The sequence below is a fragment of the Saccostrea echinata genome, unplaced genomic scaffold (genome assembly GCF_033153115.1).
Source record: "Saccostrea echinata isolate AGI-Se365-2 ecotype Australia unplaced genomic scaffold, CSIRO_AGI_Sech_v1 ptg000054l, whole genome shotgun sequence".
In the NCBI taxonomy this organism is placed as follows: domain Eukaryota; kingdom Metazoa; phylum Mollusca; class Bivalvia; order Ostreida; family Ostreidae; genus Saccostrea; species Saccostrea echinata.
Window position 1 is genome coordinate 49,794,109 of NW_026889803.1, and position 72,089 is coordinate 49,866,197.

General features: G+C 32.9%; 3 protein-coding genes and 1 non-coding gene across 4 annotated transcripts in view; 1 reads left to right on the forward strand and 3 right to left on the reverse strand.

Moving 5' to 3' along the window:
- Positions 1-17,081: 17,081 nt before the first annotated feature.
- LOC133172493 (caspase-6-like) lies at positions 17,082-35,678 on the reverse strand. Its single transcript, XM_061307382.1, has 9 exons — positions 35,513-35,678; positions 34,399-34,545; positions 30,592-30,796; positions 28,802-28,884; positions 28,346-28,552; positions 24,639-24,858; positions 20,177-20,341; positions 19,658-19,767; positions 17,082-18,055 (listed from the first exon to the last, which is right to left on the reverse strand). Exons 2-9 carry the CDS (start codon positions 34,531-34,533, stop codon positions 17,891-17,893), a joined length of 1,290 nt encoding a protein of 429 aa, XP_061163366.1. The 5' UTR covers positions 34,534-34,545; positions 35,513-35,678; the 3' UTR covers positions 17,082-17,890.
- Positions 35,679-43,177: 7,499 nt separating this feature from the next.
- LOC133204982 (guanylate cyclase 32E-like) lies at positions 43,178-57,002 on the reverse strand. The gene is made up of 6 exons (XM_061340722.1): positions 56,040-57,002; positions 47,650-47,781; positions 47,035-47,149; positions 44,377-44,475; positions 43,994-44,085; positions 43,178-43,372 (listed from the first exon to the last, which is right to left on the reverse strand). The coding sequence occupies exons 1-6, from the start codon at positions 57,000-57,002 to the stop codon at positions 43,178-43,180; spliced, it is 1,596 nt and encodes a 531-aa protein (XP_061196706.1).
- A 5,055-nt stretch (positions 57,003-62,057) lies between these two features.
- Trnar-ucg (transfer RNA arginine (anticodon UCG)) lies at positions 62,058-62,130 on the forward strand. Its single transcript has one exon. It is a non-coding gene; the product is annotated as a tRNA-Arg (tRNA).
- A 7,489-nt stretch (positions 62,131-69,619) lies between these two features.
- The window catches only part of LOC133205684 (aromatic-L-amino-acid decarboxylase-like), a 12,466-nt gene continuing 9,996 nt past the window's right edge, over positions 69,620-72,089 (reverse strand). Inside the window, exons 11-14 of the mRNA XM_061341537.1 lie at positions 70,898-70,917; positions 70,628-70,726; positions 70,285-70,386; positions 69,620-70,090 (exon numbers count right to left, since the gene is read on the reverse strand). Of these exons, the coding sequence (XP_061197521.1) occupies positions 69,620-70,090; positions 70,285-70,386; positions 70,628-70,726; positions 70,898-70,917 (692 nt within the window). The remainder of the gene's footprint in view (positions 70,091-70,284; positions 70,387-70,627; positions 70,727-70,897; positions 70,918-72,089) is intronic.

Sequence of the window (72,089 nt, forward strand, 5' to 3'; positions counted from 1 at the left end):
GGTCTTTGGTCCAGGGTTTCTAGTGTTTGACTTGGCTTTATCAATTATTTTTGTAAAAATGCATTAATTCTCTGAAAATAATTTTCTCTGCTCCTGGGTATTATTTAGACAAACTAAGTGCATGTTTTTGATAAGCAAGGATACCTCTTCCAAAATTCTGAAATTTATGGCCCTAGGGTCGGGGGTTCTGGTGAAAGGGTGGAACTCTATTGAAAAGATAGTGAAAATGCATTAATTCTATTAAATAATCCTGTCTTCTCCTTGGTGTTCAGCAGTTCCACAAAGTGCATAGTTATGGTGCACAAGGGTGCTTCTTACAAATTTTTTTTAAAACTTGTGGTCCCAGGATCAGGGCTCTGGTGTTTTCCGGGGTGGGGAGGGAGGGGAGCTCTATTGATTCAAACTGCGCATCTGTTGATGTTGTTTTTATTTGTTAAGAGTTCACACTCAGTAACAACTGTTTTTTTTTTTAAAACAACTAGTGTTGTTTCACAGTATTGTGATCGTTATGAAGATCTTAACAGCATTTAAGAAAAAGACCTTCTAAAACTTCTTCTTTAATAGAACAATTACAATATCTCTATACGATTCACTTGGATTATCTCTTCAAAATAAAATCAACTTTCTGATTGTGTGTTTAATATTCATTTTATACAGATTGTTTTCTGATAGGTACATGTAGCTTGGAGTAGCAGATATGTCTTTCTAAAGCAGAAAATGCAAACAAAAACACAAACAAAATATAGTTTTCGAAAATATAAGCAGAATCTCAGTGTTTACCAAATAACAATTTAAATGAAATGATTGTATTGAGTGAAATTGTTTAATCTAAGTTATCACTTCATCAGCATCGACTTGTTTTTTTAAAAATTTTTTTAATTATTAAATAGCTTTTAATGTTTCTTATACTGATTTGACAAACCTATCCCTGTCCAATTTTGTTATAAACACCAAAATTAAAATCCTAATAAGTCAAACTTTGTTTGTGATGCAATCTTAGATATGATTAATCGTAATTTTATTGAATTTATCTCTAAGGTAAAGTAAACATCTGCTTAAGAGAAAGACACAATTATGGACGTGAAAGACGTGAAAGACAATCATCGCAATCTATTCATGATAAGAAAAGTACTAGAACGTTCAAGAACGCAAGCCCAACACAAGGATACATGAACATAGCGCCCTAACTTTGAATATTTGAAATATTTAGCATGCTGCATAGAGTAAATTTAAGGGGGAAAATAAAGGGAACATACAAAAAATAAATTTATAACAGTTAATTTACTTTTTCGATTTTTCGATAATTTATGTAAACTCATCTGATATTTGCATAATTTATTTGTTGCAATGAAAACACTTTCAAATAGTTATTCAACTTGTATGTAGATTTACGTGGATCTGTGATTATGAATATTGCAAATCATAGGCTATTTAAACCGTCACGTTGAGCGTAAGAAAATACTTAAACAACCCGTTGGTTTCAAAATGAATTAAACTTACCATACATATACTGGATTCCAAAACTCCATAAAAATCCTTACAACAATGATACATGGCGGGTTCCAGTAAATCTTATTCCAAGCCTCTTTCTTAACTCCTACTAAAATATTTACAGCAGTGAAGGAGAAACTTCAGGTGTGCATTTCAAAAGTATACTAGTATTCGAGAAGTGGTGTAAATCAGATTTGCATACTTAAAAACTCCAAGGTACTTTGAGAAAATTTGAAATCACAAAATTTTATTAAAATCAATAACATCAAAACGTACAGCTTTCCAACACTATATACAACCATTTCCCACGATAAATTTTAATCCAGTCTTTTTGACATCTGCTTTTTCAATAAAAATGAAAAAATCGGAAATATGCTTACCTTGTCATTGGTCATTTGCAAAATTATTTTATTAAAAACATTCTGATTGTACATATCAGTACTCTGAAATTGATATTAAAAAGATGCCAGAATTTCTGATTGACAATGTCTATGTTGTTTTTGAAGATTATGTTGGAATTACCATGGTACCAATTGGCCCCCCTTATTAGCAGACCTATTTTTGTATTCATATGAAGCAGAATTTATTAAAAATTTGAACACGAGAAGAAAACACTTGCTGTGACCTCCAACTCTACATTTAGTCATATCGACGACGTATTATCGATTAAGGGGGACCGACCCTTTAATAAGAGAGATAACTTTCCAAGTAAAAAATACTAATATTACTTACAGTTTACTTTATCAGAGTTAAATTATCGAGACTTTTGAGTAGTCAATTCGATCAAACCTAACATATGATGGAAACATTACCTTCTATTTCCTTTGTCTATATTTTTCAAGTTTGATTATATCTGACAAAAACATTTAAATCCAGGTTTAAAATCCTTACAAATTGAATAAGTTCTATCTTTTTAAGGATCATTTAAATAAAAAAGGGTTTAATGTATCAAGTAGCAAGTGTCGAATTTTTCTTAGTATTACATTTTTTCCAGTGAAAAAATATAAGAAATATAACTCTTGCTAACAGATGTATTGTTTTCTTACATCCATAACATTGTGATATTCTGAGTTAGGAAGCAGAGCTTTACTATGTTTTCTAATATGAATTTAGTAGGTATGTCACTAAATATTATTTTCATACTGCATACACTGCATATTTTTAATTTTACGTTGTGATAATAAATTATTACCATATTATTGTTAATGAATTATTACCCTATTCTTGCCCTATTACTGTATGTACCTTCTGTTGTTGCTTGTCCTCCGGGTTTGTCTATCGTAAACTTTTGAAAATCTCACCTCTTTTTTTCAAGCATCGAAAAAAATGTCAATAAAGTTTGATTAATAGTTTCTATATATAAACAGAATACTTTTGGTCACAATCCCCCACGGCAGTTCGATCAACACATTAATTCTAGTACAATCTTCAGTATTAATTTTTTTACGGTTAAAGCCAAAAGATTTCCCAAATTCGATATGTAAAATGACCTTGATTGCAAATACAATCTATCGTTAGGTCGAATGTTGACTGACGTCTTTTATGTAAATTGTTCTAGTTCATTATTTTCACACTGATTTATCTAAAGATTTTTTCGTTGAACCGATCATGACTAAGGGCACATGGCATGTGTTACATGTTGACAGGAGATACTCACTCCTCTAAGGCACTTGATCCTACCTCTCTTTTAGATGTCCGTGTTTGCTATGCTCACAATTGGACTTTTGAGCACAATTACTGCTAGTTATCTTCACATTTCATTTTCCAAAATTAGGTAACTCATTTTTCTTGAAGGGTTTTTAACAAAAAATTAAAAGTTCTTAAAATGAAAGACAATTATATCTTTGAAACACATTATTATCGTTTTATTATCGAATAACCTTGAAAATAGTTTACTTAGGTGTTAAAACGTATATTGTCATCGAAGTAAAAATCTCCACTAATTAGACAGGGGTCAAAGTAGAGTGTTGATTGATTAGTGTTGTGTCTATGTGTATTTTACATTCTTCTACAAAGTCGTGGTGATTCTTACACTTCTTAGATTTACAGACTTTTAAACTTCAGATCTTGGAACAGGAGAAATGAATCTTTTTAAAAGTCTCTTTACAATGGAGTTTGGCGACTTGGTAATATAATGTTTCATTGCTAGAAGGAAATCCTATAGTAAGTGTACTGGTAGACTGCTCTAAAATAAGAAACATAAAATAAGAAAAGTCTCTCAAAGTGCAATCACTGAGACCCGGTATTATGGAAAAGATAGTATGTTAAGCTGTACAGGCCTGATTGCAAAACATTCTCTTCCGTACATCGAAATCATGCAAGAAATATGTTGTTTTTGGACATTCATTTTTGTTAAAAGAATGGAAAATATCCCCTTTTTTAAGATTAAAACTTTAATTATCTAAAATGAATAAATAAATGAATAAATAACTACAGCAAGGAAAATAAACGGAACATCAAGTACTGCTTCTCTGAATTCCTTCAAAATGATCTGAAAATGATGTGAAAATTAAAAATAATCTTAATTGCATTTTCTTGTGAAACTCGTGTTAAATAGAATATACTGAAATGATTTTGTAAAAGTCATACTGATTGTCCAAAGTTTACCTTTAAGGGGCACTGGAGGAGGGGTTGGTCAGACAATGACACAGATGGTGATCACATGAGGGAGTGTGGTTTGAATCGCACGTACATTCCCCCGGATGGTTACACTCGTGACCACCCATCTGATGACAATAGCAAACACCCATGTGGCAATGTGGCATTTTGTTTGTGGCGCATGTGCAGTCAGCAGTTACTGAACATGAGTCTCGAACAGGAAAAACTGAACATACTGGAAATGAAGATATAATCATAGGTACAAAAATATAACTTTCTTTTCATTTGGAGACGACATTGATATTGGCAATTTCTAGAGCTAAAACATACCCATAGTTGATATAAATATCATGCAGATAATCTGTTTCTTCATACTTTTTGGTGAATGATGTGCCCTATAATTTCATCACAGACATGTGTCCGTTGTGTGTCATTTTTAGTCTTTAAATAGTCTGATAAGACAATGAGAAATAACATCAGTGCATTTGCATATTAAGTTAAGCATGTACAGGGAATATGGTTCTTATAATTTTCCTCAAGGACAACTATTCTTATTCAATGGAGATAACGAACAGTATTCAAGCTCTACATTCCATTTAAACAGTACAGATCGGGAGTAGAGCAAACACAGACCTCTAAAAACATTAGAGGTGGATCAGATGCCATGGAGGAGTAAGCATCCCCCACCCACGGTCACATTCGCCGTGTGCTCTTTGTCATGATAAGGAAAAACGGAAAATCTGTAGACAATTCAGTGTGTAAGCAATGTCCTAACAATTAGTATGAAAAACGTCAGTCAGCATTTGACTTAATCATAGTTTGTATTTGCTGACAAGGTCATTGTATCGACCATAAAACTTGCGAAACGATGACTTCAAACGAGACTGTTGATATCCTTATTTCATCAACTTGTTTGTCAATAGATTGTTTCGTTTTAGAAATTGTTTATACATAGAAAATGCTCTTGTGTATCGAATCTACTGAGAGATATATACCCCATATGCAACTGAGAAGGGTATATTGCAACAAACATGAGTAAGAGAAGTTGATGAAAGAAAAGTTGAAGCCATCACGTTTATAATTAAGTTTGGTTTTTTAAAATATACAAATATAAAACAGATGTGTCAGACTCTGTGGTATCTTTTATTTCAAGTTCATTGGGATATATCGAATCGGCATATGAATAGAAGTAACTATTGTTAATTGATAATACTTGTCGTTATATCTAAATGTCGAGTTGGAGGCCACAACAAGTATCTTCTTCTCATGTAGAAGTCTTTAAATAAATTCTGCTTCATATGAATAAAAATAGGTCTGCTAATAACGGGATGCAATGGACACCCATGGTAATTCTGACTAATTGTTGGAACACCTGATCTCCAAAAACTACATAGACATTGTCAATCAGAAACTCAAGCATGTTTTGAATATCTACTTCAGAGTACTTTTGTGCACAATCAGAATAATTTTGCAAGTGACCAATGACAAGATTAGTTAATTTACGATTCCATTAACTGATTAATTTTAAAAAATTAATAATCGAATACTTCTACGTCTTCATTCTCTTGAATTGGTATGCATTTCTATTAATGTGTGTAGAAAAGAATAACAGATCCGTTTAACATGTACAAACAAACATGCTTGAAAAAGTTATGTGTTATAAGAAACCACTGTACACTAAAAGCAATAGTTGTTTTTTTAGGGGGAGGGGGTATTGAGAAAATTATATGGTATAAATGTATGAATATTGAACTTCGATTTTCAATACAAGTTATGGCATTTATCCCTCTGGAAAAAAGGCTCAAAGACAACAGGAGAGAGAGAGAGAGAGAGAGAGAGAGAGAGAGAGAGAGAGAGAGAGAGAGAGAGAGACTCCTTCAAGAATAGAATTTACGAACTTGCACAATTTGGGCAATTTGTTTCAATTTTCAGAATTAAAAAGTTATTATTGCCACATGTTTAACAAACCGAAATCGTCCAAAAGCGTCAACAGCATTGTTACTGTAATTAACATCAGGTTTACAAGGGTTTTTGTTTTGGCAACTTTGTGTCTTGGAACTTAATGCTACACTTAAATTTTTGCTTCCATTTTACCAAAGAGTAAGTATTTTGCGAAACCTCAGTCAACATACGACCCAATGATAGGTTGTATTTGCTAGCATGGTTTTTATAACGACCATAGAGTCGCCCGCGTGGCGCAGTATTGAGAGCGTTCGCTCTAGAGTCGCGGAGTAAGGAGTGTCCTTAAGTCGCGGATTCGAATCCCACTGTGGGACGTGGAGACCGGTCCTTCGGATGAGACCGTATAAACCGAGGTCCTGTGTCGCATTAGGTGCTGGCACGAAAAAGATCCCTCATTGCTCAATGGTCTTAAGTGCCGAGCATTAATCAAAATTTGCAACTCGCCACCCGGAAGTGGTGGCGTCTCCATATGAGTGAAAAATTCTCGAGAGGGACGTTAAACAACAAACAAACAAACAAACAAACAAACGACCATAGAATTTAGGAAATACTTAACTTTAAACGAGGTTATGAAATCAACTTATCAACATCAACTTATCTGCCAGTACCCTGCCTCGGTTTAAAAATTGATCGTACTCAGAGCATGCTCTTGAGTATCGAATAAGTTGAGAGACGTAAATTGTATATAGGTGATAGCGGAATATAACTACATAAATAAGGAAAGTTGACGAAGGACTCAAATATGAAAAAGAAGTGGCAGACTTTGTGGTGCCTTTTATTTTGAGTTCAAGGGAATATATCGAGTCGACAGAGGAATGGAAGTTACTATGGTTTATTGATAAAACATCGTCTATATATCTGAATATTGAGTTGAAGGCCACAGCAAACATTAATTTTTCCTTTTCACAGAGTAGTTTTTGAATAAATTCTGCATCATAGGAATATAAAAACAGGTCAGCTTATAAAGAAGCATAATTAGTGACTATCGGAATTCCAACAGTTTGTTGGAAGACCTGGTCTCCAGAGGTTACATAGATGTTGTCAATGAGGAACTCTAGCATCCTTTTAATGAAATATGGAGATAACGAACAACATTCAAGCTTAAAGTCCATTGAAACAATACAGATTGGGAGCAGAGCAAACCCGGGCCTCTAAAAACATCAGAAGTGGGATCAGGTGCCATGGAGGAGTGAGCATCCCCCACCGACGGTCACATCCGCCGTGTGCTCTTTGTCATGATAAGGAAAAACGGAAAAATCCGTAGACAATTCAGTGTGTAAGCAATGGCCTAAGAATTAGTATGAAAAACGTCAGTCAGCATTTGACTTAATCATAGTTTGTATTTGCTGACAAGGTCATTGTATCGACCATAAAACTTGCGAAACGATGACTTCAAACGAGACTGTTGATATCCTTGTTTCATCAACTTATTTGTCAATAGTTTGCCTCGTTTTAGAAATTGTTCATATGTAGAACATGCTCTTGCGTATAGAATCTACTGGGAGACAAAAACCCCATATGCATGTGATAAGGGTATATTGCTACATAAGTAAGGGAAAGTTGACAATTGAAAAATTGAAGTCATCACGTTTATCTCTCCCCCCCCCCCCCAAAAAAAAAAAAATCAAAATATCAAGAATCTCTCTTACATCAAAAACCCCTAGTTTTTAAGGATACATAACACAAGCATTTGATGCATGGATATATATAAATAAATAAATAAATAAATAAATATATATATATATATATATATATATATATATATATATATATATATATATATATATATATATATATATATATATATATATATATATATATATATATATATATATATATATATATATATATATATTGTATGATTTTGATTAAAAATGACACGAATAATAAATCCATAAAAAATAAAGAAATCCTAAGTTTTCTTTGGTACTTAGATATGCGACTTTCTATGTAGTTCTATACAAAATTTGAAACATTCCCTAACAAAAATTTACTATAGTTAACTATACTTTACTATAGTTAACTATAGTGAAAACTTTGATACTTTGATTTACTATGAAACTTTACTCAGGAACTTTTTTGGAGATTTCAAAGCTTAAAATCTCTAGTATTCGATAACAGTAATGTAAAATTTGGAAATAATGTGTGAATACACAAATAATACTTCAATTTAATATAAAAAATGTCAACGTATGAATTAAAAAGCAAAAAATATAACGATCTGAAATCCATAGTAAAAATACATTGATTTACTATAGTGAAAAAACTTTGATGCTATAGTAAACTATAGTTAACTTTAGTACTTTTTTTATTAGGGTTGTGACAAAGTCTTACAAAATTCTCCATTTTAGCAGGCAAACATTGCTCAGGTTACCTATTTGAACATATATCTATGAGAAATATTGCCGATATGTGAAATAAAGTTTGTGTTATTTATCCTAGTTAATTTACCTTGAGGATTGGTTGTATAAAGTGTAGAAATGGTTATACGTTTTCATGTTACTGACTTTGCTTTTTTTTCCATTTTCTAAACGTTCTTTGGAGTTTTCGAGAATCCACATAAGATTTGAACCACTTTAAAATACTCTGTAGCACAGTATATCTGAAGTTTCTCCTTTTCAGTAGATAATATTTTTGTGAAGAGTAAAGAAAGGGGTTTCGTAGAAGATTTGCTGGACCCGGGAATGTATCTTTGTAAGGATTTTTATTAAGTTTAGGAATCCAGTATAGGTAGGGTAGCTCGAACTCACCTTCGTTGAATGGAAATGCTAAAAAAAAAATTAAAGACTGAATGTGGTTTTGAAGAATTTTATCCTTATAAAATGAAATGAGTTTTATAAACGAAGACGATATTGTTACTAGGCTTGTCTGCTGGAACCATAGAATACTGTTCGTGTAATAATTCTAATTCTTTTATCACCTATGATATGGTAAAAATTCTTTTATCACATCTGATTTTGTAAAAATGAAAAGATAGATTGTTCGCATATCGTCTTTTAATTTTCATAAAAGTTTCTAAAACACTTAATCTATTCTGACAAACTACTAACTAAGGTCTTCTTAATTCTGAAATGTTCAAAGGTTTCAAACCGCAACCTTATCGGAGAACTTCTCTCTGCAGCCTTAAGCTTTGACCAAATATCATTCGTTTTTTGTTTTTTGTTTTTGTCTTTTGTTTGTTTTGTTTTTACAGGAACAGGAATGAGAGAATCGATGTTAGTTCTTCACTATTCTAAATAAAAATAGCGAAAGTAACGAACAGTGATCGATCTCCTAAATACTTTAAACATTACAAATCTCTAAAGACTACATAGATATTGTCAATAAGAAACTCCAGCATCGTCTCGGTTTAAACTTCAGAGTATATGTGTGTATGATCAGAATGTTTTGTTAACAAAGTACTGGTAATTTTATAGGTAACAAATCACAAAAATGAAGGTTTTCGAGTTCCATTTTTGAAGAAGCTGTTGTTTATGATGTTAAAATGCCTGATATTAAGTATATCGTGAGGAATGACTGTATAAAAAGAGTAGCAAAGTGATACGTTTGCAATTGTTAATTTTTTGGAAGAATTTTGCGATTTAAAATTTTCTTAAAATTCTTCCGATTTTTTGAAAATCTTCGTTTAATTAACGCCACTTCTTGAATAAGTTACAGCACAGTACGTCTGAAATTTCTCCTTCAAGTAGTTGATATGTGAATAGTAAGGACTGAGGATTGATAGAACATTTACTGACTCTGCAATGTATCCTTGTTTGTAAGGCTTTTATGAAGTTTTGGAATCCAGTATATGTACGGTAAATTGATTTCATTTTCATAGACTGAAATGGTAAAGGTATTTTTAAAACTCAAAGGTGATTATTTCGGAATTCCATCTCTTTTACAGTTGGATATTTTAATAAATTCATTTTCTACTAAATCGCAGCTATTATGCATGCTTTAAGGAAACAATTTAAGGAAATAAATACGTATTTTAATATGACAACCTGATATTAGTCAGAATGAATATTGCAGTTGACCAATTATCAATTCTGTATTCAATGAACATCCCTAGTATGGACTCGTGCATTAAAAGATCGGAGATATACTTATCAAGAAAAGATACGTTTCCTGGATGAATTGTTATTTTGACTTGATGACATATGTGAATTTATACTTGTCAAACGTTAGTGAAAGGCAGAAAATTGTTATTAAACTCTAGAGAAAACAAGAACTGTCGAATTAGGCTCTTAAAAAGCCTCTCATGTTTACATGGAATTCCTTTGATATTAAGACAATTGTTTTAATTACACAGGATGGCAATGACAGTGATGGTGGTCACAGGTAGGTGATTCGTTGTCAGCACAGGTACAGTCGCTGGCCTGGTGACACTCGTTCACATGGTGACAGTGACATGAACCTCCATGGCAAACTGACGTTTGATCATGATGACAAGTTGCTGTGGAACAATCAGCGTCCGATGTACATGACTGACTGACAACCAGTCCTGGAAAAGAGACTGCACTTAGAAGTTTTGAAAGACTTGAACAATAAAATGTTTTTAAAAATTCTTTCTTGTGTCATATACTTCGGTTGCAACCTTCAGAAGAAACAAGATGTGTTTGTGAAACACTGATGCCCCCGTATGGCAGCTTTTGGCGAAGGTTAAAGTTTCTCAAATGCAAGTCAAAATCCAGGCCAAAAGATAAAAAATGTTAAATTTGAAAGCCCTAGCTAGGATTACATATGTGAAGTATGAAAGCCCTAGCACCAACCATTCAAAAATTATGGCCAAGGTTAAAGTTTTTCAAAAGTAGGTCAAACTCCTATGTCAAGGTCAAAGGTTCAAAGTGGTTGGTATCCAAAGGAAGGTGATGTCACAAGGATTACATATGTGAAGTATGAAAGCCCTAGCATCAACCATTCAAAAGTTATGGCCAAGGTTAAAGTTTTTCAAAAGTAGGTCAAACTCCTAGATCAAGGTCAAAAGGTTAAAATCGTTGGTATCCAAAGAAAGGTCTTGCCACAAGAACTACATATGTGAAGTATGAAAGGCCTAGCTCTAACCATTCAAAAGTTATGGCCAAGGTTAAAGTTTTTCAAAAGTAGGTCAAACTCCTAGGTCAAGGTCAAAGGGTAAAAGAGGTTGATATCCAGAGGAAGGTCTTGTCACAAGGAATACACATGTGAAGTTTGAAACCCCAAGCACCAACTATTCAAAAGTTATGGCCAAGGGTAAAGTTTTTCAAAAGTAGGTCAATCTCCAAGGTCAAGGTCAAAAGGTCAAAGTTACTGGTATCCAAAGGAAGGCCTTGTCACAAAGAATACACATGTGAAGTTTGAAATCCCAAGCACCAACCGTTCAGAAGTTATGGCCAAGGTTAAAGTCTCATAAAATTTTGCAAAAGTGGGTCAAACTCCAAGGTCAAGGTCAAAAGGTCAAATATGATGGTACCCAAAGAAAGGTCTTGTCACAGGAATAGACATGTGAAATATGAAAGTCATAGCTCCAACCAATCAAAAGTTATGGGCAAGGTTAAAGTTGACAACAAACAGATAAACAGACAGACAGGACAAAAACAATATACCCCCGGGATCTTTCGATCCGGGGGCATAAAAAAAATAACCCGCGTAAGCGTGATATGTAATTTTTTCTGCAATCGTTGTACTCCGTATAACACAAAAAAGAAGACGTTTCATTGTGTTTTCATTGAAGAACCATCAACTGTTGAAGGTTGAACATTATCCTGTTCACTCAGATAATTTTTAAAACGCTTATGAATTTCCAAATGAAAATTGAATTATAATTAAAATGCACACAATTTAAAAATAGCAGCATAGCTTGGTGCGAAATTAGACAGAAAAGATCCTTCATCAATTTTATAAAGGAATAATACTTTATATGTATATCCCAGTTAGAGTTATCTCTCTGAGGGTTTTTGAGGGTTCACATACCTTAAAACTCAGAGATCTAACTACAGTAGTATACCGAGTTTAGAAGTCATTTATTGTTAATGCTTTAACAATTACAGTTTTCCTTAAAAATAAAGAAAATATTGAGATTTTTTGGATGTGAAATTTAAAGATAAATCGAATTGTAAATTACTTGGAAATTGTTAAGGTCGTCAGGTTTAATAATGTTATATTGAACTGCTGTGTCAAATATTACATGTATATATTTTCTTTGTAGCTCTACCTACGGTAGCAAATAACTTTTTAACTTACAGATTTAAAGTAACATTGATGATTTTTTTTTTAATTGTAGCAAAGTATAATGCAAAATAGAAAATTATTTTAAAAAAAAGGAGTTAAAATGATTATAATTAAAATTGATTTTTGACTTGAGAAAAACTATTATCAATATATTTATTTTGACATCAAGAAACATAAAATTATTTTAAACATTAACGTTACATGGTTTATGATATATTTTTCTTTTGAAAAACGTTTGGAATGAAAAAAAAAAACAACATCGAGTCTTTTGTTACCTACCGATTACACAGGCAAGGCAAACAAGAAAGATTGCTTTCATGTTCAAGGTAACCCAGCTTCCAAAGAAGTAACGTTTTCCAGCGTTATATATATAATACAATCGCAATCCTCCTGATAACCTTCGGCCTGAACTCTAGAGGAAATACGTTGGCAGTATCTTGACCGAATTTGATCAGAAGATAGCGTACGTAATTTTAAAATCGGTATTAACAAAAATGTAATATGTCTGCACTTACCATCAATTACCTTTACTAGAATTGATAGACGATTTTTGGTGTGGAAAAATTCTGCAATGAATATGTTTAAAAAAAATACATGCCTATAAATTTATTTATTAAATAAAGAACCTTTCTTTTGAATATTTTTCAGCTCAGCTGAGCTATAAGCTCAAGCGAGCTTCTCACTGTTGTCCGACGACTGCCTGACTGTCTATCTGTCCATCCATCCTACACATTTTCGACTTCTCTTGAGCCATTGAATCAATTAAAATCAAAGTTGGCACATCTTTTTTAGGGGAGGGGATTCAAATTGTTCAAACGAACAGTCGTACCCCTTTCCAATCGAGAAAAATGTAAAAAAAAAAATTATATGGTTGGAACATTTAAATATCGACGGATATGGCCTTGAATTTTGTCCACCTTAAGCCTAAAATTGCCACATTTTTTCTTCATGATTGTTTAAATATTTGATTGTACATGCACTGACCGTCACGGTAGCTCATTTGGTATAATGCTCGCTCCACGGTAGGATGGTCGTGGGTTTAAGGACATACGCAACGTACCTTACCTACTGATACTTTTTCGAGATATTCTTAATTTAAGATTATAGTGCTATCAGATGTTCGTAGACAAAAAATCAGCATACATTACCAGGAGTTTTGAATAGATATCAATTGATGAAAATTCTTGTATAATTCAAAGAAAAATATACAAAAATTACTAAACATATATTCTAGATGTTTTGTTTATCCAAACTTGTTTTAAAAGAAGTGTACAATAACATATACAGACATTAAAATTTAGCACACAGTTCCTTTAAGTATTGGAACTCAACTCCAAGGAAAAAGACAATAAAGTTCAAACTATGTTGCGTATGTCCTTAAAATCCCAGGCCGCGGCTGACGTAAGTCGTTAAAAATAGGCAGCAATTGTTCCTTCCACGCGCTTGGCACTTAGAAGCGAAAGTTGTGGGTCTTTCCGATGAGACCTAAAAACCAAGACCCCGTGTCACTGCAGGTATTGGCATGATAAAGGTCCCTCATTGCTCAATAGCCCGAGTGCCGACTGTAAAGGTCCTCGCCGTATAGGGTGACGTCTCTATATGAGTGAAAAATTCTCGAACGTTATTTATTGATTGTGTTTTGTTTTACGTCCCATTCGAGAATTTTTCATTCATATAGAGACGTCACCACATACCGGTGAAGGGCTTCATATGTAGACCTTTACTCGCCACTCGGGGCCATTGAGCAGTGAGAAATCTTTATCGTGCCAACGCCTGGCGTGACACGGGCCCTACATTTTTTTAGATTTTTAAAGATATTAGTTACATAGAGTGCTCCATTGTTTAAAAACAACATGACATAACAAATAGTATGAAACGTGTCAGACAAAACTAGTTTCACAAGTCAGTCCAATTCTAGTTGGAAATATATTTATTTTCAATTTATTACAAAATACAGATTATGTTCTGTAGCAAAATAGGACAGCTGGAAAATTAATAAAATAAATCAGAAAATATGAAAAATGTAGTTTGTACAATGAAGATAAATGTGATGCCATTCAGTAATGGACAATATTACCCATAACATTAAAAGTATATGTGTTTCATATTCAAGCACATAAACAATATATTATTGTAACATGTAAGTATACAGGATTTATAGGGACTTTATTCAAGAGACTTAATTTGTTTAATCAGGGACCTATAAATATATTAGTATCTAGGTCCCTGGTTTAATAAACATAATGTACTAATATTTACACAAATTATTCTTGTATATTGTCCAAATTTTGACAAACACAGTACACAGTCATTGATATATAAAAACAATCATTCTGAGAGTATTGCATTAATTAGCAATACTAGTCTCCTACCGGCAAGTGTAATCTGGTTCCCGTTAAGAAGACAGACAGACGGACGGACAGACTCAGAGGAAACCTATAGTCCCCTCCGGTTTCACCGGTAGGGGACTAATAATGTAATACATGTGATAGCTAAGTTTAAACTGTGAAAAAAGAATCGCCCATTGTTAATGGATGATATGATTTTATCCAACTTGTTGCATGCCTTTTTTTTTTTAAAAGGGCTTTGGGATAGAAAACACACAACTCAGACAAAATAGTATATCCAACCACAAACTATGGGAGATCCTATGTTTCTCTGTATTGATCGGCTGTTGATGTAAGTGTTTATTTCTGTGTATATAATGCTCTGTCATGAGTCAGCATTTATTCTCAGGATTTGAGTACCTCTCATCGACTTCTCCTTTCCTTATGACGTGTAAAGTCTGTTTCTGTAGTGCTTATATAACAAGCATTCTGAGAGCATTGCATTAGCAATACTATAGTCTCCTACCCATAAGTGTAACCTGGTTCCCCCTAAAAATTAAAAATGCCATAATTCCGTCAAAAATCAATGAAGCGGAGTGAAATGCAAACTTGATCTATAGGGTAGACTGGGGTAATTTCGACCACTTTTGCTGATTTGTGGCTTTCAGTCCACAAAACACGACTGTTTTCAAATGTACTAGTTTAAAAAAAAAATTAAAGTAATTGACAATGATTTTTTATTCATATTTTTTTGCTTTAGGACTTAAAAATGCATAAAAAATAATGAATTGGTTTAAAAATAAGTAAGCATGTTGCATGGGTTAATTTCGACCGGCCTCGGGGTAATTTCGACCACAACAAACATCAAAAAGAAAGATAACTCTTGCAATGCATGTTAACTTTACCTGTCGCATTTTATTCAAAATTTATGGTCCGAGAAACTATATTGCCTTATTTAGAAAATACGTGTATCTATCTCTCTCAACAAAAAGATTAAAATGGTTAAGTACTAGTATCCATACATTAAAGAATTGGGTTGGGTTACTTAAGCTTTTCAATGTTGTCTTATAGACATCTTAATTCTTATTCTTTATTCTAAATTCTGCTTTTAATTCGCTAACTCTACATTTTAAAATTGTGTTATAAAGTTATGCAAATAGATGAAATTTTCTCAGATTCTCAGATTCCACAAATAATTTCTTTGTTATGATTTTTAAATTGTTCAACCCAAAAGGGATTTCATTTAATATCGTTTTTTTACAACAGAATCATTCAAATTGTATACATGTATAAGGCTTTAGCATAGCATTCGAATTGCGTACATTTTTCTTCACTAATTTTTACCATATACACAATCATTTGGAATGCGTTGTTTTACGTATTTTACGTGTTTTTTTTTAATTCTTAAAAGAGATAGATCCTGAGATATTCGATCAAGTCAATTAAATAAAGATTTACAGAAGCAAAGTCCTCTGACCCCCCCCCCCCCTTAAAAAAAACTCAAACAAATCATTTATTTCGTGTAACATCATAGTGTTTTTTTTTTTTATTATTATTATTTTTTGTGTTTCAAGATTGTTGCGGTTCTTTTGGTGTGTTGTTCTGATATTTTGGGTACTATTTGGATTTGTGTACCTGGACTGTGTGATACGATCTTAATACGACTGGTTCGTTGGTTTTCGATAGTCTCAGTCTTGTCCGTCAAACGCATTCGTAATATGAGAAAAAATTACAAAAACCTGATTTTTAAATTTTTTTTAAATTTTTTTTTTTTTTTTTTTTTTTTTTTTTTTTTTTTACATATATTCAATATTGCCTGCATCCTCTCTTTTGTTAATTTGACGGGTTTGGAATCTTATGGATTGCTCTATTTCAAAGCCAGTGCCGACTTTTTTTAAATATAAAAGGTTATATGTAGTTAATATTGTAAATATACAGTATAATAATTTTTTTTTGGAAGATCTAACTCTGCATTGCATTAAACAGCTGTTAAAGACAACTTACACATATTTCAGAATAAGTGGTCGAATTTACCCCGCGTCCTTAAAATCAGTAGGGGTAATTTCGACCAAAATCATATGGACGTTTCTTGTGCATTTTGAGAGAAATCCAAGATAAATTTGTAAAATTCTGCAACTTAAAGATATTCCAAGAGAAAATAAAACAATTTTAATTTAATTCGTGCTGTGGACTGTTGAACAAGGTCAAACTTAAAAAGAGGTTGTACGAGTTGTCTCTCTTGCATTTCCTTGATCAAATCAAGCGCACTGAAGACGTGGACATCGAACGTCAAACTGGAGACATAAATAATAGTAAAAATATTATTTATATCTCTGATCAAGCTATATTTGCGATGAATAATTATACTAGGAAACACTATTTGAGGAATAGTTTTCTATAATTCCGAATAAATTAAACTTGTCTCAACACTTCCGTAGATCTTTGTGTGGTGTTGTGTTCCTGTGGTCGAAATTAACCAGTGGTCGAAATTACCCTGACTTACCCTAACTCATCAAGATAAAGTCACATACCAAAAATCAGCTCAATATCTGCAAGCGTTTAGAAGAAAATTGCGGAAAACCCTTAAAAATTGAAAAGGTCGTAATTCCGCCAAAAATAATTGAAGCGGAACAAAATGCAAACTTGATCTGTAACTCATCAAGATACACTCACATACCAAAAATCAGCTCAATATCTGCAAGCGTTTAGAAAAAAAAGTGCGGAAAACCAAGTGGGACAGACAGACAGAGGGACAGACGGACGGACAGACTCGGAGAAAACCCATAGTCCCCTCCAGTTTCACCCGTAGGGGATTAATAATTTGGATTGGGTGTAAACCAGTTTTTATAGTTCGTTTTATATATATCATATGAGTTTGAATAACTATTCCATCATTACGCTATTCATGTATTTCATACTCTCCTTCCTTTTTAATTTTGTTCATAGTCCTTCATCAAGATACTAAAAGATGCCCCTTTTATCCCTTAATGTTTTGAGAAATGATAATCCATACAAGTTTCTGTATATAATTTGACAAATAATGTATGATGTTTGAAATAAATGATTATTACCGGTATATACATGTACTATGGTTTACTGGGCGACATAAAATTTCGTACTTATTAAATTCCAACAACCTGAAAATAAGTTTGATAATTTTCCAGTCAATAATTATCATATTTAATCATATTCACTATTTTTTTCTAAATTTAAAATTATGATTCCAGTATCGTATATCAGTATATCATACATGTTTATAATCAAAGGAGAAATGCATAGAAAACAGTTATTGTCAGTACGTGCTTTAGATTTCAGCTATGTCAGCTAGATGCTTGCTGAATTCTGTTGCTTTGAACTTCCTCTGTGACTAGACCTGGACAAAAATACAGACTTTTTGATAGGGTGGAATTGAATTCAGAAATGGCGACATATTCTTTTCTTTGTCTACTGTCCTTTGCTCTCCCACGTGACACAAGTTCATTTACCTGGAAGACATTATGCCCAATATAACAAGAGGCCCATGGACCACAATGCTCACCTGAGTAACTTTGGCTCTGCTGTTCTTCACCAGACTTTCCCCCATGTAATACACCTATTGTGGTCCCATCCTATCCCAGGGGTCATGATTTTAACAATTTAGAATCTACACTACCCAAGAATACTTCTACATTAGTTTCAGCTTTTCTGGCCCAGTGGTTCTTGAGAAGAAGATTTTTTAAGATTTTTTCTATATATTTCAATGTAAAACTTGGATTCCCTATTGTGGCCCCGCCCTACCCCTGGGGGTCATGCTTTTAATAATTTATATCTACACTACCCCAGGATACTTCTACATTAGTTTCAGCTTTTCTGGCCCTGTGGTTCTTGAGAAGAAGATTTTTAAAGATTGTTTCTATATATTTCAATGTAAAACTTGGATTCCCTATTGTGGCCCCGCCCTACCCCCGGGGGTCATGATTTTAAAAATTTAGAATCTACACTACCCCAAGATGCTTTCACATTAGTTTCAGCTTTTCTGGCCCAGTGGTTCTTGAGAAGAAGATTTTTAAAGATTTTTTTCTATATATTTCAATGTAAAACTTGGATTCCCCATTGTGGCCCCGCCCTACCCCCTGGGGTCATGATTTTAACAATTTAGAATCTTCACTACCCCAAGATGCTTCCACATTAGTTTCAGCTTTTCTGGCCCAATGGTTCTTGAGAAGATTTTTAAAGATTTTTTCTATATATTTCAATGTAAAACTTGGATTCCCTATTGTGGCCCCGCCCTACCCCCGGGGGTCATGATTTTAAAAATTTAGAATCTACACTACCCCAGGATGCTTCCACATTAGTTTCAGCTTTTCTGGCCTTGTGGTTCTTGAGAAGAAGATTTTTAAAGATTTTTCCTATATATTTCTATGTAAAACATTGATTCCACATTGTGGCCCCGCCCTACCCCCGGGGGTCATGATTTGAACAATTTAGAATCTACACTACCCCAGGATGCTTCCATATAAGTTTCAGCTTTACTGGCCCTGTGGTTCTTGAGAAGAAGATTTTTTAATGACCCCACCCTACTTTGTCTTCTCTTGATTATCTCCCCTTGTGAGGGGACTTGGCCCTTCATTTTAACAATTTAAATTCCCCTTCACCCAAGGATGCTTTGTACCAAGTTTGGTCAAAATTGGCCCAGTGGTTCTTGAGAAGAAGTCAAAAATGTGAAAAGTTTACAGATGGACGGACAGACAGACAGACAGACGGACAGACAGATGGACAGACGGACGGAAGGACGACGGACAAAATGTGATCAGAAAAGCTCACTTGAGCCTTCGGCTCAGGTGAGCTAAAAATTAATTTTTCAATATGAATTAAAAGTTAATTTTAGGATCAATTATAGTCTCTAAAATTCAGATAATTTGTATCCCTTTACTTTACTCTTACAATTCATATTTTAAAAAAGTATGTGTCAGCCACACATATCATAATCAGTGATGATTCATACAGAATACATGGAAATGGAGTGTACATGTAGGTTCCTTATAAACTAAGAGATTCAAATTATTCAACATATAAATATATATCAGAATATAAATGTATCAAAATACCTTTGTCAGGATCTGAAGAATATCATCTTTATAAGAATATTTAGCAAGTACAAAGGCTACAGCTTGTAGAAACCAAGATCCATAAATCTTATTCCTGAAGGAAACCATTCCTGGAAAAATAATGCATCATTAATGCAAAGTGACAACTACAGATTAAGTAGCAGCTATTATGTAGTTGATGCAGCATCTTTTTCTAAAGGTTCCATTCTGAGAAGTTCCATTCTTTGTAGAAAATGTTTAGACTATGAATAGTTAATTCTTTGTTGTCATTTTACTTCAGTATAACTACAGATACCACATCAGCCATGTTAGCTGAATCCTGATGTGGTATCAGCCATGTTAGCTGAATCCTGATGTGGTATCAGCCATGTTAGCTGAATCCTGTAATTTTCACATCAGTAAAATAGACATTTTAGTCAAATATTCCATCAAATGTATATCATTAACAAATCTTTAACTAAATAAGTGTATCTAACTGTTAAACATTTATTTAATTCATAAAAGAAAAGAATTTGATACCAAGTGTGGATGCCATTGCAACAACCATATGACTCATTGTTGGGGTGAGAGTCTCACTGTGGGAATCTGTCTCAGAGTTCAAGGTCATATCTTTCATTTTCTGCTCTGCTTTCTTAATTTCCTCGTCCGTGTTGGAGATTTCCCTTACTCCTTGATCTCTATCATCTAGTAAATAAAGCCAGGACAATCATTTAAAGAAATTATTTTTTATTTATTTTTATTGCAAAAACATATACACCTTTCACTCCCACTCTCATACAAGTTGGAAAAGAAGGACAAATATATACAAACACACAAAATTATATATATATATATATATATATATATATATATATATATATATATATATATATATATATATATATATATATATATATATATATATATATATATATATAGATATATATATAACCAACACATATATGCAATAAATATTCAGACAATAAGTTAGGAGAGTTGTTGGAGTCAAGCTTTAGTTAGTCTGCCATTTATGGTCCTTTGTGTTGATTATTGCACAACAAAACACATGGGCCACAATGCTCACCTGAGTCAATATGGCCCTGCAGTTCATCATCAGTGGATTTTAACTCCTTTATATTCCTATGTAAAAATATGATTCCCTGATGTGACCTCACCCTACCCTCAAATGTAATGATTTGAACAAACTTGAATCTAAACTCTCTGAGGATGCTTCATATTCATATGACTTAATTCTGACTTTGTTGTTATTGAAATTTTTTTTATTGATGTGACCCCTACCCAACCCTCTGGGTTATCATTTGAACAAACTGGAATCTACACTATCTGAGGATGCTTCCATAGCAATATGACTAATGACTATTGCTGTTCTCGAGAAGAACATTTTTAAAGATCTTTTCCGACTTGTTTATATGTAAAACTTTGCTCCCCCATCGTGGATCACCCTACCCCAGAGAGGTTATGATTTGAACAGACTTGAATCTACAGTACCTGAGGATATTTCCATATCAATATGATTAATCATGCCTTGCTGTCCTTAAGAATAGTTTAAAAGATTTTTATATATTTTTTCATAAAAATTTTATCCTCCTTTGTGGACCCACCCTACCCTTGGGGGTCATGATTTGAAGAAACTTGATCTACGCTACCTGAGGATGATTCCAGATCAATATGACTAATCATGGCTTCGTGGTTCTTGAGAAGAAGATTTTCAAAGATTTTTTTTCCCCTACATATTGAAATTCCTATGTTAAACTTTGATCCTCCACCCTAACCCTAGGGTCATGATTTGAACAAATTGAATCAACACTATATAATAAAGGTTTCACATAAGTTTCAATTTTTCTGACCAAGAGGTTCTTGAGAAGATTTTTAAAAGATGCCACCAAATTTTCTTTTTCTTAATTATCTCTCCTTGAAAGAAGGTGCTGCACTTCATTTGAATAAACTTAAATCCCCTACAGCCAAAGATGCTTTATGGCAACTTGGGTTGAGCCCAGTGGTTCCAGAAAAATCGAAAATGTGAAAAGTTTACAGACAGACAGATAGACTCTAGACAAAATATGATCAGAAATTTCAGCTCACTTGGAAAGCTAAGGTGAGCTAAAAAGCAGATAATAAAATACAAGAAAAAAAAAAAAATAAAAACAAAACAACAACAGGTTGCAATGTATATGCACATATGTTGAGATTAAAAATCACTTTATATTAAGAGTAAATCATTATTTAGAACCCTTATTAAAGATCATTTTTATTCACAACTACCAGTTTATTCTTGAAGCGAAGTGCTAATATCCGCTGTCATTTTACGACCAAATTCGCGAAGGAACCAGAAAACACACAACCCCTATGAATCAATAGTTCAATACACAAAAGGTATTAATTATTTGGCAAATTGATTAATAAATTTAATACTAAAAACAATTAATAGATATCGATTAAGCATAGTGTAAAACAAAAATTAGGATGTTTCTAAAATAAATGTATACTGTGAAAAAGACCCCCCACTCCCAACACATACGTACTAATAAATAAACAAATATTACCTTATAGAATCTGAAAATAATAGTACCAGTAATTACACGTTTTAAGCATTTAACCCTATTTTTTTTAAATAATTTTGTTTACAAAAGGTAAAATATACACCTACAGTGTTTCATTAAAGGAAATTCTGGTACATGTATGTCACACAATCAGGCTAACATCTATATACATGTATTTACAATTATTGATCTGAAGACTGAAGTATCTTAAATTTTGCGAATTACGAGGGATGTCTCAGAAAAACGCGAACATTTTCAATATTTTTTGTTTCATTATTATATTTTATAAAGTAAAAAATTGGTATGCACAATAAACATTTTTTTTTACATAATTCACAGAAATTTCAATAAAATGTCTCTATAAATAACATTTTTATCTTTGATCAACGAATCATTCAAAACCGACGAAGTCAAAACGTAGCTCGTTGATCAGCTGTTGAGTTTTTGAATTTTTTCAGGAAACGTGCATCTTAAAATATTTGTTTAAAGCATAAATTCAATACTGCATTTGATTTTCTTTTACATGTACTTATCGAGTTATCCATTTCACACATGCTACAGTTAAGAATAAATTAAGGATTTTATTCTTTTAATATAGACAATTTTCCAATCATAAATCTAACTGCTCGCATAGTTAACGGTGGTCTCCACATATGACGTCCAGCTCTAGAGTCTTCAGTTATCATTTTTGTATGTCTACTAAATGCTTCTTCCATCGGATAACTAGTATAGATATCTTTGAACCTCTTTTACTATGTATAAACCAGTGTTCAATACATGTATTTGTGTCGTTTCCTGGTTCCCAGCTCTTTTCCCCATATGAACGGGGGGGGGGGGGTTATACCCCGCTCCACACAGTACCGAGTGATAATTTGGGGCGCCGCATTATCGCCCGACGTCGCCGTTTTTGACATTATCTAACTAATAGAGTTTGTGCATATAACGTCATATTTTTCTTATTTTTAATATGTCAGAGTATTTTGGTCACATTATATTTCCGTATAGCCTGATAATACAGAAAACATTGCTGTCAATGCAATTTTTGAAAGTCAAGAAATTGCCGTGCGCCAACCACGGATATTTAACACCCTTTAAATGTTGTTTCTAAATGCAGGTAACATTACAACCTTATAATATTTAGCCAAAATGACGAAAATATCTTTTTCCAACATTGCGCCAAAAATGAATAAGCTTGGTCAGGTAGTTTATGAAATATTTAAAAAGTTCGCATTTTTCTGGGACAACCCTCGTAAAAAAAAACACTTAAGCAGTTTAGAGTCAGAAAATATATTTTGCTGGATCTACTCGTATTGTTAATTTTTCAATATTACAAAAATGCGATTACTATACTCGTACAATGTTTGACTCACAGTGCCAATGCAATTTAGGGACTTGGTTACCTGTAGAACTTTTAAAGCATAAATTAATTGATATTAAAAATTTCATTTGTAATTATTGTGAAGTGTGAAAAAATGTCTTGTCTCTTTTCATTCATGTGTCCAGCGAGATCTAGATTGATTGATTGTATGTTGTTTTATGTCCCGTTCGAGAATGTTTCACTCATATAGAGACCCCACCATATACCGGTGAAGGTCTTCAAATTCAGTCCTTTACTCGCCACTCAGGGCCATTGAGCAGTGAGGGTTCTTTATCGTGCCAACGCCTACCGTGACACGGGGCCTCGGTTTTTAAGGTGTCATCCGCGGGACCCGCAATTTTCACTTCAAAGTGCCGAGCACTTGGCAAAGGAACAGTTGCTTCCTATTTTTTATCAACTTAGGTCAGTTGCGGCCGCGATTCGAACACACACGAACTTCCGATCATGGAGCGAGCACTCTACCGAATGAGCTATTATGACGGCCAGCGAGGTCTTGAAAATAAACGATTGTGCAAGCCAAACAATGGGCCCTAATTAGAGTAGATTAACGGTTTAGCATTAGAAACTGAACACTAATACATAATTTGGATGTTCTTTTGATTTATAAATATAAATATGTCCCTCACTGATGACGACGATCTTACCATGACGCTAATATTTTAACTGTGTTGGAACTATGGCGCTGATTTTTTAACTGTGGCGCTAAGGAAATTAACTGTGGCGGGGCCTCTTCTGTTAAACTGCCCATGGAGAACCCTGACTTAGCAATATTTCTTTTAATCTTATGAAAAGTTCTGATATGTTTCAATTAAAATCATGAATATTTATTACTGCATCTTGAGTTAACTTGTTTAAATCATTATGGCATCTTGAGTTAACTTGTCTAATATTTGTATCGATATTGTTAAACAGTTAAAGCAAGTCGTTGAAGAAGTCAGCAAGATTCTAGTTCCCCATGAGTAAGCCTATTCCTGGCTTTGCCTCGAGAAATAAGCTTGCTCATGGAGAACTGGAATCTTTCTTACTCCCTCAGTGATGTACTTTAATTGTATACAGTCCCTACCTCCCCTACAAGCCTGGATAAGTATGACTTTTGGTTTGTCAGCCATAGCTGGAAAGTTTTCACCATTGAACTGTTTTTTGATTTCTTCAACTGATACAGTTTTGCCATCTACTCCATAGATAGCCCCTGTGGTCCCATGGGTCATTATCACCAGAACAAAGCAATCTGCTGTTCGATGAATATCCTTTTCTACTTCACGTCTTAGTATATCTTTTATGTCCTAAATGAAATAAGAAGTTCATTTTATATCAGAATCACACAGTAAAACATTTGTGCCATCTAAACAAGAGGCCCAAGGACATTAACAGTCACCTGAGTGTAAGATACAACAACTTGGAGGATCTGTAGAAGTATATAATAAACTGAAGTATATAATAAACTGTTAGATGAAGCTTTGTTGCCCAAAGGCAAGAGAAATAGTATAATCAGAATCAATGAAATAAGTAGACTAATAACGAAATAATTAGACTAAGTCTAGTACTCAGTAACAACTCATAAAGTAAGTTCCACTTGCCCCAACTTATCATTATCGCCATGCAGACTATAAACAAAACAATAGTGCTTCAGTAATATTTTAAACCCCAAATTATAACCTCTCACATTGGTCTCTCTTGGTCTTCCAAGAACATTTAATAAAATAAGATACAGGTATTTTTGTCTCATTTTTATTTATTTACATTTGCAAATATTTTTCTTAGATGAACCTATTGAAGTGAAAATATGTTCAATTCTGTATGAACTTATTAGGGGGTCAGAGGTCATGGCGTGACCGAATCACACAGCGAGACGATATCTTGTCTGCATATTTCTGTCACAGTGACACTGGTTTCGGAACTTCTAAGCCGTTAAAGCGATGAAAAGAATAAAATCATTGAAACATTTTTTTTTTTTCGTTCAACAAATGACCATTAGATCTTTCTTCGGTGTGAAGAATGTTTCTAATTAGCCTAAAATCACGCTTACCTTTTTAACACGAAATTCCTTTGAAGGTATGTATACTGAAGACGATAGCACAGCTTTTGACCTCATATATAAAGAACTCAAACAATAATAGTAAGATTATTCCCGGTAGCGATCATTGTTTTTTTTTTTTCATTATGAACAAATAATTCCTGAACTGGACTGCTGAACATCATTGTAAGTATTCAAATGTTGGAGCGAGGCGAACTCTCAAGACCAAACAGCTTCTAGGTCATTGCGCGTCACAACATAGCAATACGGCGGGCCGTAATAATAATAATAAATGCAGTTCTATTCGGAATATTCATCTCAAATGTAAATAAAAGTAATAAACAACAATGTTAAAAAGTTCACTAGGAAATGAACTTGGTTGGTACGTGATCAAATCTTCTGAGAAGCCCTTTGGGCTTCACAGGATTTGATCACGTGACCAACCAAGTTCATTTCCCAGAGAACTTTTTAACATCGTTGTTTATTTCTTAAGTATTATTTACAAGTCTACCTGATCATTAAAACTATGGAAGAAGATTCTGTATTATCCAATAAAAATTCTTGCATACTTCTCTAATTCTATTATCTTTTCAAATACATTTATAGTGATTAATTATCAAAGGTGACTGGCAAAGGGGAAAGACTTTTCTCAGTAGAATACAATTATTTAAACTCTTACCAGCACCAGAGAATACAATACTTGACCAAATGGTCCAGAATTTCAAAAATCTGGTAAAAGTACCCTTGCTTACTAAAACTTCTACTGTTTGCCTCGAAGATGTCTGGGAGCCGAAAAGATTTTCAAAGAAATAATGCGTTCTCACTAAAGATTCAACACAGCCCTGCCCTAACACCAGAACCCATTACCCAGGGTCATGTAATCACAATTTGGAAGAGACACCTTTGCTTATCATAACTATACTTGGTCTCTTTGCCTTATAACCAGGAGCAATTTTAAAGAAATTATTAATTTTCATTGTATAGTCAAAATAGCCCCCAACCCACTTTCAATAGAACCCCTGAACCAGGGGACATGAAATTCACAATTTTGGAACAGACAATCTAGCTCATCATAACTATGCACTAAGTTTCTTTATATACCCAAGAGCATGGAAAATTATCAAAGGAATTATTCATTTTTACTATATAATCAAAAGATCCTCGTCATAACACAAGAACCCCTGGGGCCATGAAATTCACAATTATGAAAGAGGCACATTTGCTCATCATAACTATGCACTTAGTTTTTTTACATAAAACCCAGGAGCAGAGAAGAAGATTTTCAAAGAAATAATGCATTTTCACTATATAATCAATAGAACCCTGAAATTCACAAGTTGGAAGAAACACCCTTGCTTATCATAACTATGCTCTTTGTTAGTTTATTTGACACCCAGGAGCAATTTCAAAGAAATTATGCATTTTCACTATATAATCAAAAGAGCTCCCCCCTTATCTCAAAACCCCTACCCTGAGGCCATGAATTTCACAATTTTTGAAAAGACACCCTTGCTCATTATAACTATGCACTTAGTTTCTTTACATATTTACCAGGAGCAGAGAAGATTTTCAAAGAAGTAATGCATTTTCACTATATAATTGATCCCTGCCCAAACATCAGAATCCCTGACCTAGTGGTCGTGAAATTCACAATTATGAAAGAGGCACCCTGGCTCATCATAACCATGCTCTTAGTTTCTTTATACAATACCCAGGAGCAGAGAAGAGAATTTTCAAAGGAATAATGCACTTTCACTATATAATCAATAGAGCCCTGCCCTAAAACCAGAACCCCTTACCCAGGGACCACGAAATTCACAATTTTTAAAAAGACACCCTTGCTCATCATAACTATGCACTTAGTTTCTTTACATAATAACCAGGTGCAGAGAAGACGATTTTCAAGGAAATAATACATTTTCACTATATAATCAATAGAGCCCTATCCTAACACCAGAACCCTTGACACAGGGGCCATGAAATTCAAAAATTTAGCAAGAGGCACCTTTGCTCATCATAACCATGCTTTTAGTTTCTTTACATAATACCCAGGAGCAGAGAAAAGGATTTTCAAAGGAATAATGCATTTTCACTATATAATCAATAGAGCCCTGCCCTAACACCAGAACCCCTTAACCAGGGGCCATAAATTTTGGAAGAGGCACTTTTCCTTATCATATAAAATCAATAGAGCCCACTCTAGCACCAGAACCCCTGACCCTGGGGCCTTGAAATTCATAATTTTGGAAGAGACATCATAACTATGCTGTTTGTTAGTTTGTTTGACACACAGTAGCAGAGAACAAGATTTTCAAAGAAATAATACGCTTTCACTATATGGTCTATATAGCCCCGCCCTAGCACCAGAACCCCTGACCCTGGGGCCATGAATTTCAAAATTTTGGTAGAGAATGCAATGCTCATTGCAATCATGCCAACAGTTTTCTTGCTTGATGTCCAGGAGTAAAGAAGATTTTTAAAGATTGCATTAGTTTTGATGGTTTTAGCCCCATCCCCAGTGGGGCAGAGACCATGAAATTCACAATTTTTGTTCCTCCTCATCAATAGATGTTATATGCCAACATTGGTTGAAATTGGTTTGTAGAAGAAGCTGAAAATGTCCAAATGTTAATGCACCAAGGATGATGCATGACGATCGATGAAAACAGATAGCAATAGGTCATCTGAGTGACTCAGGTGACCTTAAAGAAGATAAAAGCTACATTAAAAAATCTGGACTTGTATTTTTGTCACACCTCTCCTTTCTTGTCAAGGAAAACATCCACAACAAAATTCATCTGCTCAAACACTTCTTTAATTTTCTCCTCATCCTTGTCTGTTCCCTCTCTGTTTGTCAGGGTTACTCTTTTCATACCAACATCATCTTTCTCCAGTGGACCAAAAAATATTTTGTTGTTGATAACCAGTACTCTGCCTCGAGGCTTTCGACCCATTTTATAACACTGATATTTGTAAATAAAATAAAATTGTGAAATATATATCATAAATCACACTTGATAAATAAAAATTTTATGATACAAAAAAAATTAAACAACTGTACACATGCAAAATAAAAATATCTCTGAAAATGTATAATGTTATACATGTACAAGTATATGGTAAAAAGGATGAGAAATCTCTTTTTTCTTCCATGTCTTATACATACCAGTGTTACATGAAATGTAAACATCTGTAAACTTAGACTTCCTTACCCTGCTACTCTGGAACTGGGTGGAATTTATTGAGCACGGTTTTACAATCAATGGTCCTTCTAAGCTTATAGGATCTGGCCATGCTATGTAAAAATAAAAGAACTTAAATTTCACATAGGCCTACTTCTATTTGACAAGGAAATAAAAATTGTAAAATACAAGAGGCTCAAGTGCCTTATCAGTCACCTGAGTATAATACAACCCTGTTAATTATTATAGGTGAATATAATCAAAGGGAAATAACTTTTCTTAAAGTAGGGTAACGCCTTTGCTTACTACAACTATAAACTTGATTGACCTGAACAATGCCCAAGAGCAGAGAATTTTTTTTAAAAATTAATGCATTTTCACTTTATGATCAACAGAGTCTTGCTCTAACAGCAGAACTCCTGTCTCAGGGGCCATGAATTTCACAATTCAAGTAGTGGTACTCTTCTCATCATAACCCTGCACTTTATTTGTCTTAAGTTCTAAATAAACAACCTGGGGGGTGGGGGGGTGGGGGGGGGTGGGGGGGTTAAGTAATTAATGCCTTTTTATTATGTGATCAATAAAGTCCCAATCTAACACCAGAACCTCTGACCCAGAGGCTATGAATTTTACAATTTAGGTATTAGAGCCCTGTTCATTTTAACCATGTACTTAATTTGTCTTCTAACTTTACATGTGGAGAAGAAGATTGTTTAAAGAATTAATGCATTTTCACTATAATTTCAATAGTAAGAGTCTCACCCTAATACCAAAACCTTTATCCCAGAGGCCATGCATATGAATTTCACAATTTAAGTAGAGTCATCCTTGCCCATCATAACCATGCATTTATTTCTGTACTAAATACTCAGAAACAGATATGATTCTTAAAGAATTCATGCATTTTCACTTCATGATTAATAAAGCACCACCCTAGCACCATACTGTCAATATAGCCCCACCCTAGCACCAGAACCTCTGACCCAGGGACTATGCATATGAATTTCACAATTTAAGTACATGTATAGGCACCCTTACTAATCATAACAATGCATTTGTTTGTCTACTTAATATTCACGAGCAGAGAAGATTTCAAAGACTTCATGCATTTTCACTATATGATCAACAGTGTCCTGCCCTAGCACCAGAACCTCTGACCCAGGGGCCATGAATTGCACAATTTTGGTAGAGGGCTCAAAGTTTATTATAATCATACTATAGTTTGACTGCTTAATATCCAGGAGTAAAGAAGAAGATTTTTGAAGATTGCATTAATTTTGATGGTTTTGGCCCCACCCCGAAGGCCCCTGGGGGACAAGGACCATGCAATTAACATTTTTTGTCTCCCTTTGCCCATAGATGCTATATACCAAGATTGAGTGAAACTGGTTTAGCGATTCCAGAGAAGAAGCTGAAAATGTTCAAATGTTAATGGATGACTCATGCCTGACAGTGACGAATGAAAACAGATCAGAATGGGTCACCAAAGTGACTCAGATGACCTAAAAATGCAAAAGCAGACATTTGTTTTTGTAAAATATTAATGACATTATGATGTTCAATTTAATTCCTGTGAATATAAATATCTTTGGAGAAGAAATTGATTATTTATAATCTCAAGAATTGTGAAAATTGCAAGGTCTTAATTTTTAAGGTCATGGTGGCATTCAAGTGCCTATGATCAACAGGTACTGGTACATACACTTTTATTTCCCTTTGAAAAATGATTGTAATTATTTTGTACCCTTTTCCTGGTAAAACAAAATGTGTAATAACTAGACAGAAACTTTAGAGGTGATAAAATGTTAATATCAATTTACTCTGAGGTAGATCTTCTTCCTCCTCCCGATGATGAAGCTGATTGTGTGGAACGAATGGCACTTTTTGTCCTGAATTTATGTGCTCTGCCACATGTTTATTTTGTGTATCCACTAGCACATTCAGGAATATCTTAAATGCCTCTGGACCTCGCCTTGGCAAAATGTCCAGCAGTTTTCTGACTTTCTTCTCCCTAAGTTTCTCCACCTTTAAGAAAAAAAAACTTTGATTTTTTATATGTGAGTGTATTTTTTCTTGAACTGATGTAAATATGAAAAACAATCCCTCTGGAAGAGGCAAATGATTGTGGTGATCTTGTATAATTAAGAAGGATTTCCAAATGTAAAGTTTAACAAATAGAGAAACTGGCAGACTAATAGACCTGTGAAAAAAAAATTCTACCAGATACTCTAGTTGGTCATTTTTTCTAATGATTAAAAAATGAGAAGCAGTAACATAAATAATTAGGATTACTTCATTCTAAACTTCTGTACATGTAAATCAATCATGCCATTTACTCTGTTTTATTTTTTGGAAGTAGACATTTTATGCTTAAAAAGGTATTATAATGCATATTAAAATTCACATTTTGTAAGATCTGCCATTGTTTGAATAATAAGTACTTAATATAAGCATATAATAGTGCTAAAAGGCTGTACCCTTATATTTCAGTTGAAAAAAGGTAGCTTACATGCAGCCCCTGAAACATGATAGGCTGTTTAATGTATTCTCCAATGAAAGATTAAAAAATTGATTATTGTTTAGCTTATAATCACTTGAGGATGAACTTCACTTAGAAATTTTGTCTCTACCTCTCATTAGAGAAATATCAAATGCAGCATGATATGATGTTTAATTGTGCACATCCTTACTGGCATTATCCATGCATCTTTTAACATCAATAGAACTGAGGATACTGAAGAACGAAAGTACTCTCAAACTTTTAATGTACTTGCTCATCAACACAAAATACCCTACAATAATCCAGTCTTGCATGTATGTTGCATCTTGGGCTGCTGATGTGAGTCATGTGACCTATATTTTCAGATGAATATTTGGAGCAGGTCGATTGTAAGTGCATGCATTTTAATACCTTGACCATGCAGTATTGACTAGATGTGTCATCTTTAGTAGGTGCATTTATAGTGCTACCAACCATGTTTCAAACAAAAGGCTCATGGGCCACAAAACTCACACGTCATCAACTGAATTTGTACCTGGTACAGTAAAACTCAGTTATAACAAAGTCCTGGGAGCCTGCTAATTTACTTTGCTATATCAGTAATTCCTTATATCCATATGATGCATTTGTGAATTTGTTAGAGTATATATAGCAGATTTTGCACAACAGATTTTTTTTTCCTTCAAGTCTGAATGTCAAATGTGTTTGGGGAAGTATTAAAAACAAAATTTTCTGCTGGAGTTTAAAAGTTTTCAGATGAATTGAATTTAAAAATAAATATTTACAAAAATAATGTCAGTTCATTATTTAAAAAATTGATATCTTTGAAAATTCATTAAAAAAAGATATAAATTTTGTGATTTTTAACCTCTAGGAGATACAAAATCAGTTCACTATATCAGTAAAATTGCTGTCCGAGTTTGTAATACCCATAGAATTTTACAAGGATTATAGTTAAAAATTTAAATACATGAAACCTACTGTTGTCCTATAATTGTGTAAAGTCCATGAAATCAACAGAATAAAATTTACAGTATATTCAGCATTGAAGTAAATTTACGAATCAACTCTCTTATTCTGATGTCAACTATATAAATATACTGTTTTGCATTATTGGCATTTAAGGACAGAATACAAAAAAATGGATGTCTGGATAGGTATATATTTTTGGACCTATTTTGGTTGTAAATAATGCAACTAATAAATTTCTAAAATATTAAGAAAATGTAAACTTTCTATGATGTTTAAAGTTCTACCTTTCTGCAATTATTCGTATTAATCAATACAACTTTTGTCACTTCAAATCCCATTATTGTGAAACTTTGAATTAAATATCAAAATCTACGCATTTAAACTTATTCATTTTACTTATATAAATTTGACTTAAGTTGTTATTTTCAGAGTTTTAATAAAATTTTGTTTGTATCATCTGTCCTTAAGTGATAATCTGAACAACACTAAATAAAAATAAAAGTAATGTCGCTAATAATTCAGTCACATACATGTATATTTTTGTTGAAGGGAAATATATATAAAAGATATGTCTCTAAAATAGCTAAAAATTAATAATGCTAATAATTTATACCTACCATTTGCATAAAACTGCTAAATTTGAAATAACTCAGATACAGTATTTCTTTTTAAAAGTTCATTCCCTAGTTTTGGCCCTAACCTAGTCCCTGATGCCAATTGTTTTTAACAAACTTGAATCTACTCTGCATGTGGAAAATTCACATAATAATAGTTTATAATTAATTGTGACCCTGCTCTTTTTACAAGATTATTTTTCTAGATCTTTCCATACATTTAAAACTCCACTTAGAAATGATCGAGAGATATCGTGATCAAGGCCAGAAAGGTAAAGACCAATAAAAAAAAGAGATTTTTATTATTTTTTTTATATATATTAAATGATCTATGTTTATATTTATCAAAGAATCTGTGAAAATTACTTTGTTAGGGAAGTTAAGACTTCTGGGGAGGAGGAAGTCAAAGTGATACAAAAACAGTTTACAGAACATTTGCTAGCCAGCTTTGTCTCACTTTGTAGATGAAGATAAAAACAAATTTTGGCATAAAAACTCTAATCACTGATACATGTACATGTACCTGTACTTTAAAGCAAGATTTAATATACTTTCTAAATTAGCTCAAACTTTTCTTGTTCTTCCTTAGAGCAATGACTCTGAAAAGACTTTCAATAATGTATAAAAAAATTTATACTGATTTCAGGTTAGAACTAAACTGCCCTCTAATCATGTAGGCCTAAAATTAATTAATTTGTGTGTTTCTTTGAATATTACTTAATTGTCCTTCTACAGAGTCTTGAAAAAAAATCAAAATTATCCACTGTAATTAAGTTACAATTAAAGCTTCCAATAAAATATTAGAAAACAATACACTCATTTCTGTTGTATGTACATAAACTTCTGGTATCATGGTAAATACATGCATGTTCTGAATGCTGTTATAAATAGATATTTTCAGTAGGTCCAAATTAGCATGAGTTATTTCCCGTTGGCTGCCATATTGGAGGTCAACATGCTCATATTCCTTCATTATTCAACCAACTTTAACTTTTTATACTGGCCATTGTGGGGTAGGAAGCATTGTTTTTCTGAAAAATATACATTTGTTAAAGCCTCCTTTATTTCATTATTTTTATTCTATAAAGATTTTCCCTCAAATATTTCTGCTACACCCTCTTAAATTTGGTAATTAAGACAAAGAGGAAAAATTACCAGGTTGACCACCAAGATGGCGGTCAAGAGAAATAACTCGGAGAGAAAATACGACATATGGAAACTATCAATTGTGTGCAGGTATTTTACCGAGGGTCCTGACCCTCTTTTTTACAAGTTGGAGGTTAGATACTATGGTGGGTAATCATTTTCACCTGCCAAATTGATCTTCATTGAATCTCTTATAGGTATTTCAAATCATAATGTTGGGACATGTGCCCCTAAAGCTTTTCTGGGAGATGACAGGTATGCAATAGCTATGAATATGCATGTAATAATTAAATGCAAGTCAAACTTAAAGTTACTTGTTTGTTCCTTTAATAATGCAACATTTTAATTCAAACTTCACCATGTTAAATACAAAAAAGTGTCTCTGATATATGTACCTCTATTTCATCTTTCATTCCCTCTGTGAAGATTTCATTGGAGAACAATTCCTCTGCAATATCATCTGGATTGGCAATATTCTTCACGAGGTATGTACGGTTTACTTGGAGAGTTCTTCTATCTTTGTCATCCATCTGTCTAAGTATCTAACACATACAAAATGTACAATTTACATGTACTCCTATTAAGAAAGCAACACACTTATAAACTTGGAAATCAATATCTTCTTTTAGTTATACATAACACCACCATGAAGAGTATGTTAAATAAGGATGACTCCTTAGACTTGTAAAAATAGAATTTTGAACTTGGAGAAACATTGATATTCACAATTTGTTTTTATTTTATTTTCATAAAGTTTCCACCATCACGGTAGTCAGTCCGTAGAGCACCCGCTTTGTGATCAGAAAGTCATGTGTTCGAATCACGGATGACACTGACCTAAGTCGAGACAAAATAGGTAGCAACTGTTCCTTCGCCAAGTGCTCAGCACTTTGAAGTGAAAGTTGTGGGTCTTTTGGATGAGACCTTAAAAACTGAAGTCCTGTGTCACGGTAGGCATTGGCACGATAAAGAACCTTCACTGCTCAATGGCCCTGAGTGGCTAGTAAAGGTCCAAATTTGAAGCCCTTCACCGGTATATGGTGATGTCTCTATATGAGTGAAACATTCTCGAACGGGACATAAAACAACATACAATCAATCAATAAATCATAAAGTTTCCACAGATTTTATCTATTTAATTTGAACACTTTTAGCCCTAACCCTAAGAAAGATATACTTGGACATTGATTTGCAAACGTTTTCTTAAGGACATTTGGTCATGAAAATCAATGGATAATAAACTTAACATCTTTCATAATAAATGTACTTAAGCTGTTCTGTGCAACTTTTGAATTCAATGTCTGTTTCCAATTTCTGGCAAGAGTCGTAAAACTGTCAAATGACTTGGTTACGCGTCAAAACTAAGTCCTTGTTTTAAAACAAAAGAGACAATAAGTAACTAAGAGATAAAGGAATCTACATATTGATAAGCCAATTTTTCCTAAGCAGCTGTTAAGGTAGGGTCACATTACAGAATCATTACGAACATGGTGATGGTATATGACTTACCTTTATCGGTCAAATGATAGAGAAATTTCGAGCTAAACTTCAGTTTGTCGTTGTCTGTAAACAATAATTTATCCACTTCATTATATTATCAGAATTTGATGTCCATAAAATTTAAAAATATCCAAATAAACGATCTTCATTTACTTTTACATCGATTTAGACAATTCTATTTTTGGGAACGTCTAAGCTTCCCAGTTGAAATTGGAATTCCTTTTTCTAATTTTAGATATTATGTATCACGAACCCGATTATTATTTTTCTCTGTGTGCTTGGGGAATAAGGTTCAATGAACCATTTTAATCAAAATTTTCCGCAAATCGCATCAAATTTAGTTATGAAACATATTATACATAGCTAAATATGAGTCATTACAGGCCCGTAGCAGCAAAAAAGACCAAAAGTGTGTGTTGGGGGGGGGGGACTCCCAAAATTATCCGAGAAGCAAAATTAAAAAAAAAAAACTAATTTACTGTCCAAGTCCTCGAATTTGCCAGTGCTCGGCCTTACATCAAAAAGTGGGGGGGGGGGGGGGGCATCCAGCATCTAAAGAAAAATTTACTGTAGCAAAATACATGCACTATACTCAGAAAAAAGTGGGGGCCCCTGCGCCCTCCGCGTTCTACGGGCCTTCATTACTCTCATCAGAGACATATAAACACTGACAAATAATATGTTTCTGCTCCGTTATAATAATTCATAAAAAATAAAAAGATATCAGTTAGTTTCTTTTCTTCTTACGAAAGCCTATTAGGATCAAACTACGGTAAAAAAAAAATTATAACTCCTTTTCAAAAGGCGTTATAACGCGAAAAAAGGCGTAATAACGCCTTTTGAAAAGGCGTTATAACGCGGAAAAAGGCGTAATAATGCAAATAAAGGCGTAATTACGCCTTTCCAAAAGGCGTTATCACGCCTTTTAAAAAGGCGTTATTATGCCTTTCCAAAAGGCGTTATTTCGCCTCTTATTTTTCAATACATGACTTACTTAGCCCACCCTGGGGGCTGATTATAATTAGATTTTCAGGAAAAAAATTTTTAAATGTGTAAAATATTTTCAATGTTAGACCAACTTAGTCCTTCTCTGATGCCAGACACCTCTACCAAGGTGCATGGATTTCAGAAATTTGGTTGAAGGCTAATTGTACATTATACCTATGCAAATAGTTTGCCTGTTTTTTCCAAGAGGAGAGAGAAATATTTCAAATTTGACATGAATTTTTAATACTTGGCTAGCAAAGCCCAAAGCTGGCTCTGCCTATATCCTGGATTTTCAAAAGTAGAGTGTTGACTTCTCTTAATACGCTTGCGAACAGCTGTCTGCGAGATGTGCAGGAATATAGAAAATACTATAATTTTGAATATAAATTATAATATTAAAACTATAATCTAAATATTGCATAAATAAAGATTGCTTTGGTTCAATCTTTCATATATTTATTATTTTATTATTTCAAAATAACGCCTTTCCATTTTTGGATATAACTCCTTTTCAAACAGGCCGGTAGTACGAATGCGAGTAGGGGGGGGGGGGCTCCCTCACCCCACTTTTTGGGAGAATAGTCTTCCTATAGTTAAAATATAAAAAGTCATTTATTGATTGCTTAGTCCCTTAACATTTTTTTGCAGTATAGTTAAACTCGGGCAAGTCATTGCATTTAAAAAAAAGTTTTACCGAAAAGTTAGAAAAAGATTCCTCTCAAGTTTAGGCAGTTTATTTTTTTTCGGGGGGGGGGGGGGGGGCGGTTGTTTCTTGTTTTTTTGTTTGCTTTATGGGAGGCTCCCCCTTCAAAAGCATTGGCCTGTCAAAGATATAATAATGGCTCTTCAAAAGGCATAATAACGGCGTTTGGAAAGGCGTATTAATGCCTTTTAGAAAGGCGTAGTAACGCCTTTTAAAAAAGCGTAATAACGCCTTTTGAAAAGGCGTAATAACGCCTTTTAGAAAGGCGTAATAACGCTTTTTTAAAAGGCGTAATAACGCCTTCTGGAAAGGCGTAATAACGCCTTCTGGAAAGGCGTAATAATGCCTTTTGGAAAGGCGTAATTACGCCTTTTTTCGCGTTATAACGCCTTTTGGGAAGGCGTAATTACGCCTTTATTTGCATTATTACGCCTTTTTCCGCGTTATAACGCCTTTTCAAAAGGCGTTATTACGCCTTTTAAATTTTTTTTACCATAGTTGATGCTAATAGGCTTTTGTATCTTCTAATATCGACATGTTGCTGCTATCAATTTTGAATTTCTTCTTATGTGTATCCTTTACTTGTATAACCGGGGGGGGGGGGGGGAGGGGGAGCAAATTGGTATCAATAAATGCTATCTTATCTTATACAGCGTTACCAATGGATTTTTTAAAAGAGGCAGATCAGGAAAATGATGCTGTCCATTCCCAGTTAAAATGTTTTATTTGTCCTAAATACGTGATTATTTAACAGGCAGCGAATCATGTGGTGATGATAACGACTTTGTTTCACATAACAGCATAATGAAAAATCCCGAGATACATGTAGCTAACCTGAACTTCTTGGATGTTTTTTAAAAGGCGAAAGAGAGTAAGTTATTTCACCTCATATCTAAAAACCCATGTCTTATCCGCAACTCCTCTTGTACCACTGAATAAAATTAAATGAGACTTCCACAGAATCTTTATTACATAATGTCATTGTGACATCCTATTTACTTTTAGACTGGACACATATTTAAGGTTTCCCATAGCAAAACATAGACACTGTCATTTTTCTATACTAGTAATATTGAGAGGTACCCATCTCTTATCCGCAACTCCTTTTATACATTGTACCACTGAATAAAATTTAATGATTCTTTTACAAAATGTTTATTACACTGTATTACTCTTGACTGGACACATATTTCAGGTTTCCCGTAACAAAACGTGGACACTGCCATTCTTTCTTCAATATCAGAGGTACCCATTTCTTATCTGCAACTCCTCCCATACCACTGGATAAAATTTAATGATATACTTTCACAGAATCTTTATCACATAGTGCCATTGTGCACCTCCTACGTTATGTTTGGATTGGACAGATATTTGAGCTTTCCCATAACAACAAATAGACTTTGCCATTATATTCATATGAGATCGGGGGTATCATTTGTGAGCTCTGTCCTCACAGTACCTCTAGTTTGATTTGTCACTGTGTACATGATTGTACCTCCACCGCTTTTTTGAAGATTTTTTTTATCCATGTCAGCATTGTAAATAAATAATTAATTAATAGTAACTCAAAATATGTTACATTTAATAAAGTCCAAAAATATCATACTACTTCAGCAGAAGTGATCCTCCAACAGATTGGAGAAAAATAAACTTTATTGTTACCACTGTTTGCTTTGACAACATTATTGCAACCGTATTTTTTCTTCTTTGTTTTAGATAGATCGCGTGTTCTTGATTAAACAAAAAGAAATCTAAAGCAATAAATCCAAATTAATGTTTAAAAAAATCCAATTCTTTCAACACATTCAAAATCAAGTACTCCACTTTCATTCGGGTCAAACCGAGTAAATACAAGAAGGAATGAGAGGTTGACTTTCTGATGAGGTTTGAAGTTCTTCAATGAAAACTGCAGTTTCTGTATCAACCAATGTTGGCAATTAAGGAATGTTTTTAAAGTTTTGTGTGAGTTATTAGTGTGTAAATCACTCAGACTTGTCACGTAGGCATATTTCATGAAGCGCGCTAGCGCTTCATGAAAAATATGCCCACGAGCAAGTCTGTGTGATTTACACACCAATAATTCACACTAAACTTAAAAACATTCCTTATATTTACATTTTACAAGTTTAAAAGCACCAATAATATACTCAATATTTAAATTTCTTGCTGCCCTATATCATTACATTTTTTACTAACGTCTCTGTAGCCTCATTGTGACGTCACTTTAGCGCGAGTTTCACAGCGTTTATTTCTACGCGTGAGTATACACAAAAATGACTTTCAAATCAATTTCACAGTTGGCTAAGTAGAAAAACACAGCAAATGTAAATATTCCCAATCAAATTTCTGTTTCTTTCATTGTGAATCTCAACAAAGTCATACAATTTAATTTAAATCCCACTGCTATCGATCTCAATTGATGTGTTCAGTCACAACATAATGCCATTAATTTTTTTTATTTGATATCTAAGTTTGTTCCTCTTTTTTTCTTGATACCGATAAGTTTTGTCTTTAAGTAGACATTAATTATTTAAAATGTGAGGAGCAAAAACAATTCAATTATACATGTATTAATAAAATGTACGATTTGATTGAAAAAATTGAATTAATTATTTATTTTTAATAATAAGTTACCCCGATTATTATTTTGAATAAGATAATAGATAATGCTGCTGCTGTTCTCTCTTATGTAAAGATTTTGTTTATTGTTGTGTATTTTGATTTCCAAAAAACCATTGTTAATTTACAGCATGGATCAACAATTTACATATGAAACGGGGATCAAGACCATCTCTTCCCCCCTATATCCTTTTGAAGTACAATACATGTACATGTAGAGATATTAAAATGATATAATTAGACTTTAAACTTACTTGTTAAAAACATAGGTATCTGCCTCAGATATTAACTCACCATTTTAATAATTAGTTCAATTTTGATTGTCAGTTATTATAGCTGTCTTTGGGATTTTCTTCCCAATACGATAATAGTTTATATTCAGTAATAACAACATATAATACTAACGTTTTTTTTTTATTAAAAATATATTTACATGCATTAAAATAATATGCTTTTTATTATGAATCTAAGCATCGTTTTTAAATTTGATTCAATATATAATCTTAGAACTGTATCGTATGCTGTATTATATACTCAGTAAAAGGAATTCTTACAATTAAGGTCAGACGACACGTTCCTTCAGTAATGTATTATTTTTCCCAAAAAAATTTCATGAAGTATTGCTACTTCAAACAAGTTTCCTTACAAAAATTTAAGATACCTTACGAGGCATTTATGCAAGATGCCAGAGGGTGTTATTTACTATATAATCCTATTGGATATCACTAGCATTGCCAATATCACAATTTTGGGTGTCTTTATCTAGTTAGAAATTTTGAAAACAGTTTAAAAATCTCAAGATAATGAAAATTATGATTGATTTGTTGTATATTACGAAGAGATACAAAACAGATATTTAAGCAACGTGTCGTCAGACCTTAACTGATATTCCAGAAATTCCTTTATCTTATATATAATATCAAAGTAGTACATAATATAAAATGTTCTTGACATATTTTTTACGTCCATCTCAAGCAGAATACCTTCTTTTAGAAGCTACGTGATGCTTTCTCGGTAAACCCATGGTAGCAACAGCATTTAATGCTAATGAAAAAAAAAAAAATCTGAAAATAGGCATTAAATATTTCATATTCTGATGAGAAAAACGTCATCTGTACAAAAATTGATCAAAGCGCACTTCATAAAGAGTGTGTACAAGTAGTCCACGTAATCATCCCTTCCCTTTGTGAGTATAATTAACTTCAGCCCAGAAGTCAATTAAAGTTATTGAAATGGGAATTTTCCACAAATCCTCCGAACATCATCATTAGGGCAGTGTCGGAGGAAGCCAGCAGTCAAAGTCTGTCAGACAATTACGGCTTAACGATAACAAAGTTAGTTATAAACCATGTCATGTCACATTACATAAAACGAAAACATTTTTATTCTTCTGGTTGGCAACATGGGGGAAGTTTAAAGTGAAGGTTAACTTTGTGATCTATTGTACGAAGGATACACACAAATGTTATATGGTTCAAAATGTACGATTACCATCATTAAACCTGCAGAATCGATAAATTATTATTAATGTAACGTAGATTTGCTTTTTAGTTCGAATGTCTCTCCAAATATCTTGCTTCGATAATGTATTACAGAGAAAATACTTCATGACAAAACCTGTATTACATATGCATGCTCTATCGACCAACCTTCCACTACAATACAAATCCACATACGGATGATTTTGTACGGAAACAACAAGTCCACATACAGTGATTTTGTTGAACTAAACTATAGTTGTAACTTATATACATGTATGGTGTCTATGATGTCATAGTTTCATAGTTCTTATATGGTACCAAAAATGATATAAGAACATTGTTTTAAACTTTTTTTTTTCAATTTAGTATACAGAGACTTTGTCGTCTCGAGCCAACCGAACAAGTAATTCAAATTGAAGCAAGAGAGTTGAACTACATATCAAATGGCTGTGATGTATACATGGCGTGCATATAGATTATATTTTTTTTCATGTTGGATTCATCCAATAATTAAGAGTCTTGCTATTTTTAAAAGTTGGATAACGCTAAATAAATACAATATTATTCAATGATAATCTTTTTCCCTCCCAAATGGTTTGTTTTTTTCCTTATAAAGATTTTCAGACAGCCGCATGTATGACGAACGATTTCTCTCTCTGAATCGATGATACCCGGTCTTAATGTTTGATGTGTATTACTTTCGCTATAAAAATAAAAATGAGGTCTTGAAATGCAGCCTCTACAATTTAATCTTCTTTCTTGTCGAAATTTCTAGAACCCCCACCACTGACGGTTTTCTACTTTGCTCTAAGATTTTACGACTCCTCTTTTCGTTCTTCCCAGTTTTTTTTTTTTTTTGGACTTGGTTAGTCTCTGACATACAGAGTACTAACCTGAGGAAGTCTTCATTTGCCCCTGTCCAATATGTTCGCGATCATATGATGTATTTCTGTTCCTTTGATGATGCATCTCAAAATTTTCATTGATTTCTATTGACACACCTGTTTTCTTTGGCTTTGTGGAACCATAGGTTTAATACACACTGTGTCAGATCATGTGGTTCTTCGCAAAGCAAAATATTACTTAAAAAACATATGTTTAGCCTATGGGTTTTTGCATTTCAGGTTTGTGACAGAAAAGTGCACAGCAACTCGAACAATATACATTTATATGTTTGAATGTCGTATTCTGTTATGCTATCAATTTTCAATATTGATACATCTTCCTACTTTACATCCGTTTCTAAACCTTAAAGATTTTCATTGTGAAATTACATGTAGGAGTCGATGTCTTATTTCTTCCCTAAAGTGTTCCACATAAACTCCGATCTTTTCCTGGATTTTCTAAGTCCAGTTCTGGCTTATTACCTTTCCTGGCTGGTTCACTAGTACTACATACGGCTCGTTTTTGTTGACATTTTCCTTTCGTCACCTCAGTCTTCAAATTGCCAATTCAAGTTGAAGATTCATTTGTAATCTTTGCCTTAGCTAATACATGTATTGATATTTTCTGGTCAATATCAAACAATGTTGAGGTCAAATATTCTCTAATATAAAATTATAACGTCTGTCTCACCCATCTTGAAAGGCAACATTTATTGAAATGTATGAATAATTTTTGGTTGCATTTCTTTTATAGCTATTTTGATACATGGGTATTTATGATATTAATAAGAATAGAAAATGATTGGAGCTAAAATAATCAAGCAAGTCCTTAAATTAGTTTATTTCGTAAATAACATGCACAAATAACAATTATTTTAACAAAATCAATGATAAATCGCACAAGATTTTTTCTTCATGTTGAAATGAACATTTTTCTGCGACCATAATGTATTTTGAAAATTGCATTAGAGGACAATACCCAACTTCCATGTTCCAAGTGCTATGTTTTGAAATCTGATGAAATAGCATTGTCAGTAATAGATGAATGTGTTCTTGACTCTAGGGTGCTTCTAGAATCGGAAATTAGATTCCCCATTTTCTTCTTTCGGGGTACGAACTTACAGACCATGCTATCGTTCACTTCATCCATGTCTTCTCGGCCTTTCAGCCAGTATGTCGTCATCATTCCCTTTCCCTAATAGTAAACAATATTTACTCTACGTAATAAAGTCTGATATTGTTAGTTGCATGAAAAATTATGATTCATATTAGTAACTCAAAAAATGGATATGTTGTGAATTCTTTACAAATATCAACCTTTTATTCTTTTAAAAAGGCGCCTTTTTAAAATTTAGAAGAAAACAAATTTTTAAAATGCATTACTCGAAATGTATGTTGATTTAGAATCTGAACATGTTGAAATGATACAAAGTGTAACATGTAATGAAGATAAAACACAAAGAATCATTTTAACATACCGGTATGATATAATATATGAATATATAATTAATACTTGAAAGTACTCTAGAAACGCTATTCAGAAAAAAAAGAGGATTGAAAAAGTGAGAAAGTAATCCTCTTGTTTCTGAATAGGTTTCTAGAGTACTTTCAAAAATTAATCATATATTCATATATTATATCATACTGGTGTGTTAAAATCAGGATAAAGTATCATATAACTCATATATTCATATATTATATCATGCCGGTATGTTAAAATCAGGATAAAATATCATATAAATTATATATTCATATATTACATGTATATCACACCGGTATGTTAAAATCAGGATAAAGTATCTGAGATAACAGGTACCTTGATTTCCACCTCTCCTCTTTCTACTAATGTAAATTGTCCGGAATTAAATAAAATGTCATAGGTGGCTTCACTGCAGTGGATTTTCATTGCTATGATATAGAAAAAAAATATCTATGTTATAAAAACAAATGGAAGTTTTATATGTCACTTGGAGAGATTTTCATAAAACATAAATAGATAAAATGAATTTTTACATATTTGGAGTTTATACGAACGTTTTATTGTCAGAGTATCTCTTTTCTAGACGATGGCTTTCGACTAATACAGAACTAAAATGACTAAAATTTTATATTCAAGGGGGAGATACTCGTAAACAAATGAAGAGAGAAATTTCATCCTTAATATTTGTCTTGTTTTTATTAATTTTTCAGCCGACATACGTAATCCAGTGGACTCCATTCTGGAAGCGGTATTAATGGTGTCACCAAAGAGACAATATCGCGGCATTTTGATCCCAACTACTCCAGCCACACAGGGACCTGATAAAGAAAGCCAAATATGTGTAAGGTATGAAAAAGGTGAAAATAACGAACAATGAACAATGATCAATCGTGAACAGTGCAACGTCACTTAACCCCTGGAAACACCAGAAACACCAGGTAGAATCAGGTGCCTAAGAGGAGTAAGAATTCCCTGTCGACCGGTCACATCTGCCGTGAACCCTTTATACTGATCAGTAAACGGAGTTATCCGTCTTAAAAATTAGAATGAAAACGATGGTTTCACGATTGCTGTTAAAAAACAAGCATTCTGAGAGTATTGCATTAGCAATACTAGTCCCCTACCGGCAAGTGTAATCTGGTTCCCGTTAAAAATTGAAAATGCCATAATTCCGTCAAAAAGCACTGAAGCGGAACGAAATGTAAACTTGATCTGTAACTCATCAAGATACACTCACATGCCAAAAATCAGATCAATATCTGCAAGCGTTTAGAAAAAAAGTGCGAAAAACCAAGTGGGACAGACTGACAGACAGACAGAGGGACAGACAGACGGACAGACCGACAGACGGACGGACAGACTCAGAGGAAACCTATAGTCCCCTCCGGTTTCACCGGTAGGGGACTAAAAACAACAATCATACATCAGGCTGTGTTGCAAACAAAGACATTATACCAACCTTAAAATTTGCAAAATGATTACTTTAATGGGGATTTTTTGAAATCCCTGTAACATCAACTTATTTGTCAGTAACCCTTTAAATTGATTAAATGAGAACATGTTCTTGCGTATCGAATCAGTTGGGAAACATAAACACTATCCGCAGGTGATAGTGGAATAATACTACATAAAAAAGGGGATGTTGACAATGGAAATGCTTCAATCATCCCGTTTATCAGATAGTTTAGTTGTTAGTTGATCATTAACGTGTAAAGTCAGAAAACATCCAAATATGGAATAGATGTGGCAGACTCTGTGTTGTCTTTCATTTCGAGTTCACTGTGATATATCAAGTCGACACTAAATGAAAATATTATCAATAAAGGTCGTTGATATATCTAAATGTCTAAATAAGAGGCAACCACAAAATTTCTCTTCTTCTCATGTGGAAGATTTTGATTTAATTCTGATTCATTAGAATGTAATAAGATCGGCAAATAAAGCAGCACAGTGAGTAGTCATCGAAATCCCAATAGTTGTTTAAAAAAAAAAACCTGGCCTTCAAAGACTATAGATTTTTCAGAATTCCAGGATCTTTTGAAAATCAATTTAAAAGTCCGTGTGTTTAGGGCCCACCATTTTTTTTTCAGTTTTATTTATATTTTTGTGTTCAATAGTGTTTTTATCTACAGTTTATATTTTGAATCATAACTCCTTAAACAAAATAATTTATAGAAGAGCCGTCCCAAGATATGAAATTTTTGAATTCCATTTTTATTGAAGAAGAATTGTTTATGATTTGAAAAAGACTAGTCTTTAATTCATTATGTAAAATGGTTGTACAAATTATAGAAAAGTCATACATTTTGATGCTATTGATTTTGAAAAAAAAATGATTTCACAATGAGTTCTTGGCAGTTTTTGAGAATCCACATTTGATTTCACCATTTCTTGAATATGTTGTAGTGTTCGTCTGAAGTTTCTCTTTCGCAGCAATTAATATTTTTGTGAGGCTTAATAGAACATTTACTGGACCTTGATTTTTATAAAGGTTTGGAATCCAGTAAAGGTACGGTAATTCGAATATTCACTTTTGCTGACTGGAATGTTAAAAGTAATTTAAAACTGAAACGTGATTTTGAAGAATTTATCCCTTGAAAGGGAAGTTGAATATAAGTTGGATTACCAAATGTGCAATTTAAGCCAAGTTCTTTTAAAATACAATTGTAATAAGGAGGCTGCAATCAAAGACAAATTGTTTCAAACTTGGTTAGCTGTTGTAGTGTTTCAAATTCTTTTATGACTCTGGAAAGTTTCAGTGTTTTGAAAACAGAAAGATAGATGGTGTGCATTTTGCCTTTTTCTTGTCTAATTCGATTATTTTAAAAATCTTCTTAAATCCTTTTTTTTTCTTATATTCAAAGCGTCGATGTCTTCCTCTTTATTTTTAGCCAGTCGTCTTTCAAGAGTAACCGGATGACATATAAAACAAAAAGACAGTATTTCTGCATTTTCATTCCAACCTTTCCCGCCATACAGGGTCCTGATAAAGAAAGTCAATCCTTTGAGGACAGAAAAATGAGAAGTATCGCGGTATTTTAACCTCAACAAACACACAGGGACTTAATAAAGGAAGCCGAACATATGTAAATAACTGATTGACATTATACAGAAAATAACAGACAACAGGAACATGATGAGGTAATTCGATAGTGATAGGATCTGATTTTGAAAATCGATTAAATTCATATACATATTCAAATCCAAAATCTGTCAATTATTTATAGAGTATAAGAAATTAAATTCTTCAAATGTATATAAATAAATTAGACACAATAGATTTTTTTCATGTTTAAAAGATCTCTTTACTGTTATTCAGAAATCAAAAATGCAGATACATGTAACTATTTACACGTGTATAGTGATTTAATGTCTACCTGTATGAATTCCTATCCGTATTCGGATGTGATCTTTTCCGACTGTTTTTGGAATGAAAACTTGTTTAATTGCGGCTAGCAAATCTATGGCCATAGTTGCTATTTCCTCCGCATGCTGGAAAAAATACAAGTTTTCATTAAGTGCTGGGAAGAAATTAAAGGGTATTCCTGTTTAAGGTTAAGAAACACCAAAAATCCATTATCTTTTCCGGATCTGCTTTTCAATATCTAAGTTTAATTGATAGCCCATCCGCTAGCAAGTTGTAATTGAAAAATATATGAAATTGATTTTGTAATCAAAGCAGTTCGGCGTCCTCTAAGAGTATTCATTTGATTTTTTTCATGAAATGAAGGAATCTTCGTAATCAGGTGAGAAAATACCTATGATTACGATTTTCAAATTAGATTTTTCTTTTTTGCCATACATGTATTACAATGAAATGTATGGAAATAATGAACAGTATTCAAGCTCAAAAGTCCATTAAACAATGTCAAACAAGGTGAAAACTTACTTACTAGTAGTTTTTTTGTCTTACATTTAGAATAAACTTTTGTCAACTTTCATGTAATAAACGTTAATCTCATCAAATCAGGGAAAGATTTCAAGATCGTCACCTTTTCACCGTTTCTGTTGGGCACCCCGCTAGCTACCATATAAGCATCACCTATAGTTTCGACCTTGTAGACGTCATATGTTTCTATTCTCACATCAAAGATGGAGTAAATAGTATTCAGTAATTCCACGACCTGAAAAGAAATTTAAACCTTAAAATGATGGAGGAAAATTATTATAGTGTGAAGAAAATTTTATAACATAAGAATGCTAACTTAAATGAGTAGATTCAATCTGGCCCGTTTTAAAATATTTTTTAAACACAAACGTTTGATTATGATCATATGTGTTGAAGAACTAACATCGTTATAATAGGACATCAAAAGTATTTGTCATATCAAATCAAAGAACAAATAATATTTAAATTCATCTTCCTCAAGTGAAAACAATATGTTTGAGGGCATTTTAAAAGATATGCTTCTTAGCAAAGCCTTGATATAGCCTTGATGATAAACAATGAAGATTTTCTGGTGGTTCATCTAAGTCTGTTTGAGCACCAGAAACAAGGATAATTCTAAAATAATGGTAAATCTGATCTTCTATTTCCGGCTATGAAACGTTTGTCACCTCTTGTCTAATAAAAATCGATAAGCATCAACATTTCTGAGAACTAGGATACTATTGCAAACCTTCTCTGTTTTGATTGAATCATCCGATATCCGGGTATGGTTATTTGTCTTTTTAGATAGAAATTACATCAGCAGTCAATAAAACAGATATGGTTAAAAGGCAACAAGGCTCACACGAATCTACTTGTTACTCAAAAATTCGTAGACGCTCCTTACCGTATTTCTTTACCCTAAAGTTAAAAACCATGCACTTAATAAGTTCAATCGACAGTATAATAATTATATTTTTCCGTTTTACTTGTGAAAACATTCCTTTAGAATTTCAAAGTAATTTTTAGGTTTCAATTTTATTCCTACTTCAGCTCCAATATGCTTATTGGCTATGACTTAAATCTTCTATATACTGTTGACGTTTTTTTTCCCCGAGTGGGATTAATCTTCTCTATCTACGTTTTCACAAATTTTCCGCGAAAATTTGTCCAGCATACCTAATGTGCATTTCAGAAATAAAATATCAGTCCAAGAAATCAGCATAAGTAACCTACATGTGGATTAAACAGTAATCGTCATACCGCGGAATTATATTTCATGAATTTTAAGTTTCGATCTTACCACAATCCTCAGGGCCAGAGGTATGACAAACATGAATCTGCAATACACCAAATTACATTCTTTGAGATAACCAATGTTTAAGAACTAAAGTATATTTTACTTTCCTGTGTAAACACTTTCACCCCTGTTTTAACCCAAGAATCTGCTATGGTTTCAGCAAAGTAAAATTGTAGTATTCAGAATAGTTTAAGTTTCGTCTCAATTTGAAATTACAGCCTTTTTATTGTTTTAAAAGATTTAATTAATTAAAAGATTTTTGTCCTAAATGACTAATTGAAACATCTTTCTAACTACGAATTCCCGTGTTGACCTTTTTTAAAAAAAGAAGACTTTTTCAACAAAAAATGGTTTCAGGAAAAACAATTTTCTATTGTTGTTACATATACAATAAGTTATATTAAAAGGTATTTAAAAAAAGAAATAATCATATGTTAAAACTTTTCAAACAAAACGTACATTCAGACACAAGTAAGTGTACATTGCATTTATCTATTCTGTGAAAACATTAGCGAAATCAGATGCCATTTACTACTCTGTATAGTGTTACGCAGTTTAGCCCTTTGGAATACCAGTGTTTTGTTTATCTTTATCATCTGATTGAAATAGGAGTATAGTCTAATTTAAAAAATATGAGCAATGTCCAATGAAACTATACAATTTCTGAGCAGATCAAACACGGACATTTGACGACATCAATTGGGATCAGGTGCCATGGAGGTGTAAGCGTCTCCTGTCGACCTGTCACACTGGCCATGTGTCCTTTGTCATGATCAGGTAAACGAAGAAATCCGTAGTCAGTATTCGGTATGAAAAAATAACCTAACAATTTGTATGAAAGACGTCAGTAAACAATCGACCTAACGACAGTCTGTATTTGCAAACGATGTCATTGTATCGACTTTAGAAATTGCTTTATGTTGACTTCAAACAAGATAGTTGATTCATTATTTATTATAAATAGGAACGCTAAACCTCATGTTTTATAAAACTTGAAAATTAAATAATAATATATTTATTGAATGAGTCATATGCAAATTTTATCAGAATTCTGAACTCTGATCACAGTTTAATGAAGTGAACATAGTGTAGAACATTATATGGTATGTTTCTATCGGAAACAAACGGGAAAAGACGCATCCATTGACCTTCCTTTCAATATCTTGATGATGATATACAATGATGCACACGTTAAGATATGTCCTAATTTGCCCTTTTCCTACTTAAGATTTCATGTATAACAGGTACAACATGATATAAGAAAAATAGTCTATTATTTGATTTCACATATATCTAATTGATCTTCCTTGTTTCTGTAGAAGATTAAACATGAAATAGAGACTAAGCTTATTTAAATGAACTTTTTAAGTTTTGTATTAAAATTTAGAGAATTTCCTTATTTCGTTTTTAAGAAGAAAATAAAGATTCTAACATGCATAATGCGCATTTCCTCGGTGTACGTTGTTAAGTACAGTGTAGTATTTCCTTGATTTTAAAATTTAACACTACATGTTAAAAGATAAAATTTGAGTAAAGTTTATAATCAATGTGCATTCTGTAAAGCAGAAATATGATTTTAATCTGGCAATGTCAAATTAAACTGTAGAACAATTTCTAGATAACTTTGTAAGTTCTGTCGCTAAATATAGAAGTTATACAGATTTATCAAAATCCTTCAATATTTTACCTATGTCCATGAAGCAAAGCATTTACTATGTCCATTATCAAAATCTCAGTCCCGCACCTGCTAGCGAAAGATGGTCATCTTTGCTTCAAAATTTAAATGACAAGTAATAACCCCCCTCCCCCCCTGCGTTTTACCCTTCCATTAGTGAAGCGGGGAAAAATATTACAATGACAAAATTATGTTCACTTTATATGCATATGTATGTATTGTAACATTGTTTATTTCAAATAAGAAAATGAAAAAAAAAAACACCAAAAAACACGAGCCTCTAAACCTGTTAAGAATGAAGATATGATCATTATCAATTTATAAAACTAATGTCTTATGGATTTGATATTCAGAACCCAAACATTGCCCATGTCATAATATAAAATAAATTTTAGCTATTCTAAAGATATGATATATTATATTTTGTTATCAAACAGATTAAAAAAAAAGTAATATTCTATATTCTTATATTTCTATCTTTAAATTTTAGGAAACGGTGGCAATCAAAGTTTAATAGTACTTGTTGTTCTATCAAGCATCATCACCGGTTCAGCTTAATATTTTTATTTGTAGTTTACTCAATATGTCGTTTAAGATTTTCCGTGAATAAAAAACATATCAGACTTATTCACGTTCATTTTTCGAAAGTCTTTTAAGTATTCTTTTTAACCCACTTTTACGCCATATTTCTGAAGAAAACATGTTTTGGAGGTTTAAAATTTATCATGATGAAACTATGGAGATAACGAACAATATTCAAGCTCAAAAGTCCATTAAACAATACAAATTTTGGAGCAGAGCAAAGACGGACCTCTAAAACATCAGAGGTGAATCAGGTGCCATGGAGGAGTGAGCATCCCCTGCCGACCGGTCACACCCGCCGTGTGCTCCTTGTCATGATCGAGTAATAACGGAAAAATCCGTCGACAATTCAGTGTGTAAAAAAATAATAGCCTAGCAATTAGCATGACAAACGTCAGTCAGCATTTGACTTAAGGACATACGCATCGTAGTTTGAACTTTATTGTCTTTTTCCCTGGAGCTGAAGAGTTCCAATACTTAAAAGAACTGAGTGCTACATTTTAATGTCTATATATGCTATTGTACACTTCTTCTAAAACGAACTGGGATAAAGAAAACATCTAGAATATATGTTTAGTATTTTTTGTATATTTTTATACAAGAATTTTCATCAATTAATATCTTTTCAAACCACCTGGTAATGCATGCTGATTTTTTTTTCTACGAACATCTGATGGCACTATAATCTTTAATTAAGAATATTTCGAAAAATTATCAGTGGGTAAGGTACCTTGCGTATGTCCTTAATGATAATTTGTATTTGCTGACAAAGTCATTGTATCGACCATAGAACTTACGAAATGACGACTTTAATCGAGACTGCTGATATTCTTGTTTCATCAACTTGTTTGTCAATAACTTACCTCGTTTTAGAAAGAGCATGCTCTTGCGTATCGAATCAACTGAGAGATATAAATCCCGTATGCATGTGTTGAAGTTATATTGTTGCATAAGTAAGGGGAGTTGACGATTGAAAAGTTAAAGTCATCACGTTTATCATAAAGCTTGTTTGTTAGATTACCATTAACGTCCTTTTCTAGTAAAATATCCAAATATGAAACAGATGTGTCAGACTCTGTGGTATCTTTTATTTCAAGCTCACTGGGATATATCGTATCGACATAAGAATGGAAATAACCATTGTTAATTGACAATACGTCGCAGATATATCTAAATGTCGAGTTGAAGGCAACAGCAAGTGTTTTGTTCTTTTCACGTACAAGATTTTGAACAAAATCTGCTTCATGTGAAAACAAAAATAGGTGTGCTTATAACGGGGCGCAAGTGGTACCCATGGGAATTCCTATAGATTGTTGGAAGACCTGGTCTCCAAAAACACATAGATATTGTCAATCAGAAACTCAAGCATCCTTTTAATATCAACTTCAGAGTATTTGTGTGTACAATCAGAATGTTTTTAACAAAATAATTTTGCAAATGACCTATGACAAGGTAAGGAAATTTACGAGTTCCATTTTTATTGAAAAAGCAGCTGTCAATGATCTCAAAAAGCCTGGACTTTAATTTATCGTGGGGAATGGTAGTATATAAAGTTGAAAAGTCGTAAGTTTTTATTGTTGATTTTGGTAAAATTTTGTGATTTAAAATTTTCCAAAAGTTCCTTGGAATGTTTAAGTATCCACATCTGATTTACACCACTTCTCGAATATATTGTTGCACAGTACTCCTGAAGTTTCTCCTTCACTGCTGTTAATATTTTAGTGAGGAGTAAAGAAAGATGCTTGGTAAAACATTTACTGGAACCCGTTATGTATCTTTGTTTGTAAGGATTTTTATGAAGTTTTGGAATCCAATATAGATATGGTAAATCAAATTCATGTTGGTTGTTAGGAATATTAAAAATATTCAAAACTGACATCATGTATAGAAAATATTTATAAAACGGAAGCATTCTCTTTCAATCAGAGAAATGTCTTGTTTAACATTTATAAATACATGTATACGTTTACACCTCGTTTTTGCAGAAGTACTACGATGTGTTATCTTGACAACGATATTTTCAATTAACTGCTGGTATTTTTTTTTTCGATATTTAAGCAATGTCAAAGAGAAGTAAATCCCCTAATAAAAAAAATCTACAACTCTCTTATGAACGGCTTTTTTAACAGACATTCTGCTCTGCACAGGCTTGTTAGGTTTCTTAATTGTACAAAATAAAAAAAAAACCGTCCACTTACAAAAATATCAATTCATGCAGTCTTTTAAAAACTAAATTCACTGTTCTTTAATATTGTGACAAAATATTCACGTTATCAGTTTGAGCTTGCTTTAGCAAGATTATGAATATCAACTATTAGATTTTTCCAAACATATCGGAAATTTGCAGAGAAGATGAATAGATAGAAGCTGTACAAAACTCGTCAAACCTGTGTAAATCATGGCGAGAAATTTACATTTATCACCTATATTTCAATACCATGTCAAAGAAATATGCTACATTCACAAAGTTGGAGCGCCATTTTTTAACACACGAGGTTGAAAGTGATTAGACACATTGATTAATATAGATTTTATATATATATATATATCATTTTCTGTTTTAATCGCGCATTATATTGACCTTTTTTTTCATTAAGATTTTTTTTTCCTATTAGATTTTTCCAAACATATCGGAAATTTGCAGAGAAGATGAATAGATAGAAGCTGTACAAAACTCGTCAAACCTGTGTAAATCATGGCGAGAAATTTACATTTATCACCTATATTTCAATACCATGTCAAAGAAATATGCTACATTCACAAAGTTGGAGCGCCATTTTTTAACACACGAGGTTGAAAGTGATTAGACACATTGATTAATATAGATTTTTTTTATATATATATATATATCATTTTCTGTTTTAATCGCGCATTATATTGACCTTTTTTTTCCTTTATGAAAATGAAAATTATAATTATAAAATTATAAAGGTCATGAACATACTTTAGCAGTATGACATTCGTTATTTTTTTCTTTTTAATGCTTTGACATATCCATTATACAATGTATTATGATCAGTGTGTTTGTATGATCGGTTAAAATTAATAAGTTCAGATCGGTTAATCATCACTGATTATTTGTGTATGGTTCTTAAAGTAATTAAGCAATTTCATTTAATTTACTTTATATTTAAACAAATAAGTTAAAGATTGACTAAAGCAGTTCGTTGAGAATGTTCTTTTATATATTCATGTAAACCTTGAGCAATGAAATAGTAAACTACTACAACGATTGTAAATATAGAAAAAAAAAAGCCACATGACGTGTGCTTTTAATAAAAAAAAATATGATGGAAGATTGGATAGAAACTGTTTAAAATTCAAATTACAGTTTTTTTTTTTAATTTAATCGATATAATCTTAATTAATCTAAATTTTTTATCAAGTGGAAAAAAGAAAAGAAACTTTATGTAATAGTATTATCATATATATTTAATAAATAATGTATTGAAATATAATATTTAGATAATTTTCATTTCGCATGTTGTCGTAAATTTTTTGAAATGACTTTTTATTCGTTGAAAAATCTATTAAGATACTTTGATTGCATAAGTCTACTACATGTACATATAAGGTCTTTGTAATAAGCTGTCTTTTTTGCCTTAATGTAAAAGTTTTCATCCGTGAGAACGAGGATCTATTATCAGACAAATTTATTAGTGGGTTTAAAATTAACATGTCCTGCAGCAATGTTTCGTGTCCCAGTAATGAAATATCTCTTCTCAAGAACTGCATTGATTTTAATGAGAAAAAGTCAAAGACTGATGATTATTTGAACAGGCATTTTAATTTCTACACAAGCTAAACCACAAAGTTTATTGTTCAACCTACAAATGATAACTGCATACATGTAGGTAAGAGGATGCATTATACAACGGATAGTTTCTTATTCTTTCAGTTCTCTATCAGGGGTGGGGTAATCATAACCTTGTTTTGTTATATTTTCTAAAAACACAACTGTCCTCACTAAAGTGTGTGAAATATACTTAAGTGTGTGAAATATAATTTTACAACCATTGGCTTTATTTACATATTCCCTTATATATATATATATATATATATATATATATATATATATATATATATATATATATATATATATATATATATATATATATATATATATATATATATATATATATATATATAAAACGTAATCCTCATCAAATTAACTGTGAATAAATTTCTTGTATCTTTTGTGCAAAGAAATAAAATTAGAATAAGTACTTTCATATTATGATTATATGTGATTTATAAGTCTGTGTATATAACAGTTACATATGATAGAGTAAGTTACGTGTAATAGTGTTATAAAATAAAAAGATACAATGCATTTCATAGTTATGTGCAATCTTATAGGTTACTTGAATGTAATACATTCATGTAATAGAATAAGTCACTAGTATGTAATAGTTATTTATATTTAAATAAGTTACTTATATTCAATAGTTATATGTAACAGAATAAGTTACAAGAATTTAATGGGGAGAGAATTTATACAGACATTTTGCCTGCTATTAAATTTCATTTCATTTTGGTAATAGATAATGTTTTACTTAAATTTAAATATTATAGTAATGATAAGGTAAATAAACGTTATAGCAATAAATAATAAAATATAAGTTACATGTATCTGATTGTAATGTGTAAGAAAGTATTCTAAAGTCCTTCGCGTCAACCTTTCTAAATTTTATAAAAAACTATTTGAAACTTTCATTGACTCCGCTGGACATTATGACGGTGAATTATTGTTTTATTTCACGTTTTAGTTTGATGTCTTAAAATAAATAAAATGATAGAGGTGTAGTTTGTGCATAATTATATAGATTCAAAGATTATATATATATATATATATATATATATATATATATATATATATATATATATATATATATATATATATATATATATATATATATATATATACTTGGCAAAACAGATATAGAAAAAAAATTACCTGCATTGGACTTATTTTGGCTGATATGGCAGTAAAACCCACTACATCACTAAAGTAAACAGTTACAGATTCGAACATCTCGGCACAAACCCCCTTTTTTGTCTTAAGGTGACTGACAACTGACCTTGGGATCATTTGAAATAGAATCTCCTCTGTTATTTGTTTTTCCTTTTCTAAGAGGATTGTCTTTTCAGATAGTTCCTCTGCAATGCTAAAAATGCCTGCATTGAATGTTCTAATGGTCTGTACCACCACAAAGAGCATCACAAAGACGAAAAAGGACAGGATACAGATACAGACGATCCTAGTTACATGAAAGGCTTTCTGGTTATTTAGAGCTGTTACTAAATTATGTTGATAGTAATATACTTGACTTCGGATATCGTTACTGACAAAGACAACATGGGAAATGTACGAGGAGAAATCTTCTGTTCCAGATAAATCATGGCAAAGGGAATTGAGAATGGTTTTATTGTACATCCTATTATTTACGGAACGTAAGTATACAAGCTTGGCTTGATGGTAGCTTTCAATTAAAGAAAGTCTTGTAGAGTCTTTAGTGGCTAATCCACACTCAATCATGTCCATAAGAAGGAAATGGCACGATTCCACGGCAGCTTTATACTCCAAATAGTTTGTAATATCCATGAGCTTCATCTGACTTGTATCTTTAATGGTCGATGCTATTATAACAGAGAACTGGTTTTCAAAAACCGGTACTTTTAGATACTGTATATTATAGACATCAGATGGTTTTAATTTGCCAACTGTGTTACATAGAATTGGATCGTCAGAATCATAAGACCGGCAGTATTCTGTTAAATAATGTTCTGTCCCTTCTAGAGTATTGTGAAGACTCTTAAAAATATCAGAGTCATTGGAGAAATTGACCTCCAGGATTGTTGTTCCTATATATTGTAACACACCTAAGGTTGTTTGTATTTTCTTTGTGTTTCCTAGCATGATGTTACCGGAAGTGTCACAAGAAATGATACTTATGGAATCGAGCACGATGTCCACAAGTGTTAAGGCAACAGTCAACACCGTCGAGACGACACATACCAAGTACACTTTCACTAAAAGTCCTTTACTAGTTTTACGTAATTTTTCATGCGCAAAATGTGTTTTGGTTTCTTCTAATTGACATTTTGTTTCCAGTACTGGGCCTACCTCCACATTTGCATGCCATTTGCACATTGGAATGCAAGTAACATCTGACAGTTTACAAGACTTCAATCTACAAGTAACACACGACATTTTACAAAAGTTAAATATCATGAAGAATGCTGCTTTTAATCCATCCAAAAATTACACAACTGTAAATTTATCTGTAAAGTTTGCTTTTAAAGAATTTTGTTAAGAAACGTGCATCCACTTGAATAGTTATTTTCCATTAGTGATGAGATCGACATTGACTCGTTGCTTCTTTTACCTGCGCTAGGTGTTCTCTGTCTCTGAGCTTTATACAATGGGTTTATCGATACGAGTATCACAAAGTATGACACAATTAAGGTAGGCTTTCTATAGCGCTTCATTTGCATCCTTTAAAGGAAGGATGTTTAATCCTTGTTTCAGAAGTAAAGCTTTGAAATATTCTCAAATCTATCTGAGCTATATGACTTATTAAAAGATTGAACTTTTGACCAATTTTAAAAAGTCAAAAAGAAAATTCTCAATTCTATTTGAGCTTTTTGACTTATTATTATTAAAAGATTGAAATTTTGACCAATTTTGAAAAAATCAAAAAGAAAATTATCAGAAGTTGGAAATACTGATATGCATGTACTTTATTTATTTACGGATATTGCATATGTATAAGAATTATATTTTTATCAATCTGATTTTTTTCGCTATGCATATCGATTCTACGGTTAATTTTGTTACGGGATGTATATGTATATATAATATGACATTTAAGACCGACCTTATCGATCGACCTCTAGCTATGATCCAATTTTCAAAGTAATTAAACCCTAAATAAATTTCAAACTTTGCATCGTTTGTATCAATTTTTAAGTTTAATTCTTTCTTTTCTCGTTTCATTTTGTTTTTATTCCCTATAAAGAAAGAAGATTCAGTAACCGAGATTTTGATTCATTAATGTTTAGATTAAATACCGTTGACAACCATTATTAATATTGATTTGTAGAACTGATCAGAAAAGTCGTGGCATCATTCTTCTTCAAAGGTTTCCACAAACACGATCATTTGTGTAACGTAAGCTGATCTTTTGTATGAGTCTGTGTGGTTGTTTTGATGTAATATTCTGGTATTTACTTCCAGACGATGACCTGGTAAAGCCGTCAAAAATCATTAATTAATAATATCATTAGAAACTAAAGTAAGCGAAGAATGAAGTCTCTGTTCACTTTGATAGCGAAATTTGACCATAGAATGTTCACCAATGAATAAGTTTATATATATATATATAGAGAGAGAGAGAGAGAGAGGATATTCAATGTTTTGAAGTTGATTATGGAATTTATTTCACGAGTGGGACAGGATTTTTTTATTTATATTTTCACAAGTGCAAAGCACCGAAAGCAAGTTTTTTGACTTGCCTAGATGGCCGAGTGGTCTAGCATGCTGTTCCTGTACTGTTAGAAGACAGATTCCGTAGGTCGAGAGTTCAACCCCGGATTGGGGCGGAAGTGGGCATCCTGATAAAAAAAGTGAATTTCTTTGTGCTTTCAATATTAATATTTCTTCACTTAGGGCAGTTTTGTTAGTTTAAGAGTTGTTGTAAAATGTGCTTTATAAATAAAATTAATTCATTACAATATGTATCGGTAACGACCCTCTAATAAAACTAATGTCCAAATAACTGTTTTTACTTCCATTCTCAATGATTGTGTAGTGTATGACAGCGGCGCGAGAATTCCATCGGCATCGAAAGCAAGTTTTTTGACTTGCGTAGATGTTCGAGCGGTCTAGCACGCTGTTCCTGTATTGCTAGGAGACAGATTCCGTATGTCGAGAGTTCAACCCCGGGTTGGGGCGGAGGTGGGTATCTAATAAAAAGTGAATTTCTTTGTGCTTTCTGCAATGGATAAATAACGAGATGGTGTTGAATAGTTTATAGAAAACATTCTCTAAAGGAGATATTTTCTCTAAACTATTCAACACTATCGAATTATTTATCTTGCATAAAAAAAATTCCCCACTTTGGACTTCAAAGAAATATTTACCCATTCATATATCCAACTTTGCTGTAATTCAATAGGATCTAGCCCATTTAGATATCCAACAGTAACACTATACAGTAACCCAATCGAACACCCCTTGTATTCATGGACTAGTGAGCATGAACTGCATGGCGCTAATATCATTTCAAACCTTTCCACTGTACTGAACAGTCATGAAATAAGACGAAGAATATTTTTAAATCCAAAGTAAATTTAGAGAGGTTTATATAGTGTTTTGAATACTTTTGACCTGGAAGCAGAAGAAAATTACAAAATTTTGATAAAAATTTGGAAATTTATCATTACATATAAGATGAAGATTTGTTGAGGAAAAGTGTTGGAATCTTATGGAGTTCCATTCGGACAATTCTTCTAGTAGTGCTAAAACAGATGAAAATATGGAACCTGCTTTAAAAATATTCCATATCAAGATCAGCAATAAAAACGGTGTCAAAATTTGAAGGGCTGTCAATTTATTAAATTGTTGTAGGAAGTATGAGAATAGAGATGAACCTCGAATAATCTAAGAGGATTTGCAGATAACGGACCCCTGAAATAATATTCAGTGACAGAAATTCGAAGTGATGTGGTTTAAGGTTCAAGGTGACAATGTATTTATAAGTGTGTCAAAAAGTGATGCTTTCAAAATTTACCATCGGATAAATATTGGATAATTTATAGACGAAAAGAGTCTAATAGTGTGCAAATTTGAGAGGAATTGTTATTTTGGTGAGCATTGGAAGTGCATTTTTAACACGATTCTAATGGTGTGAAAAATGCGAATTAATTAATTCCGTGTACATCGGAAATAAATTCCAATAGTGTGGCAAATTCGGAGTAATTATTATTTCTCATGTGCATTGGAAATACATTTTAAAACACTTTTATCTCTTTTGATCATTGCTTATTTATCTTTTTATGCACAGTTAGATATTTGAAAATCAAACCGATAGGCAGTTGGATATTTGAATATCCAACTGATGGCCAGTTGGATCTTTAAATAGCCAACTAGTGCTGAATGAATTCGTAAAATGTACGTAGACTAATAACAATGGGTAACGTCATTGAAGTTATATATATATATATATATATATATATATATATATATATATATATATATATACTTCATCCTGTAACTCTAAATTTTCGCGACAATATAGAATTTTTTTTTATTTGTAAGCGAGATATTTTTTCAAGAATCCTGGTCATTGTTGACATTTTCAATTCTTGCAATGCAGTTCTTGATGTTGTAATGTACTTAAAGGATGAATTTGGATTAGTTTATATTTGTATACTTTATCTGGTTTGACAATCCATTGGATCTGTACAGGAACTGGCAGTTTGACAATACCAGAAGTTAAGACTTAAAAAGTTTCACCCAACAATATTTTCAACAAAATCGGATTTTAAAAGCTTTTTGCAACATCAGCATTCTAAACACAAATCAAGGTAGGACCAATTTTTAAAAACAATATGAGTCGTATTTCTGAGAATTTCTAAACATGTGCTATTATAATTCTGTATCAAAATTAAAACTATGATCAATACGACTATAACAAAACGGTGAATTTTATCAGAAGAATTTTTTGTACAGTAGAATGTATATTATTATTATATTTTAAAAAGTCGGTTTTTATACAGGATAACAATGAGGAAATTTTGATTTTATAAAAGTATTTTAACAAATATGACTTCATAAAAGTTTATAAACCTTCGCTTTTTTCTGTCATTAAATATTTAGTGAATAAAAAATTTTCATGCATAAAAATGTTGCTCATTTTGCTTTAAACTTCTAAAGGATACATTATACATCGTAATGACTAGAAATGAAGCACAACAGAACGCACCAAAGGCCCTGGGATCATTTATCGGAAAAGGCCATCGCCAGTGAAGGATTCTAGTTCTAGTTTATTAGCAAAAGCCTTCTACTGTTTATCACTACTTTACGCATAACTTCATCGCAGGTCCAAGACAATGCTTTGTTGCCTATTTTTTATATGAAATAGAAATAAGAGTAAATTCCTGCTTTTATCCGCTATAATATTTTTGTTTTTTTCTTCGAAACAGTCAGTCACAAAAAAGTAAAAAATAAGTCTCCTTGAAAAAAAGTGATATACTTTAAGAAATTAGTTCAAACCACATTGTACATTTTTTGCTGCAACTTAAAAAAATTAGAGTCTTTAACAAATTGAATAAGCTCCATGACTACGCTTCTTTGTAAAAATAATGATTTGCCATCATTTTGTCTTGCTTTACTACTGGAAAATGATACCCAACGCATGTAAAAAGCAAAGAAATGACTGCGCTGAGATTAAAAAAAAACAACAGGTTTTATAAAATATCATCATTGACCAAAACAAAAAACAAAAAAAACTTTAAGGTAGGTTGGGGCTTTCAAAAGTTTCTGCGCGATATTTAGCGGAAGTTGCTTTCCACCAAAGGCGCTAAAAAGAATACGTTTACAGTTATTGAAAAAAAGGGTGGAAAACTTAATGTGGCTAAACTTATTTATTTTTGATTAATTTTATATATACTTTAAGTTAAACTACTCATTAAACTTAAACCTTAATTAAATATTCATTTTAATGATTGTTAGAAAGTAATGTAAATTGTAACTAGAGACATTTATGTCTCATATTCATTTAAAAAAATAAAAATCTCTTGCGAGAAAATTTCAAAAGCTGTATTATTTTTAGAATAATATTCTTATTTATCAAATTTCTACAGAAAATTTTGTGCAGAAATGTAACAAAATGTTGATTTTGTTTTATTGATTTTTATTTTATAAGTTTGTTATCATGATTCATTATTTCATAAAGAATTTCATGTATATGACCGCGTGGCCTAATGGATAAGGCGTCCGACTTCGGATCGGAAGATTGCGAGTTCGAGTCTCGTCGTGGTCGGGTTACACTTTTTTGTTTTTGTTTTTTTTTTTTTTTTTTTTTTGCAAATGAGTGCAGATGTAAACTGAATTCACAACTCTTTTGTTACAGAAATAGTATGGTATTAAATTTTGAGATGTCATTATAAATATACAAGTGTATTTGTTGAATGCTTGGAACTTTAACTCCTTAGTTTTCAGACAAGTGAGATACAGATCTGCAGCTTACTTCAGCGTTGGGTATATGCCGAATGCAGTTCTGAAGCTCTTGATGCTCGGTAGGGCCGAATACAGTCTGATATTCATTTTATACAGACATGTGTTCTGCATACATAGCATTCAACAGTGTAAATTCATCTGTTGATAAATCTTATTAGACTGTACGATATTATAACAAACGACGAAAGTGTCTACGGACTGAAGTATGAAGATAACAAACTGAAATCATGCTCAAAAGTTCAAATAAACCACAAAAATTGAGAGCAGAGCAATCAGGGACTCCTGACAACTTCACAGGTAGGATCAGGTGCCATGGAGGAGTAAGCATCCCCTGTCGATCGGTCACATTCGCCGTGAGCCCCCCCCCCCCCCCCCTTGTCTTGATTGGTTTAACGGATAAATCGTTATACAGTTGTGGAAATACTTAGTAATACAAAATTTATAGAATGCACCGAAGTTGTGTTTGCTTTTGAAACTTTTTATTTATATTTCATGAACCTTTTTCCAGTATCCTAATGGAGTAAACTGATAGTATATTCCTTGTCACAAGAGCTGCTTTTCGCAAGTTTGCTTTTTAAAACAAGAGGCCCAGGGGCCACAACGCTCACCTGAGTAACTATGGCCCTTCTGTTTTTCATCAGCAGACTCTTTTTAAGGTCTTCCGTTTCCAACGGAAGACCTTCTACTGATTGTGATGATTAAGATTATTCTTTTTTTTTTTTTCCTAGACGCCAACTTTGACGCTTCATATCTTCCTCATTTTTAAACAGATTTTGTTCAAATTTTCAGAGCTTTTAGACTTTACAAAACACTGTCAGAATACCGTAATACAATTCGGAAATTACCTTCTGTTCACGAGTTATTCCCCTTTGATTGACTTTTTCATGCCTCCGATTTCCAGACAAAGGCTCAGAAATGGTTATAATTGGAGCACAAAACCCTTTGAAATTGAAAAGAGGAAGCATTGAAGTTGTGCACATCGGTTTTTGTTTTTTGATTTTTGCATTAAAAATGGCGCTAGAGAGGGGTCAAAAGTTAGAACGCGGAAAACAGCAAAAAATTTGACATATTTTCCTTTATATCTTGAAAACTAGAAATATTTTGTTAAGACATGTAGAACAAAAGTTGTGCATAATTACAAGGGCTTTCATATTATACTATTTAAAAGGGGCTGGCCCCTATGATTAGGGATCTTGGGCCCTTAAAAGTTTTTGCTTTATAACTCAAAAACGGTAAATATTTCGATCTGGATCTTGGGAACAAAATTGTTCTTTTACACCTTTTTGATCTAATGAAAATGTTGTTTTGTTCGAGTATACCATGGGTATTGCGTAATACGTATTAGAAAGCTGGCCAGGTAAACAGGTAACGTTTTTCATTCGGCAAGGAAATCAGACCTCTTCATGTGTATAACTTAAACAGACTTGCTATCAATAATATACCCTGCGGTATTTAATGTTAATTTTCTTTTTAATAAGGTTTGAAACGTGGTTTATGGTTCACTATTAAATTATTTATTACAACTAGTCTTTCTTTTCTTTTTTAAATTAGATTAATAGTGTTCAAAAGCGGAGAATATTAAATCTATCTTTCTACGTTTATTATTACAACAAACTTTGTAAGTGATTTTAAACTGTATGCATTGAATAATTCACGATCATTAGCTGTATGCATATTACGGTCTCCATGTTCAGCTCGATGTTTAGTTATGTAACCCAACGCGCGAATCCCACGCCTTTGATCGAGGTCACCAGTGTACCAGCCACCTGTGGCCATAAACAAAGGTAGTATTTGTGATCGCGTATAATGTCAATTTTGTACAAAGAGCTGTTAATTAATGGAAAGTTATGTTTTTAATTATATCGAATCAGTACGACTACTTTACCGATCTTTTATAATCTTAATTCCAAACACTGGTGCATAAAAATCATTTTGAATTTTAATCGCTGTTTTTGTCTGTTCACGCAACAATACATTTACATCGAAATATTTCGAAAAAGCTGCCGTAATTAAAGTTGTTAGTTAACATCTTACTGATCTCAAGAAAACGTTATTTTGTTTGAGTCTTGTGTTCTAAATGAGCTAGAAGCATAACACATATAGAGGTAAGCGTTTTCATTCAGCAAGTAAACAAGAGCTCTTCATGCGTGTAATTAAAATAAACTTACTATAAATAATAAACCTAGCTACATTAGATGCTAATATTCTTTAGAATCGGGTTCTTGAAGTGTTCAGAGCTTTATTTCTAAATTATTTACTGACAACTTTCCCTTTTATTTCGTTTGTTTTCAAATTTGGATAAACCAGTCTACTTAACAGGGAAAAAAGATAACCTTTTCTTCTTATCATATAAAAACAAACAATAAAGTTAGAAAATAAAACAAAACTTTAAACATAGACCATTCACAGCCATTAAGTACACGCCTTTTACATTTACCTTGTGTGTTTACAATTATGTAACCCCTCCCTCGATAGCGCGTGGCAGAGGAGGTCACCGGGGATCAATCGGCGTGTGATCCAGCGACCTAAGGTCATACACAAAACAAACCATAGAATGGCCTTTCCAAATACATTTTGTAAACTAAGTGATGAGTGGATAAATATGTTGAATCTTTCAGATTATTTTATAATATCTTTGATTAAGTCGCTAGTACATTTCAATTTATATTTTATTCGCTGAATTACAAGAAAGTTGCATATTAATTTTATTTTTATAAACATTGTATTTCTCGATATCGAGATAATTGCGCTTTGTGAAAAATTACTTTAAAATCATTCAGAATCTTTCATATTATTTCGTCTTACTGTTTATCACTCGCTCGTTTTAATCAACTAGTCTTAACTGACTTCAAATTCAATGCATTTCGAATGCCGAAAAGACCACTTTGTTTGCGTATTAAAGAAACAGTTTATTTATCTCTCTAATGTTATTATTTAACGAGTTGCTATTTCTTTCATGAACATTAAACAGCATGTATATAATTATCACGATGATTGTACGTAGAGGTCACATTTTTAATTGTCAGGAAAATCGAAAATAAAGTTAACTACTTTTGAGTTTGTATTATTTTCTTCCTAACTTACAATATTATTGCATACAAAATACTAGTTCGGACGCAAGTAACCTAAGTATTTCACTTGTATTTGAAAATTCTATCGAGCGTCGAATGAATTTTACCCGTTAAAAAGTGTACAAAAAAAAACTTCCTATGCAGTTTTCTTTGGGAATCAATTGGCTTAGATAGTTTACTCCGACATGTGTTGACAAAACTCACGCAATGAGAAGCCATACATTTCAAACTTGTGACCTCTTGGTCAGTGCATGTGAAGATTACGCACGACAATTAGTGTCTGGGAAACGAAGTATGTTTTATAAATGATTTGACAGGTTAAGATTTGTTCTCATTCTAAATTAAATACAAATTTACACAATCCCGTTATTTCTTTGTTATTTTATACCGTCAGTTATATTAGAGATTGTTTTAAAAACGTGTTGTTTAGGAAGATTAACCTTATGCTTTTGTTTTATTTCATCTAATAAACTGAATTTTCCCATGATACGAATTACTGGTACATGCATGTAAGTACGCGTAAATGCGGTCTTATTTGTTTATGTGGAAGAGCGCCCAAAATAAATACACTTCGAACTCTGGAATTTCCCTGTTTTACTGTTTAAATCATAGGTCCGCTCAGCTGACGAGTTGTTTTAATAACGGTTATAAATTATATTCAAAAAAGTCCTGGCAAGCGATCGTTACGCTTGGTTACATTGCAATTAAACAGGTATATACTAATAAGATATTAAGATACTATCGATGGGGTCCAGGCGCGGATCAAGGATTTTTTTTTCCACGGGGGGGGGGGGGGGGGAGGGGATCCCAATAAAAAAATATTTCAACCCAGAAATTTCTTGACGATCCAAAAAAAAGAAATTCTTTTCACAAACATGAAAAACCTATTTCGTGTGTGTGTTTATGTGCGCGCGTGTGGGGGGGGGGGGGGGTCGTTGACTTTTAAAGCTTCATACCTAAGACTTTTCATACCATTTTAACACAGATCCGCGTTATCGAGGAAGGGTCTGCGTTTTCTAGGGGGGGGGGGGGTTACTTTTACTTGCTTTAGTATATACATTTAACTGCCCCCAACCCCCTCTAGATCCGCGCATGGGGTCATTTGAAAATAGTATTCTCAAGAACCCATGGACTAGAATGAGAAAATTTCCAACATAGCATACATTCATTTTATTTTTCAAATCTTGATTCCAGGGAGAAGGTTTGGGCCGGAAAGAGTGTTCATAATTTAACATAGGAATTTATATATCCCCCCAAACGAAGTGTGTTGGTTTGGGGTGGGGGTGTTTTGAGTCTTTGAATCACACTGTCCGTCTGCCTAGCTGTCCGGCTGTACGTGATAGTTTGCCCAGGATATAACTTTGTTATGAAGAAACTGGAAGGTCATACTTGGTACAAAGATTACTAATGATCCGAGGGTGTGTCATGGTTTTGATCCAACATCATTCCGGCAAGTTCAAGGTCACTTAAAAAAAATAGCAAAGTTTTGTCCGACTCATTTATCTCTAATAAGGAGTCACCGGAAGCTCACTGGATACAGGAATTGCTTATGACAAAAAGAGTTTGCCACGACCTTAATTCAAGGTCATTCCTGTAAGTTCAAGGTCACTGACAGAAAAGTGTAAGATTACTGTATGTGCTATAATTTTGGAAGCTCATACTAGGAACAAAGATTGCTTATGATCCACCGGTTTGAGATAACATAGTACTAGATTGGCAGAAGTGGCAAAACTCGTGCCTGGATTATAAATTTATAAAGGGTGGGAGGAACACAGGAAACTTTTTCTCAGATTGCTTGAGATGGGTTTGTCCTGACCTTGAATAGAGGTTTTTCCCGCAAGTTCAAGGTTACTGGCAGATAAATATTAATTTTTTTTCCATGCTATAACTTTGTAATATAAAATCACTGGAAGCTATTACTTGATACAGAGATTGCTTATGATCCAAGGATGTGTTTTGACCTTGATCCAAGGTCTTTCTGGTAAGTTCAAGGTCACTGACAGAAAAGTGCAATATTCTTTTTCAGGAATATCTTGGTCATTGAGTATCACTGGAAGCTTATAATTAGTTCAAAGGTTGTTTTTGACCTTAAAATAGGTCATTTAGGCAAGTTCAAGGTCACGATATAATAAGTGTAAAATTCAAAAAGGTCTAGTCGCCCACGTGGCGCAGTGGTAAGAGTGTCTCCTCTAGCGTCATGGATTAAGGAGTTGATCCTTATGTCGCAGGTTCGAATCCCACTATGGAACGCAGAGACCGATCCTTCAGATGAGACCGTATAAACTGAAGTCCCGTCTGGCAGTAGGTGCTGGCACGAAAAAGATCCTTCACTGTTCAATGGCCATGAGTGCCGAGTATAGGTCAAAATTTGCAGATCTCCATCGGCAAATATGGTGGCGTCTCCACATGATTGAAAAATTCTCGAGAGGGACGTTAAACAACATACACACAAACAAACAAACAAAAAGGTCTTTAATTTTGTAATAGAAAAAATTGCATGCATTTGCATTTCACTGAAAAGATGATAAATATATCATCCAAAGTGTGTAATGGCCTTGACTTAAATTCGAGGTCACTTAGAATATGATGTTTTGGATGAATAGTCTGAAAGAATACGTGACTGTGAATTTTTTTTTTTGTCGATGACATACAGATGGTGTTTGCTCTTAACCAGCTGCAGAATGTGTCCTGGCTTGACGCACGATTATTTGCACAAGTTCAAGTTCACTGACAGGGGAATTTTACATTCTTTTACTGTCTTTCTTCTGTTAAACATTGGAAGTTGATGCCCCTTACAGGATTGTTTATAACCTTAAAATGTTGCATGACCTTGACTCAAGGTCGCTATGTTCTGTCCGGAGCTCCGACGGAAGACCTATTCGTTGCATTGCAACGAGCTCGGCTCTAGTTCCTATATATTCTTATGTATGTATTTTTTATGGCCCCACTCTACCCGCAGGAGCCATGATTTGAACAGCCTTGAATTTACATTACCTGAGGATGTTTCAAAATCTATGGTAATATTACTAATAATGTCTTTTTCCGTTCTTGGGGAAAAGAGTTTTTTCAATATATTTCTATGTTAAACTTTGATCCACCATTTCTGCCCCACCCTAGTAGGGTGGCCCTACACTCAGTGCTCATGATTTGAACAGACTTCCATGTACACTACCTGATGATGTATCCGTAGAATTATGACTGCTAATGGCTTTGCTGTTCTTGAGAAGAACATTTTTAAAGATATTTCCAACATATTCCTATGTACAACTTTAATCCCTACTCTGGTACTGCTCTACCCCCGTGGGTCATGATTTGAACAAACTCCAATTTACACTACCTAAGGATGCTTCAGCATTAATATGACTAACAATGGCTTTGCTGTTCTTGAGAAGAAGACGTTTAAAGACTTCTCCTATATACCAATGTAAAACTTTGACCCCCTGCTGTGGCCCCGCCCTACCCCCGGGAGTTATGATATGAAAAAAAAAAATCTACAGTATGTAATGTAGCTTTCACACAAGTTTCATCTTTTCTGGCCCAGTTGTTCCTGAGAAATTTTTTTTTACAGATGGCACCTAATTTTCACTACTTCTTAATTATCTCTCGTTTAAAGAGGCCTTCGTACTTCCTGTGATTAAATTCAAATCCCCTTTATCCAAGTATGCTTTTTGACCAGTTTGGTTAAAATTGGCCTAGTGTTTCTTGAGAAGAAGTCAAAATTGTGAAAAGTTTACAGACGACTGACGTACGCTGGACACTCTCCGATCAGAAAAGTTCAATGGAGCCTTCGGCTCTGGTTAGCTAGAAAGAGCAGAAAAACAAGCTTACAGCGAACAAGGTTATAATAAATTGACGATTATAGCGTGACTTTAAAATGCACACATGACACTTCGTTATAAGTGCGTTTTTACTGTAGACTGCATTTGTTTTCTTGACTTTGGATGATTAATATTTAGTCATTAAAAAACCAGGTTCCCCAATTTAATATCAAAATTACCGATACCACCGTGGGGGAGGGGGATAACCCCTAGATACTTCACATCTTTGTAATGTGAAATAATGACTACTGACACCAGTGTTAGCTCAAAAGATCTAAAAGACAGCAGAAAAAAAGACAAACTAGAAGCAAAAACGAGAGCCTAGGAACCTCCATTCAGTATTTAATTCTAATAAAATGATTTCTTATCACTTTCTAGACAGAAGACATGTTCTAAGGATATATCACTTTTCAAAGTTAAAGTCGACAATTTCATCGGATGACGTACTCTTTGTTCTCTTTTTGTCCGTACACAATGCTTTAAGAACCTTTGGATTATAGCATTTAGGGTCTGAAACCATCCTCATGAACAAACTTCGACGAAGGCGAGCTCGATGCAAATTACTTTTTTGCTGGTCAAAGATAAATTCATCATCAAAATCGGGAAACACGTCATCAATGTCGGGATTTTTCTGCTCAGCACTTTCTAGCTTTTCAGTATTCATTCCATTCTCAATATATTCTCGTTCCATCAACAGAGAGCTGGCCTCGGTTGAAATAATCTTCCAAGCAAATTCAATGTCTTCTTCTTTGGCATTTTGGGCGCAGATTGCGAATCGTATAACGTACACTTCATTAAGAAGAGCCGGTACCATGTGAAGTTTTCCAGATTCATTAATCATGTGCAATAACTTAGCTGTTAAAGAGTTTGGTCCCTGGAAAAATCACAAAATACTTTTCAAATGCTGATGCAACACATATGTATTGTATACATGTATTTAGAATGATTTATGAATTTTTAAAAACAAAAAAATTAACTTTTGATACTTCTCAATCCATCAAAAGACAGTTTTCTTCATTTTTTTCTTAAAATTCATTTTAAATAACTATAGATACTCTAAGGTTTTACCTTTAATCGAAAACATACGAGACCCATTGCAACTTTTCCAAGAATCTCAAATCTGGCATCATTCTTCACAAATGTTTCGAATAACTTTGCCAATTTTACATGCTGTGGAACAAAAGTAAGTGCTATATTTTCCTTTAATAAAATCATACAATGAAATGCTGATTAGGAATGAAGATATATCTTTTCTTGTATAAACAATTTATTTTGGGTGTAGATTACATAAAAAAAATATTCATTCAAAATCAATACTCGATCGAAGAACAAATTGCATTAAATTTATAACAATCCATTCTGCTAGAAAATATTTTACAACTGATGCTATTGAGTTACAATGAGTATGTACCAGATGTATTTGTGCTTGCAGTCCCTCTATTCCATATGTACGTAGTACAAACCACAGCTTTAAGGCTCTGAATCGCCGACTCAGTGGGATCCCCCAGTGCTGTAGTAGTGAAACATGTTTTTTTTCTATTTCCAATATTCTTAAAATGTTATCAAGATAAATGAAACAAAGAAAATCACATTCTTTCAGTAACTATTATTTGTATTTGAAAATCATCTGATTTTGTCTTCCTTACTTGGCTGTAAATGAAATATTTTTGAATTGACTCACCCGAAGATCAACTGTTTTATCTAGAAAATGAAATAATTTTTTTTTACATTCGTTCAGTTACAAAACGAAGATAACAGAATCCAGCCACGGGATAACGAAACCGACTTAGATTTTAGTAAAATTTTCAAATATCTATAAGATGCTAATCATATGGGCTCTGAAATTTAAAATTTGTATAAAATTTGTAGATAACAACACTTGGTGATGTATTTTTGAACATCATTTTGATTTGGGACTATTAAAGTTCTTCACCATTTCAGAAACAGTGTACAGGTTTGGGGTGAAGTTTAATTTAAATCATGATGCTGGGCCAAATTTAATGATTTCATCAGTTGGATACGAGAGAACAATACTGGTTATCCGCAAAAATAATGATTTTTTTCCTCTCATTTACCGGTACCATTCATGAAGCAATGTCGTTGTATTATAAAGTTTTTCAACACCCTACTAAAGAGTACTTCATTAGTGCAAAGAAATACTTTACTAGAACGCACTACCAACTTTGGTTAAGTATCTATGGTCAGTGTTTCAGCTTTGATAGCAAAACACGAAAAGGGGTTGGGGTAGGAGTTCATGTAAAATTAATTACAAGAGCAACTTTTGTGACAATGTTTTGTGTTAATTCCCCATGCGAAAGTCCATTGTCGAATTTAACTCTGTAAAGGAAATAACTATACATAGGTCATTACTATGTAAATCGATCTTAAATGTCCATATATGTTTAACTATCTATCCGTAGTTTGAATTTGTCCATATAACAAACCTCAAATTTTTGTCATACATACAGATACTAGTGCAAGGAAACAGTTTTCAGCTTTTCATCTGAAAAGCCTGTAAAAAGAACCCAAAAGAAAAAAAAAATATTGTGGAAAAATGGGATTAATTTTACAGCAAATTCTCAAAACTGCATTTTTTCAGAGAAATAGTATGCTTATGAATAAGGCAACACTAAAGGTTTTGAATATTCAAAGACAATACAAGTATGTTGAAATGTAACAGTAAAAAGGTTTGCACCTTTTTAATTCAATACGTTTTTGTAGGAGAATATATGAGTCCTAATTATATGTATACATATTTCCAACTGTATAAATCAGTTTAAAAAACAATCTCCAATTGATTTTATTCCTTGCAAAAATTTACATTCAATTTCTCCTATCTATTAATTTTCTCGAACTATTTCCTTCCCTCCTCA

Excerpts from the sequence above, each read along its gene's own strand:
- LOC133172493 (XM_061307382.1), bottom strand. The coding sequence starts at position 34,533 with ATGGATGACAAAGATAGAAGAACTCTCCAAGTAAACCGTACATACCTC. Across the intron at positions 28,885-30,591 it reads GGAAGAAGATCTACCTCAGA|CATGGCCAGATCCTATAAGC; the intron begins GTAAATTGATAT and ends ATTTTTACATAG. Across the intron at positions 18,056-19,657 it reads TTCTTCAGATCCTGACAAAG|GTAAATGAACTTGTGTCACG; the intron begins GTATTTTGATAC and ends AATGTCTTCCAG.
- LOC133204982 (XM_061340722.1), bottom strand. The coding sequence starts at position 57,002 with ATGCTAGGAAACACAAAGAAAATACAAACAACCTTAGGTGTGTTACAA. Across the intron at positions 47,150-47,649 it reads CCAACAGAAACGGTGAAAAG|CATGCGGAGGAAATAGCAAC; the intron begins GTGACGATCTTG and ends TATTTTTTCCAG. Across the intron at positions 44,086-44,376 it reads AATGGAGTCCACTGGATTAC|CAATGAAAATCCACTGCAGT; the intron begins GTATGTCGGCTG and ends TCTATATCATAG.